Genomic DNA, 65,099 nt, shown 5'->3' on the forward strand with positions numbered 1-65,099 from the left:
GAAGGCAGTTCCCAGACCTGAGGCTGGAGACCTAGCAGTCGTTTGCTGAGCTATAAATAACGTTAGGAATAAGTAACCCTTTTCCACTTCTGCTCTGCCCAGAGGAGGGGGAAGGAAAGGACCTTTCTCCCTTTGGATGAGGGGGTGGTGGAGAGCCAGGTCCCTGAGGCTCCTTTGTGAGAACTGCCCAGCCTCTGCCCTTCCCGCTGGGGCAGAGCGGAGGACTTTGACCCTGGACCAAAGGCCACTTCGTTCCAGGCCCCGCCCTCAGAGTGAGAGCAGCTTCAGTGTCTCCGAGGAGCTGAGTTGTGGGTTTATTTTCTGTCGGGACATCCGGGCTGCCGTTGCCCTTAAATACCTGTTTAATTCCACTGTACCGAGAGTACACCCTCATTTATGTGGAGAGCAGACCGGGATCCTTACTGCTGCAATCCCAAAGCTCGTATGAACAATAACAGTAAGTGGCAGTTATAAAGTGATTTCGTTTTCTAAGCATTATGAGCTCTCTTTATACCTGAAGAGGCAGGTGACTTGCAGTTTGTGTTTGCAGATAAAGTGACTGACACTCCAGGGTCTCTTTGGAACAGTAGGCACTGATGTTGTCTCTTTGAAATGATGAGCGTTGCTGTTTATTGTCATTTCCACTGTTACGTTTCCTTTGATGTCCAAACACAACACTTGCTTAAATACAGCTCTTGGCTAATGGGTTTCCGTGTGGCTGATACCATCTGGGCAAAGAAGGGCTGAATGTGGAGAACCACTGGAGGGAGAGGAATGCCTGAGCAGACCCTTGACTTCTAGGCCCTGGGGGAGTTTTTCCTGTGCTGGGAGTCTGGGCTCCGCAGAGTCAGAGGGCAGGTGCCTTGGCAGGGCTGCTGAGATGACTGGGGGTCCCCATCGATCAGCCAATCAGCACATTTGTGCACTCCTACCATATGGAAAGAAATGGTGTGCCTCCATGAGGTCACAAAGACCTTTAGTCTTTGCCTCAAAGACTTTCTGGTGCAATGTCACTGGGGCAAGGATAATACACACAAATAGAAAGAAAAGGCCTAGCAAGAGTCCAGAAACCCAGTATCAGAGCCTGGGCATGCAGAGCTTCCCTTTAGGGCAATGAGGAGAGGGGCTAGGGGCACTGAGAGGAGGTGGGAGGAAGGGACCCGGTCAGTATTCAGTATTCCTGGTGGCTTTGGCTGGGCCTTATCATCTGCATAAGATAGGGCTTGCCCCTAGATCCTGTCCAGGCTGGAGACGGCTTGTTGGGGTCAAAGTGGAACCAAAGGCCCAGAGTAGACGGGTGATGGTTTGTGCCTCCTGAAGGTTTGCGTTGTGGCCCCGGAAATCACCTCAAGGCAGGCAAACCTTCCACCCTCCGGCCCTCCTCCCCACAAGGTTCTGTTCCCCGGGTCCTCAGAGATGGGGGCCGAGTTCTAGGCCCACCACCCCTACTTCTACTGAGCCACCGAGTCCTGGTAACTGGGCTTCTGACTTTCCCCCTTTCTCCCATCCCATAACCATCACCACCAGTTCAGGCCCTCCTCACACCTTCCCTGAAAGGTTTTTCTTTTCAAAATAAACAATGGCATTTTTATAGGAAATAAATGCACATGGAGGTGAAAACACGTGAATAAATCCAACAAAAGGATGTATAGTAAAAAGGTCAGTCTCCCTTCTGCTCCTGGTTCCAGCTTTCTAGATCCTCTCCCAGAGGCAGCGCTGCCCCCCCCCCCCCCCGCCCCCAGCCCCTTCTCTCTCTAACCACCCAAGCTTCTTCCACCCGCCCTTTTCTGGTTTCCAGAATTGCATTGTTTTAGAGCTCCTGATTGGCCTCAGGATTTGCAAAAATGCAAACTCGATCAGGCTTTACAGACATCTCCAGCCCCATCACCATCCAGATGCCACTCCCCAGCTCCGCTGCAGCCAGGCCCAAGCACCTGTGCTGGTGTACTGGAGCATGGTGTAATTTTTAAAATAATTTTTGATTAACTTTTTCAAGTAGGTAACATGTTGACACACACACACACAGACACAAAGATAACCATGGTTGGTTCATGTCATATATTTCCATCCAGATAATTTTTACGCATAATCAATAAAATACAACTATATCCTCCCCTTTTTTACCCAAATGATAACAGGAATTCACACTTTCTACAACTGCTTTTTTAAAACTTCAATAATAATATAGCGAGACATGAAGAACTTCTCGATTGTTTTTGTATCTCTGCAGTATTCAATTGCACGGGGCGGGGGGGGGGGGGAGGCGCGTAGTAACATTTACGTTTTGTGGGACATCCAGTCTCTGTGGGTACTACTCAGGTCTCTGCTGTAGAGCAAAAGAAGCCGTAGACAGTGTTCACACAAAAGGGCATGGCTGTGTTCCAATAAAACTTTATTCGTGAACACTGATATTCGAATTCTGTGTGATGTTTATGTGTCACAAATAATCATTCTTCTTTCAATTTTTTGAACCGTTTAAAAATGTTGGACCCGTTCGTGGCTGCAGGCCCTACAGAAGCAGACAGAGGCCACATGGGCTCATGTGTCGACCCCTGGTGTATTTAACCAGTTCTCGCTAAAGGAACGTTTAAGTCGTTTCTAATCTTTTGCTGCAATTTCTAGTCGTCAGCATATGTTACTCCGGACGCGTAGCGGATACATACACTTGTAGAGAAAGCTCTGAGATGCAGGATTGCTCTGTCAGAAGACATAGGCACTCTGATACATATTGCTAAGTTGCCTTCGAGGGGCTATCTAGCTGACACGCCCCCAGCGGTGTGTGGGACCGTCTGTGTCCTCGCAGCAAACCGTGTTTCCACACGCAGCTTTCTGCCGGCCTGGGAGGTTTAATAAAAACACAAAACAGCATCTCAGCGTTTTTACTGTGCGTTGTTCTTATCATGACGGCGGTTGGACATCTTTTCTTATATTCAAAAGCCACTGTATCTCTCTTTCTCCTGGGAGGGATCTTTTCATACCCTTTGCTCATATTTTCTTTTCTTCAGAGATTTGTTCATGTAGCTTTAAAATTTCAGGAGATTCGCCCTTTGCTGAACTGTGCGCATTCTTTCCAGGTTTTCATTTGTGTTTTTACTTTGCTTATGTAAGTTTCCTTTGTTTGGCACGCACAAGCTGTGAACATTTTTGTTTGCTTGTTTGTTTTTTTACCTCTATTAGCAAGCTTATCAATTTGTTATTTTATAGCTTGTGGTTTTTGAATCATAATTAGGAAGGATTTTCCCACTCTCAGATTGTTACAGAATTCTCCCACATTTTCTCTTGGTACTTTTGTGGTTGGTTGGTTGGTTGGTTTGCTTGTTTCCCTGTAAATGTTTAATCCATTTGGAGTTTATTCTGGTAGATCGTGTGAGGTATGGCTCCAGCTGACTTTTGTTTCCAGTGGCTGTCCAGGAATCTCGATGCCACTTATCAGCTCGTCACTGGATTTGGTAGGTGACCTTTCTCATATACTAAATACATTTAAATTCCTCTGAAGCTGTTCCACTGCTCTATCTGTTCGTGCACTAGCGTTATGAAGTTTTTAATCATCCAGGTGCTGTGAGACTCTTGACATTTGGTGATCGAGGCCGGAGTGTCCCAACGTCGGCACTACTGGCATCTGCCAGGCAGGATTCTTTCTTGGTGAGGGCTGTCTCTGTTTTGTAAGGTATTTAGCCGCACCCCTGGTCTCTACCCATTAGATGCCAATAGCAGATGTGCACACACGTATGCAGTGAAGATAAGCAAAAAAAGAAAAAGAAAGAAAAGTTTCCAGATGTTGTAAAATGTCTCGTGGGGCACAAAATCACCCCTGTTGAGAACCACTGGTCTAGCCACTCATGGTTGCTTTTTTTTTTGTCGTGGCTTTTTATTTATTCTTGCTTATTTCTTCACTGTGTGTTTGCACTATTCCCTCTACTTGGAATGTCCTCCTCTTCTTACTCACTTGCACATCAGAGTTCAGCTCAGACACTGACTCCAGGAAGCCTTCTTGGATGACTGTGCTCCATCCTGTGTCCCCCAAACCCAGGTGCTGACCCCCATCATTCTCTATGAAAACAAGCCATTTGCTTGTCTCTCACCCCGGACCAGGGTGTCAGCTCTGAGAAGAGAGGGGTTTTGTTCATGTCTTTATCTCCAGCTTCTGGCACTGAGCCTGGCGCAGGGTAGGCGTTCTCTGAGTCTCACTGGATAAAAAGATAAGTGGATATTCCTTTAACCCACCTCTTACCAAGAGCCATGAGTTCAGTTAAAGAAGACACATGTGAAAGATGGGATCTCAACTGTTAACCAGAGTAATGCCCTGGCGTTAGAAGCAGTGGGGGGTGGGGAGAGTCGTGCACGTGTAAAGTGCCTACTGTATGCCAGGCGAGGTGGTAGAGGAGGCGAACACAATCTCCTGTTAACGATCCTGCAGTGTGCTCGGAGGAATAGGGAAAGGGGAGCTGGAGAAACCCGAAGGGCCTAAGTCGTTTCTGGGAAAAAGCTGGATAAATACGGTCTTCAGCATGAGCCCAGAGGTCGGACTCCTACTCTATTCACTTAGGAGGCGCTTAAGCTCTTTAAGCCTCAGTTTCCCCACTAGTATGGGGATACTAGTAGCATCCACCTCAGAAGGCCCCTGTAAGAACGCGGTGCTTCAATTGTAGTGGTGCATAACAAACATTCAGTATCCAGTAGGCTCTTATTATTTTTAGTTTATCTGCTAAGTTTGGACTTAGCCAAAAATTTTTTCCAGCTGGTGGTTGGTTTAAAAATCTCTGAGGCTACTCTAGACCCAGGGCAGGCTGGTTTTCCGCGGTGGCTCCTTGCAAAGAGCTAGGGGATCCCTGGCAGGAGCCTCCTCCAGGAAGCAGCAGTGTTCCCTTGGGCTGGTGGTTCCTCTCTGACAGGTTCTCCCAGATCCTTCCAATCTGAGAGCCATGGGGAGAGGAGAGAAACATAAAGTGATTACTCTGGGTGTGGGCCAGGCTGTATGTGAGGGAATGATGGTGTTTGGGGAGCCTCTGATTGACTTTCTTCTGAGGCAAGGAGACCCCAGGATGACTGCAAGCCTCAGGGGCCACGAAAGAGCCAGCTGCTGGGTAAGAAGTATGCCCCCCTCCAAAAGTTAACACCCAAAGCATTTACCCAAGATCTTAGATGAAGCAAAATTATTCAGACACGCATAGGAGGAAGTAATAGCAGTGAGTAGCATCTAGAACGTGCCAGGCACTGTGCTAACTGGCTGACAGAGTTACACAAGCCCTCCGCACATCTCCCTCTCTTACAGTGAGTCTTCATCCAGTGATGGGTGGGGTACAATCGTCATACCCAGCCCCCCGCTCCCAGTATCAGTTCTCTTATTAATTCTAGCCCTGTTTATCTCCAACCCCAGAGCTGTCTCCTATCTGCCACACCGTGCTCCGGGTACGTTCAGCCGGAGGCAGGAGCACACGCTCAATGAGCCACACGTGGATGCAGGGTTTATCTCGCAGCCCCTGGGGGCTGGAGGAGGGGCTGTCCAATACGCCCGAGCAGCCGGCCTGCACCCTCAGACCTCCTGCCTACAGCCCCGTAAAGAGCATACCTGCCCCCGGTGAAACGCTCCAAGACAGAAAACAGACTTCATCCAGGGAAGAACACGTGCTCCTCTTCCGAAAGTCCTCTGATGCCCGCTCGGGAGCCATGGTGCTGAGACGTTGTTGACGGGTTTGCCCTGGTCTGAGTTACGTTTCTCGGCATGTAGCCCATGCCAGGCGGCGGGGCATGGAGGCCTTCTCCTTTCAGAGGTGCTTCTGAGAAGGGAAAATGGCGTCTCCCATTCATTTTGTTTCCACCAGCGTCTTTGTCCAGCCGTCTGTCACCCTTTCCCCCAGAATCTACAACACTTTCAAGATGTGTCTGCTCCTAGGCTTACCTGCCTGCAATATTGTGATCTATAATAAGAAATATATATTTGGTCTTTGTGGCCATCTTTACTGTGAATCTACCTGGTGAACCCATCAGATCGCATGTAAATGTCCTCGGGAAGGCCAGCCCCCGACGAGTCATTACCAGCTCTCCTGGCTCCAAGCACCGCCGCTCACGCAGCTTCGACTCCATATCTGTTTGGGTGTTTACTGATTCCTGTTTCTGCCTCTAGTCCATGAGGGCAAGTGATGTCTTTTTTTTTTCTTACAACTTATCCCCAGAGCATAATGCCCGAACATAATAGATATTCAATATATATTTGAGTGAATAGTGAATGAAGGATAGCATAATTTAGCAGGTGATGCTAATATTTACGTGCTAGTGATGTTCTAAGCATGTTGCAAATATTACAATCTTCCTAACAATCTACAGGGGTGAGTAGAATTACCCTTATGTTATCCCTGAGGAAATTCACCTATAAGCTCATAACTAGTAAGAGCCAGAATTTGAACCCAGGGACTCTAGCTCCAGAACTTCAATGTTTAACCACAGGTTATTCTGGCCTGTGTTTTCTCCCATGTTTTAGTAAATCCACAAATTTCATTCGGTGCTAGATGGTTATTATGTCATGCCCTGTACCTCTTACTTGCCATAAACTGTACTCAGCGTGACATTGGAAAATTTCTGTGACAAAACATCTTATCTGCCAGATAGGACTCTAGTAATACACATTCTAAATTTTAGCAAAAACAAATTGTACATATTAATCAAAATTCCGTGGCAAACCAATGAAGAATGGACATCATAGCGCGTGAGTTCGAGAACTGCTGGTGTGCTAGCTGAGAACAAATCCTTAACGTACTCAGTCATTCCATTCTCTTTTATGGAGCAGGAATAAAAATTTGCCCACCACCACTGCCCTGAGAATGTCTTCCTGGACTTGGCAGTATGCTTCATCTTTCTGCTTGGCAAGACTTTCCTCCTGGGGGGAAGCAAGGCCTCCTTCTATCCCTAATGCCTCAGAAGTCTTCTCTGTCCTTTGCAGTGGTCAGAATGAGGTGGGCCCCTATCTCAAAAGGAATATCTATCTATCTCAAGGCCAAGGTATTCAGATGTTTTGATTTCTTTTCAGCTGTGTTCCTGGTTCCTTGGTACTTTGCAAAAATCACCCTCACCCCCTTGCAGGAAAGTGCCAGGGACATGAACCCAGGCTTTCTTAGGTAACCTGCACTTTTTCACTTTTCTAGACGGACTTGGAAGTGGTCTACCACCCCTGCAGACGGTTTAGCACCTTTATCCTGGAGATTTGTTTGGCTCCTTTGCCAAGGTCAGTCCATGCAAACCAGTGGGCATCAGGAAGCTGGCAGTGTAGCCGGGGCTTTGGGGACTCACTTAGGTTGGCTGAGCCAGATCCCACCTGAGCTCAGGCTGCTGCCTTTCACCCCCACCTCTGAAACCCCAAGCTGACTGGCCATGTTGAATCTCTTCCCCACCCCCCTGCCCAGATCCATCCCCTGCCCTTTGAGCCCTGCTGGGCTTCCTGGTGGGTTTGGCCACTGGGATTCACTGCAGTCCGCAGAAGATCCAGGGATGGGAAGAGAGAGAGGGGTCTGGATAGTTATTCTCCTTCCTCTTCCTGATTGACTGAGGTCCTGGCTGTGGCTGGGGTCCTCTGTGGCCACAGTTCCATGAGGTTGCCCTTGTTCTGCAGGGGGGGCTCCAGTAAAACCATTTCTTCCCCTCACCTCCTTTAGGCCTCAGGGAAATGATGGCTCCCCACAGAGACTAGACCCTTTTGTGGTTCTTTTAACCTTGCCCACTGCCATCAACAATATCATCACCAAAGTCTCTTCGGTTAAACCCTTTCAGGTGTGCCATCTTCCTGATGGTACTTTGGAACTTTCTGGGTGCCTCTTCATGGCCTTCTTAATATGTGTATGGTCCTTGACGTTTCTGGAGAACCGCTGTAGCCTGGGCTGCCTCTCCCGTGTCCAGTAGCTCGTGCCATCTCCTGCATGTGGAGAATGCTTCCACTGTTCCTAGTTCAACTCCTGTGCCCGTCGGCCCCTGATCCCAGGGCTCTCAGGGGAGGGAATTGCGGTGTGGGGGAACCCTCAGATGTTAGCACCCATGATGCTCTCTTGGCCGCTCCAGATCTTTATTCTGCTCAAGCTTTCTCAAGGCCTCATCCTCCCTCCACCTCCAGCCCCATTCATTCAACAGAGCTTTATGGGAAACCTGCGGCGTGTGGACACGTGCTCATCACACTGCTCTACCATCTGCTGTCGTGTCAGCATTTCACTCCAGTGATGTTCCTTTTTGGGTTTTGTAGTGGATGCTCCTGGGCAGTGACTCATGCTTAAAATCTACATTTGCTCACTTTTAAAATCTTCAAATACCAGGGAAATACAAATTGTTTATCACTCGTAATTCCTGGGCCAGGCTTTCAAAGAAGCAAACCCAGTGGGAGGGCATCTTGCCTTTCCTGTTTTCTGACTGTGGGACACTTAGATTGTCTGGGCTCCCCAAGGAACTGGACCTTGATGACAGCCACCAGCATGGCTCTAGGTGGGGTGGTGCAAGGATTGAATGACGCCTCGTAAGGTCCTTGCTCAGACCCAGCACGGTGCTTCCCTGACAGTAGAGGGGCTGACTGCCTCAAGGCCACACTGGGGACAGCTGCCAGTGTGGATGACGGCAAAGATGTTACTTGGTGTTCAGCCTGCAGAGGTTAAAAGTATTTATTTACATGACAGTGAAATTTTGTAAATGACCTAAATATCCACCAATAGGAAATAAGTAAGTCAGAGTACATATGTCATTACAGAACACTATATTGCCATTAAAAAGAATTTAATTGATCTATGTGTACTGAAATGGAAAGATGTTGAAAACACTTGGCTAAGTAAGAAAAAACAGTTTCAGGGCAGTAAACATAGTTGAGTTCTGCAACATAAAAATATTTGAAAGATGTATATATTTTTTAAAAAGCCTAAATGTGTATGTGTGTGTGTGTGTATTACATATATGTAAATTATAGAATAGAGATGAGAAAACTCTCTAGCAAGAGTGGTCACCTCCAGAAGCAGAAGTAAGAGAAAAGAGGTGATGAAGGGGATCTTCAAATTTGGGGAGGTGGTATGCTTCTGAACGTTAGGATCTTTAAAGTAAGAACAAATTCACAGATCAGATAATTAACTCCTTCTTCCCCCCAAGAAGAGAGACAAAGAAAGAAAGAACTATTATTAACGCAGAGGAAGGCAGGGAGAGGGGAGGGGCAGTCACTGAAAGGGCTCTTTCATTTTTCCCTCTGTGGACTTCTGTATTCTTGAATTTGTGCAGTAGGAACACACTCATGCATTTCTGGGGTAGCTATTTTTTATCATGCAAAGGCTCGTTTATGTACTCAACAGCTAATATTTTTGTCTTCGCTCGATGCTGACACTGTGCTCTGCCCTCGACCGGCTATCATCCCCGCAATATTCTGTGAGTCACATATTATCATCCCATCTTATAGAAGAGAATTCTGGGGCCCAAAGACAGATTAGGTAATCCACCCGATTGCCCATCTAGCTAGCATACAACAGGGCTGGGATCCGAACAGGACTGTCCGGTGGCAAAGCCCACCTTCTCGCCTCCTGCTGCACTCCACGCTCCGGGCGTGGTGGTGGGTACCAGCGGGAATGAGGCTTCCTGCCTTCGTGCAAGTGGAACCTAGTGAAGAGGGAAAACAGGAGAGAAAGGTGAAAGAAACGAACAGACTGAGGAAAAGAAGCAGAAGCGTTTACTGGAAAGAAATGCTCAGAGAAATAGCCCGAGTAAAGTTGAGTGACACCAGAAAGACAATCAGAGGTGGTTTGGTGTGCCGGAACACCCATAAACATTTTCATTTGGTTCTGCACACCCAGACGCCTCGTGTCACACTGCAGCTCTGTCCAGATGATTCTAATAATAGCCCGATGGAATCCTGTGGTTGGAGGAGACTGAGAGAGGTCACTGAGTCTGTCTTCTGCCTGCAGAAGGGAGTAAGTGTTCTTTTTGTGGGAATAATGGAGGCAAAGAGTAACTCAAATTACTAGATCAAAGTCAGTTCCCCACCCTACCCTCGAAGTCGGCAAAGGAGTGGAACCGTGTACTGGATCCCGGGGCTCCGCCAGTCCCATGAGTCAGCATGTGGAAAATTATATTCATACTGTAGCTCTTTACAAAGGAAACAACTGTCCACCCCTCTTTTCCAGCTGGTAGACATCTGGAGGGGGGAAGGGTGTCAGCTGGGGAAATGAAAAGGAGGCACTAGAATGCCCCTTGTCCCACGTGGTGTCGGGAGAAGGAACGGGGACCGTTGGAAGGAGTTGGGTGTTAGTTGTTCATGCATCGTTGGGTCACTCTTCCTTCCTGTTACCCTGCTTCATCAGGATGTGGCTCCATCAGGACACTGGATCAGGCAGAGCGCGTTACAAATGATTAAGGGCCTTGCAAGAGATTAAGAGAATTACATTTGTAGACTCCATCTAGCCAAAGGCTGAAGGGCAACGGCTGGTGATTCTCTGAGTAGCTTTATGCATGGAAAATAGAGAATTACCAGGGCAGGTTCCAGGACTTAGGGCTCTGAATAATGAGAATAATGCAGAAACAAGTTCTGTGAGGGAAAATGGCTCCTCAGTCATGGGCATTGAGAGGACTGTTGAGTTGGGTACCATTTGAATGAAGATGCAAGTCTGACAGCAGTGATGCAGGAAGAAATCCATAGGGTGAAGGTCACCTTTGGGCCACTGTGGTTAATTGGGCCAGAACTAGGGTGAGGTACTTACCTTCAGTGCAAAATTTGAGGGGACATCAAAAAACTCAGCAATCAAGAAAAATAATATTTTAACACCGTATTTCTTAAAAATCAGAATTATGCTCTCAAAATGCCACAAAAGATCCATGATGAACAAAATATCCAAATTTTAAATTAAAAAAATCAGTGCCAGGTTGAGCCGTATTAGAGCCTGAGGCAAAAGGAAAAATGTGTGCCCCCAGCCTTAGTGGAAGCAAACTCCGTTTGGGTATTTTCCAAATATGCTTCTTTGCTTATCTCATTTTTAATTGAGGGAATTGCCATGTTTGACAATTGCTTTGGACTAAGTGACAATCTTAAATAATTTTTAATTAATTTAAGCAGAGCTAAAATGATAGTAAATTCTACTTGGGTGTAAGTCAAATATTTAAACTTAAAATAATGTCAGTTTTAATACACCCACTTTGCAATCTTTGAATATTTTTTCAACTACTTTAAGGTTCTAGAAAGAAATTAATCATTTAAAAAAAATGCATCTGGAGGCACACAGCTTTCCTTCACACTCCGTCATAGCCCCTCATGGCTGTGGTGGTAAATAAGCCCAGAATACGGTCGCCAGCGGAAAGTGGGGTATGTCTGTGTCAGACGTGGGGGGGGGCTTTTGCTGATTACTCCTCCCCTCAGTCTACAAAAGACCCTTCTACCTCTCTGGGGTCCCCCTTTGGGATTGGGGATATAGGGAATCATCTTATCTCATTTCACATCTTTCTCAAGGGCCACGAGATTATGGAAACTGGGGACGTTAGCCTATATTCAGTGCTTGTCATGCAGGAGTCCCTGGCTTTTGGGAGGCAGTCACCTTGAATCAAAGGCCAAGGGCATGTAGCACATGCCTGATAAAGATCTATGGGTGTGAATTCTGTACTCTAGGCAACTTTAAGAAACGCCATTCCGAAATTCTTGGCTAGAAGAAACTTGCTGGGAGAATGAGGTTTTTTTCTTCTTATTTAAAAAAAAAAATCCATAATATGCTCATACGGTTCAAAAATCCAAAAAGATATAAAAAGGTAAACATTAAGAAGCCTGTCCCCCACCCTTGTTCCACAATCTCCCCTTGCCCCCTATACAAACAGGCAATAACATAGTCGTTTCTTGGCAATTAAGGCTTTTTTAAAAAATAGTATTAAAGTAGGGTTTATAATTTAGACTGGGACCCACCCAACTCTTTCTGGATGAGACTCTCTAGTTGGTACAGAGGCTAAGCAGGGAGGTCATATCTTGCATGTAGTTGACACTGGCCACTTGGAGCTGTTGCTGTACTCAGGACACACCAGAGCCCGTGGCCCGCGGCCTCTCTGGCCGACTGGCTCAGCGGCTCGTGCCGGTGTTCCCGAACAGCCAAGCTGACGGGGACTAGTCTGCGGCCATCAGCATGGTTGGGGTTTTCCTCCCATGACATCTTTGGTCTAATAATAACCCCCAAAGGAAAGGGTATCAGTGTTTCTTAGAAACACATGCCAGAGTTTGTAATCTGTCCCACATTCAACCACAAGCAAACTTCTGCATACCCAGGATTACCCGCATCCTCACAATGGGAATGACATTCCAAACCACAAACACAACTCTTTGTTTTTGTGGTCACCATGTACCCTCAAGATATCAGTTGCTCCAAAGGCAACTGATTTCCTTTGCTCTCTCGGGGATGGTTGAGAAGCCCCCTTATGAGCAAGGGTCCCACAGGGTTCAGAGCTGGACTGTAAGCAGAAGCTGGGCCAGGAGAGATCTCAGTACAAACCAGGAGAAATGCTGACTAAACCGCCATGCCACATTAACTTTATAATGTGTCAAAGGCGTCTTCTCCTCACGCCTCTCTTGGCCACATCCCTACTCATCACCCTTCTCTATAAAGTTGTTTCCCACTGAGTCACCCTCTAGGGCTTGCTGGCAGGCTCCCCACTCCTCTTGGTATTCAGCCGACGGGCCCCTCCCAGACTTCTCCACTCATTCTCACCCTTCACAAGGCCCTGGAAACTTCATTGAAAACTTGAGTGGTGCGTGATCTCCCAGGTGCTGCAGGATGTCCTGAGCAAGGTGGTCAAGGAAAGCAGACTGGACCCCATGGCTTCCTCTGGGCCCTCTGCCTCACTTGGATCTGGGAGGGCATGGAGACCACGGAGTCCAGAAAAACCAAATTGGGCTTGTGGTTCCCCCCTAGGGCAACATGTCAATGCTTACCTAACCCAGAGCAGACACATTATTTTTTGTTGTTCTGTTCAACTAGCGTTAATTAATGTGTTCTGGAAAGTGGTAATTGCTGTTGGGGCAAATTTAAGAGTAAGAATCCTCTGGTGAGGAGGAGGGGCAAAGAGTGGTAGCCAGTGTTCAGAGAACAGGAAATGTCTAGAGAGTTCTGGAAAGAGAGCCTGTGAACTTATAACAAAGATCAACTGCTTAAATGCCGAAGGAAATTACAGGAAGGACGGGGAAGCTACAGGTTGGATTCTGAAGGGAGCGCTACTCATGACGCAAGATCGCAAGCACTTTCCCTGTTTCCTCAAACCCGTGGAAGCCTCTCCGTTCCTTCGTTTGTGCAATGCATATTCACACCAACTTCACGGGGGGCATTCAAGAATCAACTAGAAACGATGTCTTTCTCTGCATATTTTTCTGTTTCCTTGGATATCTCTTCCTTGCTTTTTGAGGAGAAATACAAGGTTTAAAAAACCCAAATAACTTTTTCTCTGGAAGATGAATTTCACCAGCAGTAGTGCACTTCCAGCGATCCGTGCTATGTCCAAGGAATACAACACCCGTCACGCTCACTCCCGACGGTGACTGGTTGCTCTTCTGTTAGTGAGTGTGGGTAAAGACTAGGTCATTATTTCACAAAGCTGGACAAAAACAGAGTAGAGTGTGTCGCACTGGCTTCCTGGACTACTTGACTGTAACACTCGCTGTATTTTTTTTTTTTTTTTTTTAGCTCTACATTTTTGAGGCCACGCTGATGGAATGTTCCTTTGTACTTTCGCTGCTGTCTGGAAATAATTGCTTTCATCTTATGGATTAAAGAGAGCTCAGATTTCTATATTTTAATAAGTGCGACCTAGATAGTGGTAAACAGCCCACACCAAACCCATGCCCTTTTGATACAATAAAGTGCATCTAAATAAGCCTTTTGAAATTCTGATTAGCTCAGGCAGGCTTCATTCCACTGCCAGGAATCTTGCGGTTAAAGGAGACTTCTCCCACGCCCACCTATAAACACAAACCACCTGGAGGGAAAGAAGCAAGAAGTATTTTCTCTCACCGCTAAATTGAATAAACTTTAACTCCTTTCCTTCACACGTGAAATGCTAGATATCTCTCATCTTGACAAATGCCAGTTCCTGTCTCCTGTGGGATGACCCTCTCCCATCTTCCCAAGGACTTCAGTCCTTGGTTGGCATAGCCTCTCTTTCTCCTTTCTGCTGCCTTGATGCCTCCCCTTCTCTTTGAATCATTCCCTTCTGCATAAAAAATAAACATGAAAAACTCCCCTTCTCTCATATCCCCCAGCTACAGCCCCACCTCTCCTTTCTCCCTCCCACCCAAATTTCTAGAATGAATTCTCTACCCACTGTTGAGGTCCCTGGCTTCCTGGCACCACTGAAATGGCCCTTGTCAAGACCCCCAGTGACTGCCATGTTTTTGTCGTAATCCTTTCGACCTCACCACTTCCTCCTTCTGGGCCCTAACTTGGTTTCTGGGTCAGCCTCTCTCCTGGTTTTCTTCTTCCTTCCCCGCCCACATCTGCTTAGTCTGCTCCACCCACATTTAAACACTGGAGCAGCTCAAGGGTTTGGTCTCAGGTTCTGTTTTCTTCTGTCTACACCCTCTCCCTGGCTCATCTCATCAGTGCCCAGGGATTGAAATGCCCTCTTTCTGCTGTTGACTCCCAAATTTCCCTTGCCAACTCAGACCTCTCCAGCCCACGACTGTCCCACAGAACTACCTGCCTTATTTAATGCCGTGCTCCTTATTTCATGTCTCATGGATGTCCCAAGCCTGACCAATCCCAAACGAGGGATAATATGCATGCTGAGCATTTGAGAATTAAAGGAATTTGTCCTTGTCTTCATCCTGGGTGGTGATGCCTGCTCATGAAATCTGTGTGTGTAGCAAGTGTGGTTTAGGTGTGTGTGGGAGTGTGTGTGGCCCCTAGAGTTCTACTCCACTCACCAGGTGTACAGTGTCCTGATTAGCAGCTAAGTGTCATTTTTTCTGGACTTATCTCTAGTGGACTGTCTTTTCTATCAGTTCTACGATATTTTGAATCACGACCGCAGCAGCAACAAAAGCCCACATCCCATACATTTCCTGGAATGTTGGGAAATGTTCTATAAAGCGTGATGGTTGCCTTGCTGGGACCACAGGGCTAGGTCATACCCTCCGAGGTGGTGAGAGGGTTTACCGTGAAAGAAAGAGACATTCTCAGAGCCATCAATCCCAGAAGAGCTGGTTCAGGGCCTTAGATGTAAGTGAGGAAAACCATAATTCCTCTCTGTGGTCAAGGCCTAGAGACAGTGAGGATCATAGCAGTGGGCAGGTCCCTGAGTTACATGAACATAAAATAACATTTGAAATGTTTTTGTTTAAATCAACTTACTCACGAGTCTGTCTCCCATCCTGGCTGTTCCCCTAAGCTCCTACCTCGTCAACCATGAAGCTTCTCATCCAGGAGGGGCTTCCCTGGGGCAAGAACACAGGAGGGGCTGGGAAGCTCTGGCCAATCACTCATCCTGCTATACTTTGGAATTACTTGGGGGGGGGGGGAGGCTTTACAAAATGCTAATGGTTGAGACTTCCTGGAGATTCTAATTTATTTGTTCTGGGTGTGGCCTGGTCCTTGATAGTTTTCAAAGCTTCCCAGGTAATTCTAAGGCAAACCAAGGTTAAGAGCTCCACTCTGGGCCATGCTAGCACCAGCTTTAAAAAATTTTTCACGACGGCTGATTTCCAGCAGTAGGATTTCGGCTCCAGAGAGCCTCAGGCTTGTATCTATCAAATGGCCCTTCCTGTAATGATCTCTTTCCCCAGTAAACTTAGAGGACTGGGGCTGTGTCATTGCATCTGTTTCTCTACGTCCAGTACACAGTGGAGCTCAATAAATGTTTGCTCAATGCCTGGATGAACGTCCTGGAAGTGAAGAGGTGGTTGCCTCTAGTCCCCATGCCCTGGGTCATGGCAACTTTCTGAGACTGCATCATCAGTGCACGCTGCGTGTGCACTTGGTATCACAATGCGTTCCAAGCTGAGTCTCCCAGGTTCCCACGAGTCGCTCTCTGTGGAACTGCTCTCCACGCTTTCATTGTTCTACCGCTGCCCCCTCAGGGCGGGGACACTCACCACAATAGGTTCGTTCCCTATTTGCTATGGTTGGAGACGTCACCTGGGAATGTTTCATCCAGCCTCTCCAGGCCTGCTCTCCCACTGGCCTAGGAGTGTGGTACCCTAAGTGCTGGAAAGTCTGGAACCTAATGGGTGGTCCTGAGAAAGCTCCTGAGGGTCTTGGGAGCCAGTGTTCCATGAGGGATGATTTCTCTTGGGGATGTGTCACTCATTTCACATTGTCGCCTGTCAATCTCTGAGTCTCAGGATGACATCATTTAGCTTGGGCCTCGGGTGTGTTGGATGCAGAGCCAGCGTTGTTTGTGCTCTGCCCTTGTGCAGCTCTGCTTCTCGGGACTGAATCCTTCAGGATGGGGGATCTTAACGCAGGGCCGATAGATGGGTCTTGGAGAGGAGGATCCATGACTTTCTAAAATTGTATGTACACTATTGCATCACTACGATTTAAGCAAGTCTCCCTAAAGGAAGAGCCCCTTAGTTTTCTTCAGATTCAAATTTGTCCAAGAAATGGCAAAAGTTCTGGCCCATCAACCTCCCACTGTTTTCCCCACAGTTTTACCTTCCTGCTGATCCTAGAAGGCCTTGAGAGGGTGAGTTCTACCATTCTGGCACAAAGATCTGGAATGAGGTTGTCTAGGTTAGACTAGCTTCTATGCACAGAGAAAGAGACTATGGGTCATTGGGTTTTCTGAGAAGTTGAAGGGTAGAGGAATGCATGAGAAGGGATCCTTCATCCTCCATCGTGGATACTGATGGTGTGTGTGAGAGAGAGAGAGAGAGAGAGAGAGAAAGGGAGAGAGAGGGAGGGAGAGACTGCCTCACACTGAGCATGAGTGTAACAATCTGACAGGCAGCTGTGTCTCATTTTTCCTGTGCCAACCCCTGTTGGCAGGTCCTAGGTTTCCTGGGCTCTGTAATGCTGATTCAAAATGGCTGGAATCTCCTCAGGGAGACCAACCTCGTGCCACCAACATTCCCACCCCCTGCCTACCTCGAACTCCTCACTTAAGCCCCAATATCATCCCTTTCTCCAGAGTGGGTTTTGTTTATTTCCAACAAGATGCATGCCCTACCCATCCCTCCCTGGGCAGGGGCCGTGGAGGAAAGGAAGCATTGTTTTCCCGCCCAGGAGAGGCAGCAGCTGGTGGACGAGCCCCTCCAGCGCAGGCTCAGCCTCATTTCCCTTGGCTGCGGAAAAAGGGACAAGCAAGGATTGAAACTGGGAAGCCAGTGCAGGGACTGCTAAGGCTCTAAGACCGACTCAGAGAGAAGCTGGGGTGACCACACCCAGGACTGAGTAACACCCAAGTCCGCTTGGGCTGGCCTGGAAACGCAGATTCAGACCTGCTCTCTGCTCTCTGACAAGCTGGGGCCTCGGGCCCACCGCTGTGCTGGGGCGAACAGCATGTGCGGGGCCTTCCGTCACTGCCCTCCGCACTCTCCCCAGTGGGCTGATTTCCAGCCTTCATTTCTGCTACCTTTTCCCACAGAGTGTTGTCCATGTTTCTTCCCGGAGAGCTGGTGGGGGGCCCTCCTTTACCAGGCTCTGGGTGCTGGGGTCGTGACGAGGTGGGATAGTGTCGGGGGCACTTTTCCTGGCAGATGCCCTGCCCTGAACTGGGGAAGTGGCTTCGTGCGAGGAGCATGGATATCCCTGGCTTTGCTGTGAAACTGATTGGGGGTGTGAAGGCTGAATGCTTTTTCTTCTTGTCCAGAATTTTCTAGATGTAAACCCCACACGTATATGAATACCTACTTCAGTACGTAAGGTACGGCAGCTGGTGCCTGTCCTGGACCGCGCTAGTGTGGAGCTGTGTCTGCATGACAGTCCGAGTATGGAAGTCTCCAGCCATTGCTTCTCCGTTACTGTTGAGGGGTCTGTACCTCTTCCCCCACTAGAGCCTTTCGTGTCATGTATTTTGGAGCCCTCTTGTTAAGTGTGAAATGTTCATAATTATCTCCTTGAAGAGTGGCCACTTTCATTACTATAAATTTTCCTTCTTTGTGTAAAAAATGTCATAAACTTTATCTTAGATTTAAAAAAAAAAAGGAAGAATGACGATCATTTCAGAACAACAGCTGGCATTTATTGGGCATGGATGATGCCAGGTACTTTGCTAAGCACTTCACACGGATGACCCATTTTAATCCTCATGGCTCAGCTGAAGCTACCATTACAAATTTTACAGAGGCGAGCAAAGCTCAGAGGAGTTAAATAACTTGCCCCAGGTCACAAAGTAGGTAAAGGTTTAAGCTGAGCATCAAATCCATCCCCAAAGCCTGTGCTCATAACCACTGCCATGAGCCCCCCACAAGGATGGCTAGGCAATCGGAGTAGTTCAGAGTCCGAAGCCTGTGCTCATAACCACTGCCATGAGCCCCCCACAAGGATGGCTAGGCAATCGGAGTAGTTCAGAGTCCGAAGCCTGTGCTCATAGCCACTGCCATGAGCTCCCCTACAAGGATGGCTAGGCAATCGGAGTAGTTCAGAGAGTGATGACATAGGAATTCAACTATAGATGATATCGAAATTGAGAAGAATGAAAAAATCAGGTAATAAGAAGAAGGGGGAGTGGAGTGGGAAGAAGAAATAGAATTATGGAAGAGAAAGTCTTGAACTCTGCCATGAAAATCCATTGGTTCCACAAAAAAGAATATTGAGAGGACTTACTAGGGGTGCCTGTAGTGATCTCAGAAACTGTACCCAATCTCTCCACTCTGATAGGCCATCCCTGCCCACCGCGGGTGAGCCTTTGTCTTCCACTCCAAGCCCCAGCCCACGTCCGCTGCTTCCGGCTGGGTGCTAGTCACCCCTTCACCTCCACACACTCTGGTGATGCTCCACCCAGATCCTCTCAGATGCCTGCTCCTGGCTGTGGGCGCTTTGCTTTGAACAGCCCGCACCTGCGGCTTCCTCAGAGGCCTGGTCTGCGCTAATGGAGCCACCTTTCCCTCCAGGAGCAGGAACCGCCTGGGAATGTATTAACCCCCAAGGTCACCTGTAGCCAAGGACTGAGGGCAGATGAAAGCTTAGCAGACTTGCCTCAAGCTGTACAAAGGCTAAGGTGTAATTTCTACTCTGGAGCTCCTCAGGAGCCAGGCTGGTGCTGGACTTCACTGGAGGTCACATCCTTGCTTGGCTCCATCCCTGCCTTGTCTACTTCCCCGCTCCCTTGTGATTGCTCCTGGGAGCACTGCCTTTATAACTGTGTGTGCACACACCTCATCTCAGGCTCTGCTCGTGGGAGCCAGACTGAAGACAGTGTGGTGGTGACATCCCACCAACATCTCTGGGAAGACCGAGTTGACTTGAGCTGACTGGATACCACAGGAAGCCTGAGGCTCTGGGGACATTTGTGGGTCAAAGAGTCCCTAAAGGAAGTGGGGAGGATTCTGAAGGGCAGGGAAGGGATGTGGACCAACGTCACCCCCCCACAGAATTGTCAGTTGCATATGGTGACTTCTGGGTTGGCAGTGGACCTTGCTTTCAGAGATGGAACTCTGGCTTTCTGCTTTGCTCATTTCCAAATCACAAGCATGTGAGGGGCTAGTGTTATCAGGAACAGAGGAGAAATCAAGTGGCTTCTGAAGGATAAATGAAGGGTGAGGGAGAACATTCTGGAGCGGGGGGAAGAACAAGATGAGCAATGAGGAGAGAGTCCTCTTGGGACTTCCATCCTTCAGTGGATCCAGAAATGGGGCCACAGTCCTGTAGCCCTTCACTGAGGGTCAGACCCCTTTGTTCTACCTGCAGAACCCTCACCCTATGGCTGGCACAGCCAGTGAATATGAGCTTTTCCTTCCTTCAGTAACTCCTACAAACCACAGCACACTAAGGAGAGAGTAGGTGGCGATTCCCACAGGGATTACCTCACCTGAGGAGCCAAGTTCCCAAGTTTCAAGTAAGCATGCTCTAATGAGAAGACACACAGTGCACAGGACTCCCTCTGAGGAGATTCCACATCACCTCCTACACACACACACACACACACACACACACACACACCCTCCTATATTCTTTCATCCATGGGTTGCCCTCAGTCAGGGCCTGCTGGGTCAAGAAAGTGACCAGGCTTTGGGGCCTATTGTAAAGCCAGACTCCAGGGCTCATGATTTTTCCTGCTTGAGTAAGCCCTAGCTGCCTGGCATCCTGGCAAAGATAACTGCCAGCTCAGGTCATAGGAAAAGTGGTGGGGTTGAGAGAAAGAAAGTGAAGCACCCCAGGGCCTTAGGACCTGCCTGACAGAAATACGCCACTCCCCTGCTCAAGAGTCATCTCAACTCTCTCCCTCCACACCTGCTCAGAGAGTGTGACCTGCTGCCTGAGGAATGCAGGTGCCTCCCTCCACAGCTTGGCCACAGGGGAACAGCTGTTCCACCTCTGGGGAAAAGGAGTCTCTCCCTTGGCCCCAAAGGGATGCCCTCTCCTGCCTTCTTCCCCGTTCCTAAAGTTGTGGCAATTCTTCCTCCCTGGGTGATGCCAGGTGTGGTCTTCACTGGAGTTCATCCTCCACTCAAGGGTGTTTATCCATCATGAACTAGGAATGTGCTTCCTCCTCTTACATGGGAAGGTCCTGAGGTGGTGCACAATTCCTCCTCCCTCGTCAGAACCTACCCTGATACTTCTCCCCATGGCCTACTCAGGCTTCAAAGTAGGTTGAGAAAATCTTCATCAGGAAAGGTAGAGTTCCCAGGGTATATTTCCCTCCACCCAGAAAAGGCAGCAAATTCACATTCTGTCCGTAATAACTCAAATCAACCCTCAGGGACGCTGTGGACCGTTGTGTAGATTACAGACTGCACACATATGCCCTGTTGAGGGGATGAGTGGAGGCTGAAATTCAACTAGAGCTCTATTTGCTAAGCTGTGTATGCCGGTGTGGGATGCATTCTTTTTTTATTGCACAAAAGCACCCCTTATACACTTTCATAATTCATACAAAGACTCTCTATAATCCAGCCTCTGACCTGGTAACCTTGTTTCCCTTACCTTCTTCTGCATGGAAACGTTCTCATCTTCGCAGTCCCAAAGAGTAGTCTTTCCCTTTTCCTCTCTTCCTCTTCTGTCTGGGATGTCCTAATAGAAACAAAACACCTACAGTTTACCATTGCCATTGAGAAAGTGACACCCATGTGCCTTCTCGAATTCTCCATCTGTAACGAGCAGCAGTCCCGGTCAGTCTGGACGAAACTGTCAATGCTGCTTCACTCATCCACTCAGCCTGGTCTTCCTTCTTTTCCTCCCACAGTGTCCAGCAAGATCATTTCTTATGAGGCTTTCTCTTGAGGAGGTGAACGAGGCCAAACCTGAAAGATCCCTTTGCCCCTCCTGCAGCCTTAAGAAGTGGCAGGTGGAGCTCATGAACAGGCCTGGCTCCAGCCCCCCTTGCTCTTCAAAGGGATATTTATTTTCCGTTGTTGGATCCTTTGTTGGATCCTCCTTGCTGGGCTGTGAGCTAACTAAGCACCCAGCTGGAGGCAGTGCCCAGCCCCGAGAGCAGCTTAAGCAAAGATCATGGAAAGCACCTGCTGGGGTAAATGGCCCTCGCCAGCTTCAGTCTGTCTGATACATCCCACATGGATGCTCCCCGTTCCTTTCCTTCCCAACAGTCTCTTTGCAAATTTTCTGTTTTCAGAAATTTTCTGTTTCCAGCTGTTTGCAGGAGGCACAAAGTAAGAGTTTATTCTTGTGTTGTTGGAGCCCCTCAAGTTTAACTCTGAAGCCCCCAACAGGGCAGACCTCCCTGGCGCCCCTCTCAGGGATGGGACTGGGGAGTCGGAGAGAGGATTTGGAATTGATCTGATCCTATGGGGGGCACACCCTGCAACCCAGCCAAGGCTTCACCAATGGCCTAGGAGGGCCCAGGCCTGTCCACTCACAGTGTGACTGAAAACATGTGTCCTGGGTTGAGGTTCTGTCCAGCTTACAGCCAGGCCTTGGCCTTTTCCTGTGTCATGTTCTGGGGTCTAAGCACAGCTTAGAGGGATGGAAAGAGAGGCTCAGACCCAGGACTTGCTTTGTAAACACCATTCTCTTCTAAGAGGATTAGCACTCCTTGGAAAAATAGCCAGTTCTAGGGCTGGAGTGGAGAAAGTTCATGAGTCTGGAATATCTTGTGCCAGGGAGCAAGAAAGGACTCACAGAATAATGGGAACACGTCAAAAAGACACAGAAACCAGCTTTAGGAAACTCCCACTGGACATGTCTGGAATAATTTGAGCACCATAATAATGATGGTAATGTATTATAATCTGTTCAATAAGATTGGAATCTTTGAGTCCATAGTGATATAAATAAATGAATGAATAAATTGTTGAAAAACAGGGTGTTCACACAATCTGAAAGTACTCCCTGTGAAATACTTATTCATTACAAGGGGGAAAATAATAGTTTAGTGCGGAGAAACTGGCAGACCTCACTTTAGTCAAGTGAACATCACCAGTTAAGGGGACAACTTGAAATTGTGTCCCACCTGATAAAATGCAATGCCAAGAGCACAGCATCATTGCTTTGACGTAACTACTCAAGAGGCAGAACATGAATCTATTTGTGTGGAAACACGAGGCAGAATTACATTTAACAAAGGAAACGGTCTGTGATCTTCGAGTGTCAAAGACATGAAAATCAAGGAAAGTTATAAGAATTATCCAAGAATGAAGGAGACTTAAGAGACTTGACCACTAAGTGCAAAGTGTGGTCATGACCCGAATCCTTTTGCTGCAAAGAATGGATCTGGGACAAGCAGCAAAACTCAAATATTGTGTAATAACTAGATGGTAATATTATATCAATCTTCGTTTACTAATTTCAACAGTCGTGGTTATGTAAAAAAATATCCTCGTTTTTAGGAAATACACGATAAAGTATTCAGGGGTGCTGGAGTATCATGTTGTACATAGACTCGCAATTGTTTCAGGGTAAAATACTGTTTTTGCAACTATTCTGTAAATTTGAGATTGTTTCCGAAACTAAGAAAAAATTTGAATTAATTACGTGAAACCCCACAGCTATGATGAACTGCAGGATGGAGAAACTGATTTTCTCAGAAGTTGAGGTATAAAGCATTTGGGGATTTTATTTGGACACAAACCCAATATGTACAAAACTGGCAATGATAATATGTAGCTTGAAACGTTGCTAGAATTAAGAATAATTCCACTTGGGGCGCCTGGGTGGCTCAGTTGTTAAGTCTGCCTTCGGCTCAGGGCGTGATCCCAGGGTCCTGGGATCGAGCCCCGCATCGAGCTCCCTTCTCCACTGAGAGCCTGCTTCTTCCTCTCCCACTCCCCCTGCCTGTGTTCCCTTTCTCGCTGGCTGTCTCTCTCTGTCAAATAAATAAATAAAATCTTTAAAAAAAAAAGAAAAAAGAATAATTCCACTTGGCTGTGAAGGCAGGACTTTATCTGTTTTATTCACTACTATATTCTTAGTACAGTTTCTGACATTTATACATACTTGTTAAATAAATGAACAATATGTGGCAAATAATCATACCTCAATAAATGGTAGTTTCAAATATTATTATTACTAGGGAGAAGGCAAGTCGGCCATATGAGGCTGCCAGAATGTTGGTCTTCCAGGTGGTACAAGGTAGACAGTAGCTCACACCCAGCATGATGGTAGCCCAATCTGGAACATCATGCTTGGTTTTGAAGGCAACATTTAAGGAGTATCAGATATCATTGTTTTCAGTTGTAAATAACATAAAGGTTGGTTTACAATGTCCTAAACAAATGAGGATTTAATCTTCTCATGAAGCTGAAAGTCTGGAAGCAGGCAGTTGGTGGCACCAATTCTTCACCTCAACAACTTCATTCCTAGAGCCTCTAAGATGTTTTTTGACCTCTCCCTCATGGTCATAAGATGGCCCACCTAGCTCCAGGCACCACACCCACTTTCAGGGGAGCAAGAAAGAATAAAGAGACAGCGCCAGGAGTGTCTATCATTTCAGTTAGGAAAACAAAAGCTTTGGGGCACCAGGGTGGCTCAGTCGGTTAAGAGTCTGACTCTTGGTTCTGGCTCAGGTCAGAATGGTGGGATCGAGCCCCGCAACAGGCTCCGCACTCAATGCAGTGTCCGCTTGAGATTCTCTTTCCCTCCCCCTCTGCGCCCCTGCTTGTGCTCCCCCTGCCCTCTCAAATAAATCAATAAATCTCAAAAAAAAAAAAAAAAAAAAGGAACGGTGGAAGGTGTTGAACATGTTTGGATTAAAGCAGAAACAAATTAGAAGAACGTGATGGTCACCTTATAGAATCGTCACAGGGAAGACCTTTACTTCCTCTGCGCTGCTCTAGAGAACAAGAGTAAGAAACCAGGCGGGAGATGTTAAGAGGTGCCCCACGCCCTGGGCTGGCCCTGCCTACGCCTGGAGCTGGCCCTACAAGGCATGGCTGTTTTGCAGGGAAACGAGGGCCCCTGGTCTGGGAGTGGCTTGGCCATCGCCATCGAGGACATCCTCCATCTCACAGGAGATTGAAATGACGACCGTCCGGGGCCTCTGGCAATGCAAAGATTCCCTGGTTTTCCCGTGACCCAGTGAGAAGCAGCCTACAAAAAAAGGGAGCTGATTTCTCGCGTCTTCAGTAGCTTCTCGGTGAAAGAGAGCAGCTTGCTTCTGAAGAAGTGAAAGCTCTTGCTTGTGTCTGGAGTCACATCCTCCTGGGGCTCTTCTCTCCTGCTTAGCGCTTCAGGCGCCGTTATCCACTCGGCCCCTTGAACTAGGTGTGCAGTTGAAGAAGGAACACTTCTTCCTAGCCAATGAGTGCAGCGAGAGCTCAGACTGGGCACAGGGTAGAGCAGAAAGAGTGACGTTTGGACACCAGGGCTCAAGTTTTCCTTGGGGATGAAGATAATCCCTGATCTGTTTGATTCACACCGTCGTTGGGCCGGGTGTGGTTAAAACACTTTGGTAGACCCTCAAAGGCTGAACTACTGAGAGTCATTATTACGATAATCTAATCATTCTGCCTTCCGTCCTGTCCTGTCACGGAGAGAATATTGAACCCACGGGAGCTCTCTATTACTAGAAGTCTATCTCCCCCAAACATAATTGTTTTCTCCTCATTGGTCCTTCATCAGCAGTTGTCTGAAAGTTTCGTAAGCTCGGCCTTGCACGCTCTCCGTGATTTTCCTGACTCCGTCTCAGGAGGCTGCAGCAAAAATGACGGGTCTGGGCTTGTTCTCCTCAGCCCTTCTCGCTACACCCCTGATCCTGCCACCCAGTCCTTGCTTCAGAACTTGGCCCAGAGGGCCCCGGCAAATATAAAATACCTTCAGGGAAAAGCGTGCTTTTCGGGATCCAAAGAGGGAAACATCAGCTGCTGGGAAGTCATTGAAGGTGCTGCTGCTAAAGAGAAGACAGACCAGGGCGCTGATGTTAATCGCACGTCTAGCATTCTCTACCAGGCACTGCGTTAGGCGCTCTAGGCTTAACACATTTCATTCTCCAACCACTTTGTACAAAATAAAGAGGAGTGTCCGTAAAGCCCATAAAGGGAAATTAAAGCCTTAGCGAAGCAGCTTGCCTGAGTTGACGTACCTTACAAGATGGTGATCAGGCTTGAAACAGGTGTTTTGACTTTGCCAATACACACTTGTCATATGCAGGGTGGCTAAGCTGAGCCCGGATCTTAAGGATTTTAAAACTGACATGACGGGAAAGGAAGCAGGGTGGGGATGCAGTGGGGCCGAGAGCCTAAAAAATGGCCATTATACTATTATTAAGGTGCCAGGAGTTTTTTAGCTTTTAGATGTGGACCCTTCTCTTTGTCTTGGGGCGTGAGCACTCCTTGGTTTGGGGACTGTCACCACCAGAATGGGCCTTCTGGTGCTGAGAACCACCTGCAGGACTTGAGGGGGAGGGCCTCCGGAAAGACTCAGGGACCCGGCTGTGTGTGTGGCTCAGGCTTGGCACACATCAGAGAAGCTGCCAGGGCCGCCCTCAGGGGGTATGAGGTCCCAGGAAAATATTTGGTGGAGTCTCTCATCTATATAGGATGTTAAAATGTATTACCAAATACACAGATCCACAGAAGACGTAGCCATTTATCCATAAAGATTTAGAATAATGGGCAGAAAAGAGGGACTTCTGTATGTGTTTATTGTTTAGTCGGTACACCCGAAGGTTCTTTATAAAGTCCAAGCACCTAAAGAGGTAGCAATGTTGTTGTTCCTCACGTTTCCATGGATCTTTGGTTCTCTGTATTTAAACAGTATAGATCTTCCTACTTCTGCAGTTCCCCAGGACCGTTATTTAATACAGTTCCCTAGTACCTCATGACTCATGAGGCTGCATCATCCGTCATGCCACCCGCTGTCACCCACCCTCTCAAAGGTGGCTCTCTGCGTCCTTGATAATGACCACAAATGGTAGTCTTACTCAGAGTGTGCAGGAAAATGTGAACAGTAATTTGCTTTCTAGTCACGTTAAGTTTACTGATAGGAAATTTATAGCGAAAGCATAGAACATCTTCTGACTTTGTCTTCTCTTGAACTCACAAGGCCATAATCGCCACCTTCTGAGAATGGGAATCTCTTTCAAGAGAAGGCACCCCTGCCTTCCAAACATCACCACCAGCAGGAAGGATAAGTGAGGGACCTAGGGGTGGGGCCAGAAGATTGGTCCCATGAGTGCAAAAACTTCAGTCTCTTGTCCCGCAAGACTTAAGACCCACCTGGTAAAGCATGATGTCATAGGCTGGAAAGACCCACCAGCATTGCAGAGCAGCTGCTTGCAATTCACTCATCTGTCCTGGAAGCAAGGCTTGACGGGAGTCCTGGAAACTACACTAAATTTCAATAAAGGCAGTCCAAAGCAGGGGCAGAAGGAGTGAGAGGGGCAGAGGCCCCACTCTCCTGGGTCTCAAGGTGGTAGGAAAACAATCTCTTCTTGTGTCTGCCTGAAACCGAGCACCTCTGGGAAGAGACAGTGTCTGCAGGAGGTGCTCTGTGCACTGGGGCACCAGGACTGGGAGGGTGGGGACCACAGCCAAAGGTAGCTGGAAGGATGAGAGAAATCCCATAGATTCTGCATAGTGATGGCCCCAGACAGACTGGTTTGTAGGCTCATGGGTGGTATCTTTGTAGGGACTTCCAGAGATTCTTGGAAGACACTTTGGAGTGCACAGAAGTGATTGGGCCATAGGGCTGAGATCCAGCAATCCCCTCTCATCTGGGGAATTGCAAATCTGATCTCATTTTACACTTACAAGTGAGGGGACCCACAAGTTCAGTTAGGTGGTTTAAAAAAAGTAAAACTTGCTATAGATACTCAAATATACTTATACAAGTAATTACACAGCACAAGATGTTTCAAACCTGCTTTTCATTAAACAGTACAGCATGATTAACGTCCAAGATCAATGATTACTTGCTCGATTTATTATTATTTTAATTTTGGAGGTAAAATTTACATATCGTGACATGCATAGATCACAAATGTACAATCTGGTAAGTTTCACCAGATATATACAGCTGTGTAACCAGCACTCCCCCAACCAAGATACAGACTGTTTCCATTACCCCAGAAATTCTATCATGCCCCACCAGTCAAACCCAACTCCATGGGCAGCCGCTGTTGTGATTTCTATCACCATGGATTGGCTTTATAGGTTCCAGAACTTCATATAAATGGAATCATACATTATTTACTTTTTAATGCCTGGCTTCTTTCACTGAATATGTTTCTGAGGTTCATCCATGTTACAATGTATAGTCATAGCTAGTTCTTTTGTTGTTGTTGAGTTTAGTCTTTTTATTCTTTTTTTAAATTCCACTGTATAGATGACCACCGTTTATTCTCCTGTTGATGGACTTTGGGTCGTTTCCACTCCCTGTGATTTCAAACCGTGTTCTGAGGCACCTTGGGGTCACTGTACGGGTCCATTTAGGGTTAGCTGCTAAAGTGGAATTCAAGACAACTGTGTTGCACCTTGAGGGGAAAGAGTTGCTTCACTTTCTGGGGGCTGGGATTCCCTTGGCTTATTTGTCCTTGCTGTGGCATTGTGCTAAAGGAGAAGCAACCCAGGTAAATGAGAAACCAGTAAACCAGGTATAGGTGACGCTGACTGCCAAGTAGACCTGTCCAGATATGTCACTTCAGCTCACTTGGTGAGTAACCCTGCTCCTGAAACAATGGCCTCTCTGTAATAAACAAAGTTTGCAAAATGAATTGGACTCTGACCATCTGCCACATTCCAAAACAGTGAACTAACTGAAGGCCAGGATGGGAAGCTCAGCTTCGGCTCAAATTTAGGACAGACCTGCAAATACAAGGGGATAAAAAGAAACATAACTGTCTGGAGTGTCTCCAACTTGTCATTCATCCAGAAAGTGGAATATGGGGTTGTAGCTCTCACAGGAGGAGGGTGGGAGGGGGGTGACAAGGCTGGGGTTCTCAATGGGTTCATCAGCTGCGTTTGCTGAGGCCCAGCCCGGAGAGGTGGACAAAACAGGAGATGAGGCCATCTACAGAGCTGGAATTTCTAAGTGAATCCTCCCTTCCAGCCCTCTCTTCCTCTCTACCCCTAAATATTGAACCAAAAGAAAATGTAAGGCAGGGTCCCCAAACCCAGCCCGTCTAAAGAGACCCACAGTGAGCCACCGATGCTCTCCCATCAGCCAGAGTCCCTCTTTCCTTCTGTGTCCTCACCTAGCTTCGTGGGAAGTTCGGTCCCTTCTGCTCTTGGCCACCAGGAAACTCTGATGTATTTGCCACTCTAATATCTCAAGTGTGGAGAAGGCCTTGTCATCTGGAACATCCATTCTCATTCCCCTCACTCTGCTTCTGTTCTGTATTTATATTTCACTAATGCACTGTGTATTTCCTATACGCAATACCTAATCCTTTGTGGAATGAGGTGGGGTATGAATAAATAAATCAGTCACAAAGCCTGGCCTCAGACCTCGGCTGAAACAACGTGCATCTCTTATGTACCCCCACCCCGCAGGGGCGGCCAATACAATGGCTCCTTCTTCCCACAGAAAAAGTGAGCAAGCAGGAGTGGAGCCACCTCTGCAGGTGATGCTGTTCAAACTCCTCACCAGTACTTTGCATTTTCATCCACTCATTCAAAAAGTTAGCTACGGTACTGGGGGAAATAAGCAAGGTCCCGCTCTTACGGAATCTACATTGCAGTAGGGGAGACAGACAAGCAAGTAAGCAAAAAAGTAGATCACATGATTTCAGATAAATGCTACAGAAAAGGTAAATGAGGGTAGAGTGGTTTATTGTTTTAGGAGGGCTTGGGAAGGCCTCTGGGAGGGGAGATACACAAAGATGTTTGAATGAAAAGGAGGTGAGCCAGAGAATGTTCTGGGAGAAGGGTTTTCCAGGCAGAGCAAACAGCTGTGCAAAGCTCCTGTGATGAGAACATGCTGGATCCATCCTGGAAACTGTAAGAAAGTTCCAAGGAGTGTCGAGTGTGACAAGTAAGGGGGTAGGCAGTGATGGGAGGTGAGGAGTCAGGTCATGTAGGGCTGCATATACACGTAATAGGAAGCTGTTGAAAACTTTTGAGGAAGAGAGTGGGGTGAACTGATTTATAATTTTGAAAGATCTCTCTGGCTGCCACGTGCTAAACAGAGTGAAGTGGAGTGAGAGCCCAAGCAGGGGGATGGGTCAGGAGGCCTCCGCAGGTGAGCGGCCAGGAGGCTCTGGGCGGGACCAGAAAGTGAGTGCAGGAGATGGTGAGGGTGGCCTGATTTCACTACAGAAGGAAGACGCCATTAATTAAACTATGGTGTGCCATCAACTCTAGGTGCGTTCTGCATTCATATATGCTATCGTATGGGGGAAGATGTGTCTCAGAATTGACGAAATACGGAATTCAGAAAGTAGAACCCAAGAGTCTTGCTAACAGATTGGATGTAGAGGGTTGAGGAGAAAAGAGGAACCAAGGACGGTTCCTAGGTTTCTGGCCTGAGCAAATGGGTAAGTGATATGCTATCAAAGATGAATGAGAAGGAGGGAGGGGCGCTGGGGCAGTGGGAAACAGTGGGGGAGGTGGGGATTTGTTGGGCGGGCCTACCTTTGAGCCACCTGTTGGCCAGGTAGAGGGGTGAGGCAGGCTTGGCCAATTTAGCTTAATTAAATTGGACCTTGGGAGAGCTAAGAGACAGATTTAGAAATCTGGGAATCCTTAGCATTGGGATGGTATCTATGGCCATAAAACAGGGTACACTCTTTTCCCCTTTTCTGGCACCTCATCTAGAGACCCTCTCAGGCCCGCCATGCTATAGAAAGCAGAGGGCGAGAGCAGGAAGATCTTAGGTCATGTTGCACCCCCCCCCCCAGTCTTCTCCCAGGGACCCTCCAGTGCGTCTGTCCTACCTGGGTTTCCTCCAAAAAACAAAGCCCAAATCAAGGGCTTTTATGCAAGTAGTTTATGTGGGGAGTGAATCCGAAGAGCGGGAGATCAGGAGCTTGCGCGATGGGAGGAGGAAGAAGGGAAAGCCGATCCGAAGGTCCTTGATGATGCTGGTCACCACTGTGGGCAGCCTGCTCCCACTGAGGACCTTCTGAGGACTCACACTGAATGCCCCTGAGACTTTTCCACCTGAGGCTCAGGACGAGGGATTATTCATCCACTCTGTCCCACATCCCCTCGCCCAGCATTGCCCCAGGACGGGTAAGCCCCTCAAAGTCCCAAGTTCGTGCCTGCCCGAGCAAGGGTAGGCAGCTCTCACTGGCTTCCCCCTTGGCAGGGGCAGGAAGTCCCAGAGTAGAGGCGACACACGCGAGAGCAGCGGAAGCGAGGCGCTGGCCGGGCACGCTGGTTGCCACAGCACCAGAGCAGAGAACGGCCAAGGGCTCCGAGGTGGGATATGAAACGTCTGCCAGAGTCACCTCGAACCCCGCTATAAACCCAAGTCAGCGTTTGAGGCCAGAGATCCACGAGGCCGGAAGGATACATGGGACACAGAAATGCAGTGTAAAATGAGGTAATTAGTCAACGTCAACTGGATTTTAATATTTAGGCTAAAAATGTCTGGAGGCAAGAGGCCTTTCAGAGCGGATTCACTCGGATTAAAATGCTTCATTCCAGCCCCGTCTCCTTCCCACTCCAGATACAGAAAACTGTTTTTCTCAGGATGGAAGCTCTCCTAGAGTTTGGCAGAATCCCGGGTTCTGCTCATCTGTGTTTGTGACGTGGGTGGAGACGTATGTCTGTTGTTCCTACTTTAGGGGCCTTTGGCCTCTCACCTAAGAGTGAGTAGGTAACATCTTCCTTGACCCAGAAGTGATTTCATTTGGCTCAAATCGAGGTCATATTACCCAGGAATTGACACCATCAGTCCAGCTTGGCTCTGTGCCAGGACCTACAGTAGTCAAGGTGGGACTCATTCCTGGTAGGCATCTCCAGGGTGCCCTGGGTCCTCCAAATGAGCTCCCTGGACTACAGGGTCTTCATGAGCTCTTATCTTATCCCCTCACCACAACCACCATCACCATCATCACCACCACCATCATCACCACCACCACTTCATGTTACACCAAAGCTTCCACAATAATTATACTAGTTATTATATATATACACTAGTAAACATATAGAGAATAACATATATATGTATATATGGCACCTATTGTGTGACAGACACTATTTTTTAAAGATTTTATTTATTCATTTGAGAGAGGGAGAGCATGAGGGGGGAAGGGCAGAGGGCCAAGCAGACTCCCCGCTGAGCATGGAGCCCAACACAGGGCTCAATCCTAGGACCTTGAGATCATGACCTGAGCCAAAATCAAGAGTCAGACACTTAACTGACTGAGCCATCCAGGTGCCCCTGACAGACACTATTCTTAGCACTTTCTACATAACAGCTCAAAAGCTTCATATTTAATACATAAATTTATATGTAATTTATGTCAGTTGAATTTATATATAAATGCAAAGCCCACATTTTCACATAATAGCCCCGTTAAGCTTTAGCGATGCTGAAGGGAGAGTACTATTATTATCATCGTTATCCCCAACTGACAGATAAGGAAACTGAGGCATGGAGTGGATGAATAAATTGCCCAAGGTTAACTGGCCAGTGAGTGGTAGAGCCAAGATTCAAACCCAGGTGGTCTGGCCCTGGAGTCTGTCTGTGGCTATCTTCCTGCAATGCATCCATACCTCCTACACCAGGGTCAATGGAGGCGATACCAGGATGTTGAAGGGAGGGGCGTGCCCTCCTTCCTGCTTTCCCCATGTTTCCAGCTGGGATGTAGAGTGGCAGTGAGCCATCTTGGGGAAAGCAGATGAAAGCAATAACTGAAATTTAGCAAAGCAACAACATAGAAGGAAGCTAGGTCCCCGATAGGATGGAGCCCCTCTATCTGTCCTGCACCTGCTTCAGGGAGAAAGAAATCAACTTCTGCATGGTTTAAGCCTCTGTTATTTCAGGTCCTACTGGCAACAGCTGGATCAATATCTTAATGATGCAGTGGGCAAAGTCAACCTGGAATACAGCTTTGCCAGCCGCAGAGCCTCCTGTCCCCAGCTCAGAGGCTGCTGAGGGGATGACGTGTACTGTGACATGCCAAGGGGCCAATTCTGTCTCTGTGTAAGGTTGGAGCTTTCTGAAGACTGTGCACCCAGCTGCACAAACCAGACTCACGGGCAGGAGGTGGGGAGGGGCCCATCTCCATGACAACAAGGTGGTGATGTTTTTATTTATGTAGAACCAGAAATGCCCCAGTAGTTTTTATGAGCGTAAAGCAGAAGATTATCAAACCAGACCAAGGCTTCCTAAGCAAAGAGCTGACACTCCAAAGAGTCCTCATCTCACGAAACAGGGTGTGTGTATATTTGGGGAATGTAAGATCACAGGAGAAACTAGATAGGCCATCTAATCTGATTTGAAGTCTGGGAAAGAGAAAAGGAGAGCAAGGCGAAGGAGGCCAAACAGAGTTGAAAGGTTTGAGCATGGTGGTTTGGGAGGTGCAAAGAAGGATTTTTTCAAATCACTTTTTTGTTGAGAAATCAATATAATAGTGAAAGAATTTTTTTAAGTTTCTATAATCACTATCTTTCACAGAATTTAAAACAATATTTTATATATCCATTCCTTCTAGTCTTTGTACCCATAATTATCAAGCTTATCTACAAATCCATTCAGCTTTATTTACTTCTAATTACACTTTTCCATATTTCTACATACTCACTGCAGGTGTTGGGAAAGTCACTTAATTCACACAGCCTTGGTCTCCTCATCTTTAAAATGGGGCTAATAGTTCCCAGAGGAGTTGTTATAAGGATTAACTGAAGCGAAGAGGTTTCAAACGTTTAGCAGAGTGCCTGCCACACGGTCAGTGTAAACCAGAGGCGTTCCTTCCCCCCAAAGAGTTAGAGTTTTCCCAAAACTCCAATTCAAGGCCCCTGAGTGTTCAAAACATCCCATGCACTTCTGGGAATTCCTAACAGTGAATTTCCTCAAGCTTCCCTCTGCCTCCACGCTCATACTTCTCATCTGTTCACATCAGACCAGAAAAGGGATAACTCGAGGGAAGGCTTGGGTCCATGAACCCATCACGGTAAAGCTGTTTGATGAAGTACTAGGCGGCAAGAAGCAAGCAAAGCCATCACTACACCCAACAACAGAGGTGCAGATGCTGGCTGGAAGGTGTTAGATCCCCTTATACAAAGCTCCCAAACAGGAAAAACTCGTCTATGGGATATCCGAATAATGGTTTCCTTTGGGGGAGATGACTGGAAGCGGGGATAGGGGTAGCTTCTGGGGTTCAGCTAATGTCCTGTATCTCAATCTGTGAGGTGGTCACGCAGATGTGTTTACTTTGTAAAACTACATCACACAGTTCACCCCTGATCTGTGGAGTTTATTGTATGTTCAGAATAAGATCTCATAATAATAGCTAATATTTTTGAGCATTTATTAAGCACCTGGCATAGTTCTAAAGTGTTTCATAAACATAAACTCATTGAATCCTCACAACAGTCCTGTAAAGTAGGCACTATTATTATCTCGATTGTACAGATGAGGAAGCTGAAACAGAGTGGTTGAGTCACTTACTCAAATTCACACAGCTAGTGCGTATTAGAGCCAGGATTCAATCTGGGGAATCTAGAGCCTATACTCTTTTCTAATTGCCCCTCCCAGAGAAAGGGACCAAAGGTGCTTTCCACTAATGCCATGGCACCAGCCAAGCATGACCTTAAGCTAATCCCAAAGGTGAAACATGGACCATTCCCGTCAGGATGAGATGGGTTAAAAGTAGACAGGCTTGTTGGGTCCAGAGACTGCTTTGTGGAACTAGTTGGATCTCAGCTGAGATCCATTTTTATTTTCTGCTTCACGTTTCTTAGACCACATTGGGGGTGTGACTTCAGACCTCAGACTCGTATGAGTGCTGTTCGGGGCACAAATTCCCAGGAGAGATTGTTGTTGTGTCCTTCCACCTGGCGCCAAGGGGGAGGCATTCAGGCTTCCTTGCTAGCCCTTTCTGCAGGGTAGGTTTATTTCTCATTTACCCTTCCACCGAGAGGGGAGCCCTTCGGTGTCCTACTCTGTTTCCTTCCGTCTGGGGTGTGTTTTCTTTCTTAGAGGCACATAGAATAATGGTGGGTCTTGCAATCAGATACCTAGGATTAGATCAAATGTTATACCTTCCTAAATACAGAGGAATGTATGTCTCCCTTCAAAAGCCTTAGTAACTCTCCTTTATTTGGAGTATGAAGTCCAACTCCTTAGCCACAAATACACAACCCATTCTCATCCCTGGACACTCTCCCCCAACACCACAGAAACCTCGAGCCTATGGACACCAGACCACGGCGATTCCCTAACAAACTATACTCACCACTTCGGGGGACCAGTTCAGAGGGAAATATGAGGGGCTCCTGCTGGAGCCTCTTTTACACAAAAGAGCAGCTGGATCTGCCTTCTGAGCCTCCCCCCTGAGTTATGGCTCATATTTTATTTTTCAATAAGAAATAAAATTGGTAAATTTTCAGGTTTTATCTTATAAAGAGAGAACAATTTGGGGAAAAGGAAGTATTTAAAGCTAGGATTAAATTTGGCAAATAAAGAGAACATGTTTGGAGGAAATAAATATTACTTCATAGATACGTAGATCAATTACAGCTATTTTAAATCCAGTATTTAAATGGCCTCTATATTTGTAATAGAAAGAGTTGATTTTAGCAAGAAATGTAATACTTCACTCAAGTACAATTCTACAATAAACATTTGAACTTGGTTGTTGCTTTTCGTTTGTTACTCTTTATTTCAAAATAATTTTAGACACAGGACACTGTAAAAACAGTAAAGGAGCTTCTGTGTACCCCTGAGACTTGTTCTTAACAGATGCTAGAAACTAGTATAATAAAGTATGTCCATAACATTTGAAAGTTCAAAGAAAATTTGATAAAGTGGCGTTTTATGCATTTTATGCCTGTCTTCTAATAAACTTGACATTGAAGTTTTCCCTAATTCAGTACCCACTATCTCCCACTTCCCCCAGAGCTGGTGTGAGCCTAATAATTCATTAGGTTTTAAAAATTAAATGTCAGGGGTGCCTGGGTGGCTCAGTCGGTTGGTTAGGCGTCTGCCTTTGGCTGGGGTCGTGATCCCAGGGTTCTTGGATGGAGTCCCGAGTCGGGCTCCCTGCTCAGCGAGGAGCCTGTTTCTCCCTTTCCTCCAAGCTTATGCTCTCTCTCGCTATCTCTGTCTCTGTCTCTGTCTCAAATAAATTAATTAATTAAATCTTTTTTAAAAATTAAATGTCAAATCTCTTATAGATTGAAAGCAAATAATTAAATCTAATGATAATCTAGTGGAATCATGGAAAGAGTGTGTTTGGAAACCTATTATCTTACAAAAAGAGCTCTACACACCTTGGGATCTGTGTGAATTCCCTGTTCCTGCTTCCTTAGTCTGACTGGTCTGTTCTGAGGCTTATCAGGTGGTCCTCCCTCTGGGAAGCCTGGTCTAGAACTTTTCAACAGAGCTGCCTCATCTGATTCCCCAGACAACCAGAGTCATTTTTCTCAGCCACATTATAGAGAATTGTATGTCTTGCTCTCTTGGTGGATTAAAGGAAAGCCAGTCAGTATGGTGGGAAATACAAGTTTTAGACGAGAAACATTGTATTTCAAGTTCCAGCTACTCCATTAATCCAAGAGTCAAACTTCTCATTTGTAAAACGAAGACAACCTTAGCTCAGAGTTGCTAACACAAGTAAAATATGTGCCTATCATTTGGCACAAAGAAAGACTATTGATATTACTGACAGTGAGAAGAAGGAAAAAAAGTATCATTATTTTTTAAATTAGCAATTGTTTGAATAAATGCCCTTAGCAGATAAGAGAATTTCTCTTAGAGAGAGAACTGCCCTTTTGTCTAAGAAAATTCCATGGTTCTCCCCACCTTGGTTGTAAAAATTGAGGCTCCCCAGGACATGGTTTAGGAAAAAACTGAGCTTAAATTATAAAATACTAATAATAACAAGCAAGAGTGAAACTCATCCATTCCTTTCCTCTTCTTCTTCTTGCTTCTCTTTTCTTCCTGAACCATTCAGTCTTAAAGCCATGAGAGGGGCAAGATAAGGTTAGTGTCCACACTGGGGTCTTTGGTGGCCCAGAGCAGTGCATTCTAGCTCTAGTGGGGGAAGGAGGACGTCCACATGAGGGGACAGCCCAACGTGCAATGTCAGAGCCTGTATGTGGTGAAGAGAGCATCCAGGTGAAGAAGAGCTGGGAGACAGATTACATACAGGGAGACTGATCAGCTTGTAAATATATTAAGGATAGCAGGTGTCACTGTCAGAGAAGGGGGTTATAGAGAGAAAAGTAAAACCTTGCAATGGCTGGATCGGAATTGTCGACATCAATGCAAACTCATAGTTTTCCATAGGCACAGATTTAGGAGTCAAAATAAATGTCAATGTGTGTATATGTGTGTGAAGAGAGAGTGAGATTACTAAGTAGTGTTTCATTGTATGAATATTCCACAATTGTATATCCATCCTGTTGATGGCCATTAGGATTATTTCTAGTTTGGGAGCTATTATGAAAAAGTTTCTGTGACATCTTTACAAAATTCTCTTTTGGGGGTATATGTTTTCTTTTGGGTAAATACCCACAAGTGGAATTTTTGGGTCATAGGGTAGGAGTCTTAATTCATTCAGGCTGATATAACAGAATACCATAGATGGAGGGTCTTATAAACAACAGAAATTTCTCACAGTTCTAGAGGCTAGGGAATCCCAGATCAAGGCATCAGCAGATTCAATGTCTTGTAAGGGTTCAAAGATGGCTGTCTTCTCACTGTGTGAGAAGGAGTGAAGGGGTGAGGGAGACCTTTAGGGTCTCTTTCATAAGGGCACTAATTCCATTCATAAGGACTCCAAACTGATGATCTAATCACCTCCCGAATTCCCCATCTCCCAATACCAACATATGAATCTGGGAAGACGAGAGGACATAAACCATCTATAGCAGCAGGCCTACCTTTAGTTTTGTAAGAAATCATCAATGGTTTTCCCATGTAGCATTTTTAGGACCACCAATGTAGGACAGATCCAGTTGCTCCACACCCTCACCAACATTTGGGGCTTTTAATTTAAGTCATTTGAGTAAGTTTGAAATGGTATCACCTTTTGATTTTAATGTCTTTCCCTGATGATTATATCAGGGAGTGTGAGTGTTCCCACTTGGGGCTTTTTTCTTCCCAAAATTGTTTTGCTATTCTAGGCCCTTTGTATTTCCATGTTAATTGTACGGTCAACCTGTAAATTTCTACAAAAGCCTCTTTGGACTATAATTGAAATTGTATTGAATCTTTAGGTCATTTTGAGTAAATTTGACATTGTAACTATATTGCACCTTCCAATCCATGACGTGTAGCTTTCAATTTTGTAGGTCCCTAATTTCTTTCAATACTCTCTTGCAGTTTTTAACATCGACTTATACATCTTTTATTAAATTAATTCTTATTTTCTATTTTTAAATTTTATTTTCCAATTGTTGGTTGCCATTATATAGAAATGTAACTTATTTTTGTATACTGGCCTTTTATCCTTAGGATTCTCTACATAAACAATCCTGTCATCTACAACTACAATTTATTCTTTATTTCCAAACTTAAATTCTTTTATTTACTTTCTTGCCTTATTGCACTGGCTAAGACCTCCAATTCCAAGTTGAATAGAAGTGCTAGAAATGGACAACCTTTCATTTTTCCTGATCTTAGGAGGGAAATATTCAATAATTCACCATCGTATAAGATATTAACTGTAGGTTGTTTCATAGATGCACTTTAGCAGATTGAGAAAGTTTCCTTCTATTCCTAAATTTCTGGTTGTCTGGTTGTTTGTTTTTTAATCATGAATGGGTGTCATATTTTGTCATATGCTTTTTCTGCCTCTACTGAAATGATTATATAGTTTTTCTCCTTTACTCTGTTAGTATTATTAATTAAATTGATTTGTTTTCAAATGTTAAACCAACTTTATAGTCCTAAGATAAACTCCACTTGGTCACAACATGTGATTTTTTTCATGTATTTTTTGAATTCCATTTGCTAATATTGTGTTAAGGATTTTTGTGTCTATATTCACAAGTACATTGACCTGTTATTTTTGTTTCTGTAAATGTCTTTATCAAGTCTTGATATCAGGGTTATGCTAACCTCATAAAATAAATTGGGAAATTTTCCCTTCTTCTCCCTTTCTAAAAGTATTTATACAAGATTTGTATTATTTTTTTTCCCCTTAAATGAATCAAATTCACAAGTGAAATCATCTAGCTATAGAATTTTTTTTGTGGGAAGCTTTTGATAGTGAATTCAATTTCTTTATAAAATACAGGCTATTTAGGGGTGTCTAGGTGGCTCAGTTAGTTAAGCAGTTGCCTTTTTAGGTCATGATCCCAGGGTCCTGGAATCAAGCCCCACATCAGGCTCTTTGCTCAGTGGGGAGCCTTCTCTTTCTCCCTGGTTTGTGTGCTCTCTCTTTCTCAAATAAATAACATCTTTAAAAATAAATAAATAAATAAATAAATAAATAAATAAATAAATAAAATAGAGGCTATTTAGATTTTCCATTTCTTCCTGACTCAATTTTGGTTAAGTTGTATTTTTCAAAGAATTTATTTATTTCATCTAAGTTACCAACTTTATATAAAGTTGTTCATCGCATTCCCCAATTATGATTATAACACTTGCAGGATTAGTAATTATATCCCTTCTTTCATCACATATATTGATCATTTGTATTTTCTTTTTTTTTTTAATTGAGCAACATTGCTAGGGGTTTATAAATTATATGAAACTTTTTAAAGTACCAATTTCCAACTTTCTTAAAAATCCCTACAGTTTGTTTTCCAATATATCAATTTCTGCTTTTAGTTATTATTATAACTATTATTATAGTTATTACTTCCTTTCACTTACCTTCAGTTTTATTTCCTTACCTTCTTTTTTTCTCCTCTTTGAAGTGGAAATTTGAATAATTAATTTTAAAACTTCCTTCTTGGGGTACCTGGCTGGCTCAGTCAGTAGAGCATGCAACTCTTGGTCTCAGGGTTGTAAGTTCAAGCCCCACATGGCCATGGGCACAGAGACTACTTAAATAAATAAATAAATAAATAAAACTTCCTTCTTTTCCAACATGATCAGGTTAATGCTATTAACTTCACTCTAAACACTGCTTTACCTGCACCCTACAAATTTTGAAATGTAGAATTGCATTCTCATTATCATTCAATTTGAATATTTTCTAATTTCTCTTAAAATTTCTTCTTTGATCCATGGTTATTTAGAAGTGTATTATTTTCTCTCTCTCACTCTCTCTGTCTCTCTGTCAAATAAATATTTTTTAAAAAAAATTAGAAGTGTATTATTTAATTTTCAAGTATTTAGGATTATCTAGGTAGCTTATTAATTTTTAATTTAATTCCACTGTAGTCAAAGAACATATTCTGTAAGAATTCAATCTTTTGAAACTTATCGATATAAAACAAGTGTGTAATTCACCTTACAGAAAGTGGAAAGCGGACATCAGAGAGATGTAGATAAAATTCCATGGAGTTAGAGAAGGGAATGATAAATTCCAACTGGGGTCTATCATGGAAGACTTATGAAAGGAGGTGACATTTGAGCTGGGTCTTGAAGGATGGAAAGAATTGGGAAATAAGAAAATAGAGGACAGTACCTCAGGCAGAAAAAAAACAAAACTAAAATTTCTTTAAAAGGAGAAATTGTGATTATCTTTTATGAAAACCAAGACCTAAGAGCACTGCTGGGAAAGTGACTACAGACTCATGGCCCCAATATTCTCCTCTAGGCTGCCTTGAGACATCTGCTGCAAACAACTACTTAGACATTTTGAACTCTGGGTCTGGCCCTCTCCTGTTTCAGACACTGACAGCACCACATACTTTACAGTAGCCAGATTCCATAACCTGAAAAGCATTTGTCTTTTTCTTTTTGGTATACTCAACATTCATAGGTTTCTTTTTCTGCCCACAGGTCTGGGAATATAACAGGAGGGATACACCGGGAAGTCTGTTCCCAGTCATAGTGTCTCCCTTCTGGGACGTTTAGAATTATTAATGGCATCATTAGAGAAAAGCTTCATTTGTCTCTATAGTCATGTGGCAAGAGTCACTCTTAGAAATGTCACAGGCAGGAGGCAAGTGCCTCCTGGGGATCTATGTCATCTGAAAATAGCTCCTAGTCACAGTCCCCTGATGGGTGAGTGATGCAAATGAGTTCAGGCTTGACACCAGTATCTTCCAGCCAAGCACTAGCAGGCCACCATTCAGCTCCAGAGGCATCTTGGGACCTTATAGCCACCACCCCAGAGCTCAGGACAGGAATGGTGTTTTATTTCCCCCTTCACATGCTCTAGTCTCCAGAGTAGCATTTGTGGAAGTCCATCAAGTGAATGAGTGAAACCAAGCTAAGTCTCCCTCTCACCTGAGTGCTGGCACATAGCAGACATGGCCTTTACCCTGATCTTCCCTCTGTGACGTGGGACGGTTGCCCTTATTGTGATTGTTTCTTAGGGGTTGAGTTCCCAGTGTGGAAGAGTTGGTTTGGAATGTTTTCTCAGATCTACTTTGATATGCTAACACCCACATTCCCACCTCAACTGAATACTCCTTCCAGCCCTGCCAGATGTCATGGGCTTATCTGTGTCACAGGTGCCCCAGAAGGAAGGAGGTGAAGGGCTGACCTGGAATAAAAATGAGCTTTTGAAAGCTGACTCAAAAGACTGAGAAGCCACCTCAAGGTCTTTCAAGACCTTCAGTTCCAGATAGAATAATTTAATATAATTCCTGGCGAGAAAACTTAGGTAATCCAAAGTCAGGCATAGGGTTTATCCTCTGTGGGTCTAATGAAGCCTATTTGAAAAAATCAACTTGCTGTTTCCTTTGGCCTTGCTGAAGACAGTGTCCTCTGGCCAGAAGCTATATACAGAGCATACTGGCATGCCTGCCCACATGTGACGCATTTCAGCCATGTGTTTGCAGAGAAACTGTCCCAAGGACCCCACCTCCAGTGATTAGTCCCTCCTTGACTTTTGCAACTCCAAGTCTGTAAGGGTTTCCTAGCCAGGATGGTGGTAAAGATCAAACTCTCTCTGGAATGTGTCTCTTCAGATGTGCCTGACAATTTTGTGTCAGACAAAGACAAAGTGTGAGGGCAGAAAGTGCTTCATCTAGGAGCGGGTCATCTCCAGCAATGGCATCTGGTTTTGTTTCAAGGCTGTGTGATCTGGACAAAGCCTTCCAGATCACTTTGTAATACTGAAGAGGGACTGGGCATCTGGTCCCTCACCCTCCAAGTGAGGAGGACAGAATATACAAGGAGCATATGGGCTAGAGGCTCCCCTGGGTCTGTTTAGCCTAGGTGAGTCTTAGAAAGTTTAGGGACAAACTCTTCAAACTTGAATCTGGTACCTCCTTCCTTCATGCATTACTTTATGTTTCTAGTCCTCATGAAACTTATCAATGACTTTTCTGCTGCTTCCTCCCTGCTTTCCTTTCTCTTTGTAGAGGGGGCTAATATTTGAGGAGTACAAGATTTGGAAGCATTGGGGCTGAGACTAGAAATTAGAAAGAGACCCAAGTGAAAAATCTAAATGCCTAATCAGGCATATCTTTCTCAAGGGAGAGAAGGAGGGAATGCTGATAACCAGAAAGGCCAAGAGAGGCCTCCTTGCAAATGCTTCCTACAGATTCTGAAAATTTATTTATAAACCAAGCCAAATGCTACAGGCAGACATATTCCAAATGTAATGGGTTCAACAAACTGGGATAACATCAATGTCATACTTGTTTGAGATGTTTCCGGCATCTTCCCAGAATGTGCCCAGAGCAATAACTATTACAACAACCTCATCGAAACAGGAGTGCCCAAGAATGCTCCACCTTCCACTTTAATGGTTAGGCTTTGTGCATTAGCATACATTCCTGCCATGTACTAGAACTCCCTCCTTGTGTATAAGATGCTTGGGCTCCAAAATAATTGGTTTGCTTTTAAATGCCCAAATGTGATTATATAACCTTGATTCAATTAACAGGTCTGACTTGATTCAAGCCTTGCTCAGGAATGAGCCAAATAGTCATCTAAATAATAATTAGAACAAGTCAAACCAGCCTTGCCAGTCTCCAATGTTAGGGATTGAAAGAACTTCAGAGTCATCATGGAGTTGATGGCTCTGGACGTCCAACTCCCAACACTGGGCTCATTCCCCTTTGAGGTCCAGGACTGTAGGTCTGGGGTTCCCTGACAATGGCCATCAAGGGCTCTGACAATTGCTCCCTCTTTTCAACTTAGCAATGATAAAACGGAGCCCGGGAGAGGTAGCATTGATGGCTCAGGGTTATTCTATCAGCTGAAAGCAGAGCGAAGACTTAAGTTCAGCACAAAGGGCTACAGAGTTCAACTGATCCACCCTCCTACCCAGTTTGGGAACCCCTGACTGTCCTCACACCTTGCTTGGCCTCTGTCAACAGCAGGAAGCCCACTGCCTCCACCAATCTTGGATGACTCCAACTATGACAAACTCTTCCTTGCTTTGATCCCAAACCCACTTTCCAATAACTTTCATCCAAAGATTCTTTTATCCTTAGCTTTCCTGATGTCATTTCTTAACTTACTCATCTTTACTTCTTCGAAACAAATTCTAGATCCCCAAAAAGTTTGCACTGCTAAGATATGCTGACAGCAGCTTGGATTCATGGTTTCTTACAAAACCCAGGCATAAGCTCTGCCTTGACTTTTGAGTGTTTCAGCTGCTTCAACGCTGAACACCACCACAGCCCAGGACCTCGTGGGGGTCAGAGGAATCAAGGAATCCTGCACCTTGTTGTACAAAGTTTTCTCAAAGACTAGAACAAAATTGGAGAGGAAAATGAAATAATTAATTCATGCTTTTGCCAATATAGTGACATATGTTGATGAGAGAATCTGAATTTTTTTCCGAATAGATTTTTGTATCAAACTGACAGTGTCATTTATGATTAGTTCATAATGGTATTGTGCAATTTTCATGATGTTAGACATGGATCCCACTGAGTGCCAGTTTGCAGAAGGGAAAGCCAGATAACTCAGTATTTTGATTAGATATTCAACATGAAGAGATTAGAATTAACCACAGTTGACATAATGCATGGCACCCGGAATGCCGTACTATAGTGAGAGGGGTGCCTGCTTGTCTTCGCCACTAGGCTGTGAGGGCCTTGGAAGCAGGAAATGTCGCCTCATCACCGTGCCTTCAGGGTTGGCACAGGTGGCTTCTCAGCAAATAGTTATTGGATAAACTGATCCATAAAAGGTTTTCATTCCTGGCTGGTTTGCCAGTTGGGGGAAGTTAATCAGTGTGATGTCACATTGTACTGTGCCTGTCAGCATACCTGTGAGCACATCCTATACTGGAAATCTAGATCAGGAAGCAATTTATAGTACAAGAGAATTACTACTCTATCCTGGAAATCTAGATCGGGAAGCAATTTATGGTACAAGAGAATTACTTCCTTAAAAATGGATTTGCCACACAGCCCTTCTAAACAATGAAACTCCCCCTACAACATTTTAAATGATCCAATTTACAAAACCTTGGTCAGCATTTCTTAGGAGCATGTATCACAAGTGACACCCCATGCAACTACCAGAGATACATCAGTACATTTTGAAGGACATGTTGGAGTTCAGCTCTGCCAAACTTAGGGAGCAATCTTAATGCCATTTTGATCTTTCCCGCACCTCTGCTAGCATACGCCATCAAATCAAAGAACCTGCAGGAACAGCAGGAAAGGAGGACTTTCAGCAGTCAGAGATCAGCTCCTTTCCACATCCCTGCGCTCTGGGCAGGCAAAGCTTGGAAAGTGTGGCACACGAAGGCCAAGGTTCCCCGACCTTGGAAACTTAGAAGCCACAATATTATAAATCCAAAAGGTCAAGAAAAGGAAACGTACATTTAAATGCTGTTATTTTATCAGAATAGGCATCCAGTGAGGCATTTTGCAGATAATAAAGCTGAAGCTTAGTAAGATTAATGTCTCCCAAAGTCACACAGAAGTGACGAGTTGGCCCTCAAACCCAGGCGCACGGGCAGGACTCTAGCTTCCAGGGCCCTACCGAGAGAGTGCGTGTCTGGCCCACAGCCTCCTGGGAGAGAAGGGGCTTCGGCTTCCTGGGTCGCGCAGCTGTTACCTTCAGCTTTTGATTGCTCACCATGACCCACCATCAACCCTGAATTCCTCTCCTTTCTGCCTCTATTTGTAAATTACTTAGAAAAAGTCCTGTCTGGGAATCCCACTCCGATGCCAGGGGGTTAACAAGTCAGCTCTCCTGAGAGTGGGGTGCTGGTGAGTACCTGTCAGGGATGTGAACTGGCATCTGACATCATTCCACTATCACCTCTCCCACCTTCCTCTCCTGTTCCCCTCTGCCTCCTGCACACTGTCTGTGGGAGATGGGAGAAGCCACAGTGGTCCTGGCATCAGGCCCAATTCAATTTTGCCTTTGCAGGTGTCAGATAAAGACCCTGGCTTCCAGATAACCAACTTGGAGTTCAGCTCAGTCTGGCCCTATAATCCAAAATGGGGAGACAAAGTCTATCACCTACAGCCTAAGGGGGAAATGTCATTGTGGGAATACAGAAGTCCTCTGGTGGCCTTTGCCTAGGGTGACCCTGTTATGTGGCATCAGGGATGACTCCAGGATGGCTTGGGTAATCCTGTCCCCTGGAAATGAGTGGGGTTGGAATGAAATGGATTATCAGCCCTATTTTTCATTGTTTACCCCAGCCAGAGGAAGCTTTGGATAAGATAGCTGTGGTTGTATTGGCCCCCAGTTAATCTCCTCGCCTCATCTGTGGAATCGCAGCTCTTTACCCTTGGCCCCACCCCGCCCCCTCAAGCCTCTCTCTGCCCTGTCTCCGCCCACGCTTTGCCCTCACTCTACCTGCCCTTTGTCCTTAAACACACTATGCTCTTTGACACCATCGAGACTTTGTTGTCCCTTCTATCTAAAGTAGCCCTCCCCCAGTCCTCTCTCAGCTATGTACACCCAGCTCTGGGGTTGCCTCCTTGCTGTGGCTTGCCACAACGGACCAGGGGAAATTAATCACTCCTATGTGAATTCCGCCAGTACTCTGTCCGTCACAGCGCTTGTCACATGATATGAGAGTATTCACCTGTCTGTCTCACTGGTTGGATGATGCACTCTTTGGAGGAGAGGGGTCATTTCTTATTCTTACTTACACCCCCTAGAACATAGGAAGGGCTCTGTGAATGTTGTTGGAAAGTGGCCACAGCAGCAGCAGTGGAAGATGATAGATAGATGATGATAGACGATAGATAGATAGATAGATGATAGATAGATAGATAGATAGATAGATAGATAATAGATAGATATAGTGTGTGTGTGTGTGTGTGTGTGTGTGTGTGTGTGTGTGTGCTGCACGTGTCCTGGGAAGCTCCTTGGGGCCAGGAGCACAGGTCAGGCTCCTGAGTGACAGGACCTCTTGTCCCTCCCTCACCACATTCTCCAGTGGGGCTCAGCTCGGGCCCTGGAGGAGACCGCCCACCAGCTCTAGTGCAAGCAGGGCGTGCAGGGCAGCAGAGCTTTGGTTTGGGGGATCAAAGTGTCCTTTGTAGGACATCAAGGTTGCTTTTCAAACCCATGATAATGGCTACCCAGGAAAGGGAGACAGAGAGGCCGGGTGGTCATTTCTGATCTGGGGAATTTTGTGGAAATTCCTTGATCTGTCTGGGGCTCGTGACCCTCACCTGTACAGACGGAGAGATGACGCATACCTCGTGTTGTTGGGAAGACTCGTAATTACTATTTACTGAACCTATTGCTGTGCTTAGGGTTTGACAAACATCACCTAGTGAGAGAGCGACAGAGGCCGAATCAGAACTGGAACCACTACACCGTATCCAAAGGACAAGGAAAACTACAGAAGATGACACAAAGGGTAGCGGTCACTATCTACCGAAAGAGCATCTAGACCCCGAAACTTTTGTGCTGTTAGGAAGTGAAACTGGAAAAAAAAAAAAAAAAGGCATTTTTCCCCCTGCGCCATGGTAAATAGCTGCTCTGGGAAGTACAAGGTGAAGGAGTGGCAGGGACACCAACAAATTGTGCCTCCCCTTCCACAGACTGCCTGCTTTCTGGGAAGGGGCTGCCCAGCCGGGGACTACACGTCCCGGCCACCCTCGCGTGTAGGTGGGACTGTGCGATAGGTGCCCTACGGAATGTGGTTAGAAATAACTCGGGTCACTTGCAGGTCAAGATGGTTAAGAAGAGGGTGTGAAGAAACAAAAGGTAAAACAACCAACGTGTCCCTTAATGGAGGAGGGGCCAGTAAAGTGAGGTGTATAGTTAGGGTGGAATAGCATTCACCCTTCAAAAGGAAGGAAATTCTTTTTCTTAAAAAGATTTTATTTATTTATTTGAGAGAGAGAGAGGGAAAGCACAGAGGGAGAGGGAGAGAGAAGCAGACTCCCCGCTGAGCAGAGAGCTGGACGTGGGGCTCGATCCCAGGACCGAGATCATGACCTGAGCCGAAAGCAGATGTTTAACCGACTGAGCCACCCAGGCGCCCCAAAAGGAAGGAAATTCTAACATGTGATATCACAGTTCCCTAAGAACGAGACGGCAGAAAGTTTCAGAGCCTGGCTCGGTTTGGGGCGGAGAAGATGTTTGTGCTGAGGGCTCACCTTCAAGTTCACAGTTCTTGCAAACGGAGTCACAACCCCTTGGCTGAGAGATGGATTCCAAGGACCTTGCTACTGAGGAAACCCAGAGAAGTCTGCCTCCTTGAAAGGCACATCGCTCATTCACTGAGAGGAGCTGGGTATGGGCCTGGGCTATAGGAATGCAGGGGGAGAAGGGAGCGATGGCTCTCGGTCAGCTGAGGCAGACATGGGAACCGGGACCGCATGCTCTCCTAGGCCAGCCTGCTCTGGAGAACGTGACTGCTGGTGGTTCCAGACCGGCGGCAGCCTTAGTGAGTACAACTTGAAGGGCCAGGGATTGTCCGGTCTTGGGCTGCTGGCTATGCCCCAGCCTCCAGGATCTGCAACAAGAGGAGGCCCAGCCTGGGGGGTGTAGAGGAGGTGGGAGCAGCCAGGATGGCTCTGGAGCTCCAGCGGGGCCATGGCATTATAAAGTGGCCGTAGGAGCTGATTGTCCGGGCTCTGGCCCCTCTGCTTTGGGTGGCCATCTAGGGACCTGGCAATGACTGAGGAGACCCCCAGCCTGAAGTCATGCGTCCATGTGACTCCAGTGGCCCAAAAGACCAGGAGTGACCCTTGGGTTTCAGATAATCGTTCCGGGATCCTTGACTTGTTGGGCTTATCACAGGACAGTGACACTGGGAAAGACAGAAGGTCAGGCTGACAATGGGGGGCGGGGAATGAAGCTGGAGCCAAACTGGGGAGCCGATAAAAGAGATGCAACCTCAGTTCATTATCAATTTTGCAAAGAATTTGCTGTTTTAATGAACTCGAGCAATTCGAGGTTACCCTATCCTGACAATACTCTCCCATGCATTCTTCCTGTGCTCCTAAGCTGGAGAGGTGGAGATGGAATTAGGGCCACAGAGCCAGGAATTGCACACAAATCTGACCATTGTGCCCAAATCCTGCACTGTCCACAGGGGCGAGTCATGCAGGGAAAGGTCACGTGAATTGCATTTAAATAAAGGCTGAGAATGATTGGTTTTTTGAGATTTTTTTTTCAGGGATTCAATGTTTGTTAGATGCATGAATGCCCCCCTCTCCCTTATTCCAGGGTAAGATCTCCAGAATTCTCCTGCAGTGGCCATCAACACCCCCGTGGGCTCTGACGTCCCTTGACCCAGGCATTCACCGCGTGATGCGCCGCGGGCCTCTGAGGCATTCAGAGACGACAGCACAACACTCCAAGAAAAGATAAAGTGCAGACGACACTTTTCTTTGCATCTCCTTGTCTTGGAGTCTCTTGGAGTCATTCCCCCATCATCCTACAAGGTAGTGTCTGTTTTTTTCTCCAACTCTGGGCTGTTTGCATTTGCTTTCACTAGGGCCAAAGAGGTGTGTAAGTACCCTGCCTATGGCCTGAGCCGGAGCTAAAGAAAGCTGTTTTAGCTTCCCTGGCATTTTCTGAATTCTTCTACAGCCTCAGCCTGGGCCTTGTACAAAATCCTGCTGATAAGCATCTGAAGCCAGCTTTAACGTAGTGCCAAGGCCGCCTGGGTCTTTTGCTGCTTCCTGGGAGCTGGTCCCAGGGCCGATGCTGAGCATGGGCCCCTCCCGCCCGCCAGACCCAGGCAGGGCCCTGCGGAAAGGGAGGCCTGTCCCTCGCCAATCAGAGGGTGACTCAGAGCTGCCAATCCGGAATCCCAGTTCCCACAGCATGACTAACACTGTCCTCCCCACCCGCTTCCAGAATGATGCACCCCTCTCCGGCTGGCACTGGTCACCTTTGTGGGAAGCACGCACTGGGTCTCGGGAATAGTTTGCCATTCCCTTCAGGGCCGTGGTGGGTTGGTGGCTGTGGTGACTCGAGGTCATTCAGAGACCTGCCTACCGTCTCTCCCGTCCCTCCTGCTCTCTCGCTGCCTCTGAGAACAGGCTGAACTATTCCTGACACCCGGGGTTGAGCAGCACCGCAGAGAGGCCGGGCTGGAGTGAGGGTCACCAGGCTGGAGTGAGGGTCGCCGGGCTAGATTCATCACGCCTGAACCCCAGCCTCGGGCCCGCTTCATGGACAGGCTAATACCTCCAGATACCTGCCTATTCTTGGGTGGGAGGGGGAGGGCGGACTTCTCTTCTCAGGATCACCTCTGGCTCCTCGGCTCTGCTTCCGCTGGAGTCTTTCAGTTTGAGTCACTCTGCCATCTGTGCGCACTGACCGAGGTCTGCACCTGCAGCTCAGGCCCTTGCCTTGATTTCCACCGAAACCAAACAGCCATGCAAGACCTTCGTGTGTGGAGCAGACTCGGCCAAGGGCCGCTTGGGCCAGAGGGGTGGAGGGGCGCTGCAGTCATGCAAACCACTTCAAACGGCATCTTTGATCTTTAATGATCCTCTTTGAGGCCACCCTTGCCTCTGGAGACGGCTCACTGGCCAGCCCACCCCACATCACTAACTGAGCTCATGTCTCCCCAAAGAGTGGTTCGCAAACCACCTGCACCCGAACCACTAGTCGGGGGGGAGGGGGTGGATCTCCTGGGTGTGTGGGGGGGGGGTGGGGGGGTGGGGGGGGGTGTGTGTGTGTGAAAGAGAGATGGGAAGAGGTGTGTATCTTTGGTTTGTTTATTTTGATTTTGTTTTTTGTTAGAACACTTGTTTCCAAGTGAATGTGTACATTTGGGGATGTTTGCCCGTGCTATTGGCAGGGCCCACTCGCTAGAGTGGCCCCCTGGATCATATCTGCAAAATCCAAAGAGTTGAAAGGAACAGTGAATGCCATCTAGTTCGGGGGTCTGCAAGATTTTGCCTGCATACCCCTCAAGGGAATTTTGAAACCATACGCACTCCCCATAAACATTTGTGTGTTGGTATCTGAAAATTTTCATCCTAAGTTTAAATAGCTGCAAAAGATTAAATTCCACTGTAAATGTAAAATATTTTAACATTTTAACAGTTTTAACATTTTGAAATAACTATTGTCACTCATTTAAACGTACCTAAGTAGAATTTAAATGTGATGGCAATTGATACCCTCCATTATCCTTTTTTAAAATACCCTGAATGAGCTCTTCATTAGGTCAGAAATTTTACATTATTTCTTTTCCTCCTTGAATTTCTATTTCCACTTCTCTTCCCCTATAGAACTTTATCTGATATAATATACATTTATGATTAAAAGTTTTTATTAATCACCTTATCACATTTCTCTTAAAAATATATACAAATGCAAATTTAATGTCTTTCTTTTTCTGTGGTCACAAAGTTCTAAAGCTACGCTTTCTAGTACTGTAGCCGCTAGCCACATGTGGCCATTTATGTTTTTAATTAAATAAAATTTAAAATTCAGGTTTTTTTAAGATTTTATTTATTTGTCAGACAGAGAGAGGGAGCACAAGCAGGGGGAGCAGCAGGCAGAGGGAGAAGCAGCCTCCTCGCCAAGAAAGGAGCCTGGTGTGGAATTCGATCCCAGGACCCTGGGATCACAACCTGAGCCAAAGGCAGACTCTCAACCGACTGAGCCACCCAGGTGCCCCTAAAATTCAGTTCCTCATTCCCACTAGCCACACTTCAAGTGCTCAGTAGCTGTGTGGCTCATGGAACCACACTGGACAGAGCAGATAGAAAACATTTCTTTCCATCATTGCAGAAAGTTCTATTGAACAGTGCTGGTCGACAGCATGAAAAGACTATCTCCCAGAATTAGTTATCCGTACAATTAGTAGTAACACACCATTCCTCAAAATAGCATAAATGTATCACCCATTTATTGAACATTTGGGTAAAATACTATTGTTCAAAAAGGTAAACTTTTATTAGAAACGCCTTTCTTAATGAGATGATTAGTACTTTTTTTTTCATGTATCCATGGATGAATATAACATTCTTTAGGATGAGAATAGTTTCCACATCAATTCTTACCTGTAATTTTCGCTTTAAAAACATAGATGCCAAGAAAATGTGCTCAGAATGGAGGTGTTTTATTGTACTGGTATTGTTTGATTTCGTGAACTCCTTCTGTGGAGTGTGCCCGAGAATCACACATAACGACAAGACTACTATTAGCGATTCATCATCTGATAGTTTTAAATGTTTCTCCTTCACCTTTGTTAGAATGATGGGATAATGCCTGATTTGCCAAAGGATTTGTGGTCCCCTCGTTAGAGCAGTTCACTTAGCCTTAACCGATACTTTGAATTGTCTCTTTGATGGGAGTGGAAGATTTTTACAAATGATAAGATGAAAGGATGGGCCACATCCTTGTACAAAACACGGGAAAAAGAAAGGGGGAGAGCAACCCCCAAACGGGAGCATTCACAGGGAGACCAGCTTTAGTAAAAGGGGACACCTGAATGTGGCATCCCCTGCGTTTTGTTTTTTTTTTTTAATCCAAATACATGAATTTGTTCAGCACAATTATGGGCCTATTCTTTCTTTCGCTCTTTTCTTTCTTCCAATATTTTATACTGAAAATGATACACACACATATTTAAGATATATACATATGCAGTATATAATAGCCATAAATTTATCTATAAATATATATGGTATATAATAATTAAGCCACCACCCAACTTAGGAAGTGGAACTATACCGAATGACCCTCATGTCTCACTTGCCTTCCTAGGTACGCAATCAAATTGGTTTTTTAAAGTAAGATTTGTGAGATTCATCAGTACTGTGAATATACCACATTTTATCCATTCTGCTGTTTATAAACGGGTAAGTTGGGTTTCTTCACTGTTATAAATAATGCCACTCTGAATATGCTTGTACACATCTGCTGGGATAGATACAGGAAATTTTCTCTGGAGTAGCCGTCCTCAAAGTGTGGTCTGGAGACTTCTGGGAGCTTCTGAGACCCTCTCACAGGCACCTACCAAGTCAAAACTAGTTTCCTAATAATAAGATGTTATTTGCCTTTTTTACCCTCATTCTCACACAAGAGAATAGTGGCATTTTCCATCAGCTACATGACAAAAGGTATCTCAACGCACAGATGCAGAAGCAGCTGAGAACCCCCTGCCTTCTGTCAAATCGGATTTGCAGACTATTGAACAACGCTGCTCTTCCCGCTAAGTTGTCCCATCTTGGGAAATGTAGTTATTTTTCACAAATACATTATTTATGTTGGTAAGTTATAACTCTGTTATTATTACTCTTTTTTTTAAAAGATTTTATTTATTTATTAGACAGAGAGAGAGACAGCCAGCGAGAGAGGGAACACAAGCAGGGGGAGTGGGAGAGGAAGAAGCAGGCTCATAGCGGAGGAGCCTGATGTGGGGCTCGATCCCATAACGCCAGGATCATGCCCTGAGCCGAAGGCAGGCGCTTAACGACTGCGCTACCCAGGCGCCCCTGTTATTATCACTCTTAAATGAATTAATATTTTTTAATTCTTAGTTTTAATTTCTAACATGGTAAATATTGGTCAGTATAACTCACCTGAGCAAAATTATTTGGTGTCCTCAGTAATATTTCAGAGTGTAAAGGGGTCCCGAGACCAAAAGGCTTGAGAACTGCTGCTCTAGGATATTCACTAGAAACCGAAAGCCTGGGTTGTAGCTTTTGTCCATCTTAGGCTTTCCTATATAAAGTAACAAGAGTCTTGCCAAGCCGATGTACCAACTCACCCTCCCATTAGCCACACACGGAGTCCCGATAGCAGCACAGATGATCTATCTCAGAACACCTCGTGAAGGGGATGGGTTTAAAAAGCATCCATTTCAGGGGTGCCCGGGTGACTCAGTTGGTTAAGCATTGACTCTTGGTCTCAGCTCAGGTCTTGATCTCAGCTCAGGTCTTGCTCGCAGGATCTTGAATTCAAGCCCCCTGTTGGGCTCCATGCTGGGTGTGGAGTCTAGTTAAAAAGTGATAAATACATAAATAAATAAAAACTAAACAAACATCCATTTCTTCCCTCTGTCTCGCCCTACCCAACCAGTTTTCCAGGTGAACCAGATTGGAAGTCAAAGTGATTGTGAGATGCCCCAAATTCACTGAGGACAGCTGTGGGTTGAGGTTCTGGAAAGGAGAATGGGTTATTGCAGACTGGTGGTTTATTTATCCACTTTGGGTCTCCTAGCAACCACGCTGATTTTCGATCTCTTCGCAATTGAAAATGGTCACTACTCCCCTCCCCCCTCCTCATTAAGGCCCCTTGGTTCCCCGCCCCCTACCCCCAGCCTGCCTTCCTAGAGTTCACCTCGCTGAAATAGTCAGCTAGGGCAGGTTTTCTGCACATCAAGATTCTTTATCCTCTCTGGCCTAAAAATAAGCCCCGAGGAGGCCATTTTTGGCCCTCTGGCTGTAGGGCCGGAAAGGAGCTTCCCCAAGAGAAAAAGTGAGTTTCCCAGCCTGTCCTGGAGAGAGAACGGAGAAAGCCTGTTCCTGCCTCAGAAACACAAAGAGGTAAAGCTGATTTTTGCATTCTATTATCCCAGTGCATTCCCAGGCAGGGGCCATGAATAGGTTATAATATTCTTTCTTTAAAAACACACACCTGGGAATAACCGTGCTCACAGGAAGTAGGCCAGCCATGTGCACGACAGCCTGGAAGAATAACAACTCTCCTGATTTTCAGAAACATGTTTACTTCAGAGCAGGGTTTTTACCAGGAAAAATGCTGCTGGGTTGTGTGGGCTCCTTTCAGTGCCCTCGTCCCTCCTCCCTTCCCACAAATCTCCTACTTCCGTCACCAGTTGGCAGGAACTGGCTGTTCCTCGGCCCTGGGAGTCCTGCCAGAGCCCTCCCATTTTCCGGAGAGGTTCTCTTCAATTTCTAAGCAGAGTTGTTTAAAACCGGATGCCACACGCAGCCCGGGCTCCTTGCCCTTCCACCCCCTGCCTCCCACCCCCTGGCCCCATGGAGCAGGCCCCCTCCGTTCACCATTTGTGACTTTGGAGTCCACAGCGTAACTGAAGCCAACCTCCTTCTGTGGGGCAGCCCGGCACAGGCTCCCGGCCAGTGGGGGGAAGCTGCCAGAGGAAATTTCACTGGGCAATGAGGCCCCCAAAGGCCTTCCAGCCACCTCTTCCCTCGGCCCCTCCTGTTACCGTCTCCCTGCCTCTAGGACCAGGAATCCTGAGGCCAGAAGAATTAGACCAGCTCATCTAGCCAGCCCCTCAATCAGGGCCAGATTTAAGCCATCACAGATTACAGGGAGATATCCAGCTGAAAAAACAACCAAAGGAGTGTCTACAGCTTTCATTCATTTAGTTTGAATACACTATTCTTTGAGCAGAAGGTGTTCATTCATACTTGTGTTCATTCATTCATTTGCTGTTCAACAAGGTATCTAGTGCACGCCAGCCACTGTCCACAGCGCTGTGCCCCCTGTGGCTCTCACATTCTGATGGACGTTAGGAAAGAAATACAAAGGAAGGAGTAAGAAGTCATTGGAAATAGGACAATAAAAAGAGTCATCAGGAGGCTGCTGAGGGCCGGCAAACGACGATATCCTCTGAGCCCGCTGCAATCTTATAGACGCATGCAGGGCTCACCAGGCCTGAAGCCCAGATCTGGCAACCGGCAAGGCCAGAAAGCCAGCCAGGACTGTAACAGCTCATGGCAGTGGGAAACTGGAAACGTGGCTTTGGATTTTCCCCAGCACATGTGTGGAAGGAGGTGGGCCGTCTGAAGCTTGGGGGAGGGGCTGGACCCAGCAGCCACAGATGTCCCCGCTCATGTCTGGGGAGCAGCTGGCAGTCCGAGGGTCTCCCTTGGGCTGGGGGAGGGGCCTTGGCCTCCTGGCCTCGTGCTGCTTGCTATTCTGGTTGTCGCAGGAGCTGTGACACCATTATACCCACAGGTCACCCATGATGACAGAGGGGGAGGACCCAAAAAGGTGCAGCCACTGCCTTCCTCGAGAGCGGTGGTCATGTCCATGTCTCTCCAAACCAAATTCCGTTTTCCACAGTGGACTAGTCATCTGTGTGGGGAGGTGTTATCACTGTTTCTGATGACTGTTTATTGAGCAATGCCTCCACCATTTTGCTTTCAGTTTTTCTGCTTCCAGCTTATCTGTCACATGAATAATAACCTATAAATACACTTTCATTCATACACTGGGTGGCAACCATGTGCCGGGCCCTGTGCAGGGCACAGAAACTGCACTTTTGGAGGAAAGGCAGGGTCCTGCCCTGAGGGTTGTAATGGGACAGGCAGGCACAGCGGGTGCCTGAGCCATGCTCTCATGGGGGTCACTGAGCCGAGAGCTCTGGGGACCAAAGTGAGGGCATTCCTTTACCATGGTGTGACCTCAAGAGCTCATTCAGTGTTGAGTGCACCGTGCTTGGCACTAGGATCTCAAAGGCCTCAGCAGAGAAGGGAGAGCAAGTTCACTGGAGATGAATGAATAGAAGTTTCCAAGGCAGGCACCTGATGGGGAGGGAGTGGGGGAGTTCATGGTCAGAGCGAACTCCCGTGTGCAAAGTCTGAGAGGCAGGAAAGAGCAAGGTTCACGGCAAGGCCAACGCGTGTTCCCAGGGCCGGAGCCTGAGTGTGGGGGCGGGGAGGTGGCCTATCAGAGGCGAGCTGGGGACGGAGAGTGGAGAGGCCAGAGGTTACAGAGGCCGCGCCAAGGAGAGTTTGGACCTTATCCTATAATAAGCAAGAGGGAACTGTGGAAGGTTCCTAAAGCTGGGCATGACATGATCAGATCTGAGAGATACACTCACATACATACCTCCATACATCTATTTATATACTACACACATACTATTGTAAACACATATGAGTACCTATAAAGTAAAATCAATGAAAATATCCAAATATTCTAAATATATACCCACTTTAAATACATATGTGGTTTATTTCAGCCATATAAACCTAGATACATCAGTGGCTATGCTTTTCCTCTTCCATTCTCTCTCCCCTAGCCAGTCAGAAACTTGAACATTACCCAGGAGAAATCCAGTTTTCTTATCAGAAATATAAAGAGAAAGGGGTGCCTGGGTAGTTCTGTCAGTTAAGCGACTGCCTTCGGCTCAGGTCATGATCCCGGGGTCCAGGGATCAAGCCACAGTCAGGCTCTCTCTCTCAAATATAGGTGAAATCTATAAAAAAAAAAAAAAAAAAAAAAAGAGTGAGAGAGAAAGAGAAAAACACAGTTAATATACAATTGGGGTTTTCTTCTTCCTTTCTTCCAAATGATGCTTTTGAAAACCAATAGGCAAGGCTGTAGGGAGGTGGATTCAGAAGTGAACAGGAGAGAGGGGTGGCCAGGTGACAGCCCTCCCACGGAAGCCTCCTCCTGCCCCACCGCTGGGTGAGGGATGGCGCAGGGGGAGGCTGGAGACACAGGCCCTGTCATGGGGAAAAGGCGTCCGGTGAGAGCTGCCAGCACCTTGGATTTGACTAGACGGCCGTGCAGAAACGATGCCCACTCCTGCAGCCCCTTCCTCCTCTCTCCCCAGAGCAGATCCGCACGTCTGGGCAGAAGCTGCTGGCATCTCTCTGGGCCAAGTTATCCATCAACAGTTGGCTGAGTGGTGCTGGTGGCAGTCCTGAGACTGCTGAGCTCCAGCCAAACCAGCTGAGTTGAGAGTCTAAGAGTCCTTGCCCCCCTCCCTCCAAAGTACCCCAGAAGTGTAGTCCCCAACTCCCACGCAAGAGGGGGAGAGGAGTGGTGGGGAAGGGGAAGCCATATACATACCACATATCATTAAAGAGAATTTTGAGGCGACTTACAAAATCCACGCAATAAGTCGGAGATCTAGGGGTTACCCTTAATTCCTCCCTCCTTCTCACGCTTCACGTTTAACTCCTCTGTCAGTTCCTCCTCCGACGCATATGGCAAGCCCACCTACGTCTCTTCATCTTCACTGTCCCTGCCAAGTCCAAGCCCCATCATCTCCCACTTCGCGTGTTAGTTTGCCAGGGCTGCCGTAACAAAGTACACGGGCCGAGTGCTTTACAGAAATTCATTTTCTCGCAGCTCTGGAGGCTGCACGTCTGAGATCAATGCCTCTGTAGGGTTGGTTTCTTCAGAGGCCTCTCTCCTGGGCACGTAGATTCCATTCTCTCCCCGTGTCTTCACATCGTCTTTCTCTGTTGTGTATGCCTGTGTCCTAACCTCTTCTTATAAGGAGACCGGTCATATTGGGTTAGAGTTCCCCCTAATGACTTCATTTAACCTTCATTGTCTCTTTAAAGGCCCTGACTTCAAGCACAGTCCCGGGGCGCCTGGGTGGCACAGCGGTTAAGCGTCTGCCTTCGGCTCAGGGCGTGATCCCAGCGTTCTGGGATCGAGCCCCACATCAGGCTCCTCCGCTATGAGCCTGCCTCTTCCTCTCCCACTCCCCCTGCTTGTGTTCCCTCTCTCGCTAGCTGTCTCTATCTCTGTCAAATAAATAAATAAAATCTTTAAAAAAAAATTAAAAATAAAAACAAACACAGTCCCATTCTGAGGTACTGGGCACTAGGACTTCAACATATGAATTTTAGGGGAAGAGAATTCAGCCCTTGGGCCATTGCAAGGGTAAAGGGAGATGCAAACATCTTATAATTGCTCTCCCCACTTCCATCTTTGCCCCTCTCCAATTTGCTCTCCACACAGAATCCCGAGTGAATTTTTAAAAACATAAATCTTATTGCTTTTCCTCTGCCTCAAACTATTGAGTGCCTTCCTGTTGCACTTAGAACAAAACCCAAACTCCTTGCCCCGCATGATCGGGCTCCAGTCTACCATGTCAGTCTCTTCTCGTGTCCCTCCCCCCACCTCAGCCACCACACTGAGTCACACCCAACTTCTCTCTGTTCCTGGGGCAAGCCAAGCCTTTACACAGCTCAGAGGCTTGTACACCCACTGTGCTTGCCTGGAAGTTCCTTCCTGCTTGTGTAACATGGCTGTCCCCTCCATAGTCTTCCTGTCTCAGGTGAAATGTCCCTCCACCCTGTTCTTCTCAACGACAGCACCCTAAACATGTCCTCCACGGTGCTCACACATGACCGTCATCCCTTTGTCAGATTATCTATTTATTGCCTGTTTTTTCCTTCTTCTACTAGAACGTGAGCTTAATGAGGGCAGGGACTTTGTCTTCTTTCCATGGCTTTCCCTCTAGCACCTGGAAGAGTTCCTGGCATATTCTAGCTGCCCTGTAAACACTAACTGAATGAATGATCATGCCAGAGTAAATTATGTGGAAAAATGGACCCATAAGAACTGACTGATTTGATCTGTTGTATAAAATATTGTTGGATACATGTTCTGCCAAAATGACTATTGTAGAATAGTTGTTCTCGAACCTTCCTTTCTGGCAGGAGTGGAAGAGCAGGAGCAATTTCCTGTTGAAACCGCTTCCAGTCCTCCACCATTCAATCATCTCATCAGTGGAGGAGAGTACACCCCTTTAATTGCCCAGGGCAGGACGAGCTGGCCATTCGAGTGCCACATTAGAGTGGCACAGACTTTGGCATTGACATTTCCAAATGGTTTGAATCTTGTCTCTGCTATTATAAGCTGCATGGCCTGGCAAGATCTAAACTCCCTGAGCCTCCCTCTCCTTTATAGGTGGATTAGAGAGAAAAGTACCTACCCCTCAGGAGTGTTCTGAAATTAAATGACATAATAAATAAAATTCAATGAAATGCATGGCATAATAAAGTGCCTAACCTAGTTCTCAACACACAGTGGATGTTACTGAGTGGTAGCCATTATTACGGGTCCAGGAAGCAATGATGCAGGACTTTGGAGCAGAGTCATGGAGGCAAAGAACAAGAGATAAATTAAACACGTGATCATGAGATGGCACTGATAAAATCTGTAATTATTTAAAGGGAATGTGAGAGATGAAGCAACATTAATGGAACGGAACTTGAAATTTCTAGCCAGATGATTGTGCAGTCACGTGCCATCATGCCATCAGCAGACACTTCCACACAAAAGCTGCCGGGTAGAATAATTCCACAATCATTTTGAAGCCAGATCACTCACTGCTTGAGCCTTAGCTCTGGATATCCTGAAAATGGGGTTTACTTGTGTTTACGAAGTCTTTGTGAGACCTATTCACTTCCTGGTCAGTGGGAAGAAGAAATCTTAAGCGTTAAGGAAAAGCTGGAGTGTTTTTCTTTCCGTGTATTTCTAATTTTCATTCATCATCTGGCCTTTCCTTTCATATGTGACTGGATCTTTCCATTTCTTTTGCATTGTAAGGGGAAAGGCTCCTCCAGCTGTCCTCCCAAAGTTACAGATTTAGGCTCCAGCCCCCTGGAGAATTCCATTGCTTCTATGGGGGTCTTCTGCTGTCCAGGACTCTCAGACAGGTGCATGCTGAAGCCATCACTGAGAAAAGCATAGAAAGTGGTGTTCCTGAGAACTGGAAACCCACTGAAACCAGATTAGCAACCACAAGGCAGTCTCTCAAGTTTAAGGTGGGTGGTTGCTGTTTTATGTTTTATTGGTTGCTGAAAGGAAAGGTGGAGGGCAAAGGAATCATCAGGGAAGCATTCATAAAATAGGGATCCAATCACCACCACCCTTGGCAAGGGGGGGGCGGAGGTGAACATAATTGTGAGAGTCAAACTCTTTTATCCTCCAGCTCAGTCCCAAGTTATGCCTTTTAAAATTGCAGCAAGAGGGGCCTAATGTGAATAAGTGTTGAATGAATTAAGTTACAGGAAAAAACCCAAGCATGCTTAATTATATATTCCGGAGAAGCAAATGCATATGTTATCTAGAAACGTGTACAAGAATATTTAAAACAGCATGATTCATAATAACCAAAAAGTATAAACACCCCAAATATCCGTCATTAGTAGAATGGATAAATAAAGTGTGGTCTATTTACTAAAGGAATACTACACACAATGAAAAAGAATGAAGAGTGGATACACCCATCAACACTGATGAATCTCATAGATACCAGGTTGAACCAAAGAAGTCAGACACAAAATAAAATGTGGCAGATACACTCTACCGTGACCCCCAGCAAATCACATCCTTATACAATCCCCTTCTTTTGGTTGCAGATGGAGACTGTGTCTTATTTCCAACGAATAGAGTATGACAAAGGGGATAGGATGTTGCTTCCGTGGTTAGGTTATGGTATATGTCATAGTAATGAGACATCACTCTCACGATCTGTTACTTTTTTCTTTCAATAGGTTTGTTACTTTATATAAGACTCTGTCTTTGTAAACTAGAGAGAGATATTCTTCCTTACTCTCATGAAGTAAGCTGTCACATTGTGAGAGAGCCCATGAGAGGGCCATGTGGCAAGGAACTGTAAGTGTTCTCTAAAAGCTGAGAGTAGGGGCACCTGGGTGGCTCATCAGTTGAGCATCTGAATCTTGGTTTTGGCTCTGGTTATGATCTCGCAGTTGTGGGATCAAGCTCTGAGCTCAGCCTGGAGTCTGCTTCAGATTCTCTCTCCCTCTCACTCTCTGCCCCTCCCCCCACTTGTGCTCACTCTTTTCTCTCATAAATAAATAAATAAATAAAATCTTTTAAAAAAACATAAAAGCTGAGAGTGGCCTTTAGCCAACAGTCATACAACTGCAAGGGAGTGAATTCTGCCAACAACCTGAATGAGCTTGCAAATAGATCCTTCTCCAGTCTGGCAACCAGATGAGAACAAAGCCCAGCCAACACCTTGATTGCAGCCTTGTAAGATCCTGAGCAGATGATCCAGCTGAGCTGTGCCCTTACTCTTGATCCATAGATAATGTGATATGATAAATGTGTGTTATTTTAAGCCACTAAGTTTATTGTAATTTGTTATACTACAATAGACAACTAACAGAAAACATACTGAATGATTCCAAGTTCACAAACAGAAAAAATCAATGGTGAATAGAATTCAGAATAGCAGTTACCGCTAAAGTGAAGGAGGGATTATTAACTAGGAAGGAGCAAGGGTTACTTTCCGGGACACTGAAAACGTCCTATATATTGATCTACTTACATGTTTGTATATGTATGCAAAAATTCGTTGAGCTGTACACATAAGATTAATGCACCTTAAACACTCTACTGTATATGTGTATTCTTTGATTCGAAAATTTTAGAAAATAATAAGAAAACCAAGGGAGGGAGGGAATTCTGAAGGAGGATCCTTTGTCCATCTCTTCTCCAGCCTTACATCCGGTTGAATCTCCAGCAAAGAGTGTGCGGAGACTCCCAGAATGTGGGTTCTAGTACATTTTTTCAGCCTTCCCTTGGCTGAAGTGCACTTTCCTGCCCCTCACGCTCCCTCTCTAGTTACAAAATGAGGCCACTTGCAAAATTCTGGGCCGAACTAAGAATTTTAAAGTAGGCTCATGGTATTAATTTAAAGATGAGGGTTTGACAAGTCCTCATGACCCAGAACGCCTAGGATGCAAGCATCCTCTGGATGAGGCTCACTTGTGATTATCTCCCTCCGGAAGCTTGGTGCTCCAGACTGTCACTTAGCTAGTGTGAGCAAACTCGGCCAAGTGCGCAATAACTACATCACAGGAAGAATTTATTGTTCTCTACTGTCTTTGTGTCCACGTTCCATTGGGTATAGTCTATACCTCACATATTTGGGGATTCTGGAAGGTTCCAGTTACCTCCTGTCTCTTGAAGTTAATCACCTGGACAGGCACCTTCAACTGCCCAATCCCACCATGTCCCCCTCCCCCAAGCTCAAGCAGAGTTTCCTTTCACTTCTTTGTTGGGCTCTCTTGCCTGCTCTGCTCCTAACATGACATAGTCAGCCTTATTGCTGGATCTCCTTCTGACAGTCTAGCTCTGCCTGTGTTCTCCAAGTGGGTGCCAAGCAAGTGCTGCTGTGTCTCAGCCCTTCTTCAAGATACTCATTCATCTTAGAATTTTCCTCACCACTTCTCTTGAAAATGAACCCTCACCTTTATAAAGGGCAGAGGCAGTGAGGATAACTAACCGGGAATAGCAGCCGAGCTACTTGGACAGGTGTGACTCTAACCTCCCTGACTCCCAGGTGGGTGTTGAGAGGAAAGGGAATATAATATATTTCTGACAGAATAGTTTAAGACCACTCTCCCTCCTCCTCTATCATATGTCCCCCCAAAGTCAGGCAGCCCTGGAGTGGTCATAGGCATTCTGGGGATCTGGCTAAAAAGAATTAAGTTGGGGGTACGTTTGGTGTGGGTTTAAGGGAAGGTTTGCAGGTCATTTCCACGTGCGGTTCACTGATGGCTAGCCATCTACTCTGACAGGTCATCCAGGGTCCTGATGTGAAGGTCAGGGGTATGCTGTGCCATGAATGTGACCTGTGACACCCAGCACCAGAACTCATCAGGTAATGGAGAAAGAAAAAAGCCCAAAGATTAAAATGTACAAGCTAGTATATGGAAAAATTCTTCCAATTCTTTTTTTTTAAATAATTCTTTTAAGATTTTACTTATTTATTTATTTAAGAGAGAGAGAGAGAGCCCATGCACAAGCAGGGGAGGAGTGGAGGGTGAGGGAGGGAGAGGGGGAAAACATCCCCACGCTGAACACAGAGCCAGACATGGGGCTTGATCCCATGACCCTGAGATCATGACCTGAGCCAAAACCAAGAGTCTGATGCTTAACTGACTGAGCCACCCAGATGCCCCAAATTCTTCTAATTCTTAAAGTTCTGAAGTGAAAGAAACTCAATTAAGGTTTTCCCAGACTTGAGTGCAATTCCAAAAATGTACACAATGTTACCAATGAGTTGTGAAGCTGAAAGAAACTTTACAAAACTATCAATAGCTTAGAAAAACAAATTTCAAATATGTTAGAGGTAAGACTGAATTGTCTTTCTGTTCTCTCCAGAGAAAGGGATAATACAACATTATTGTCACATGAAGAGAAAGTCAAAGTGTATGCAGACCAGAGCTGTAGGAAAGAAGCATTATAAAGGTGTGTCAGGCAACAAATTAATAAAAGTTTATTATGTTATTTCTCTGGATTCTATATTTATGGTATTTTTCATAAAATATGTAGTTTGCAGTGATTTCTTTTATTACCCCGAATAAACATCCACTTTTATACTTAATTTTTTAAAAGATCTTAAGTAATCTCCACACCTATCAGGGGGCTCGAACCTACAACCCTGAGATCAAGAGTCACATGCTCCACTGACTGAGCCAGCCAGGTGCCCTCTAAATTAATTTTTAATGGTAATTTTGTATGCTTTTTCTTAAAGATGACCCTTCAAGTTATATGTGTCACAAAACCAGGATCCACCCTGATGAAGAGGTCACCTGCCCGAGACTCTCCCCATTTGCCTCTCACACCTCTGCCTCTCTTCCCTGCTGCCTTTCCTCCCTGCACCTGCATAGAGATCTTCACAGAATCCCTGAGTGGCTCCAGACATTTGTGTCATGGACGGTCTTTGAGTTATAATGGAATGTTAGCACTTATTTGGTCCCCCACCCATTTTACAGATGAGGAAACAGACCCAGAGTGGCAAAGCAACTTTTACAAGGTCACACAGCAAGCTGGTGGTGGAACTTAAACACAGGACCCTGATTCCAGTCCAGTGCTCTTTACAGTGCTGCTTGTACTCTGTTATTTATTATCCCAGTGATTTGCAAACCTACCAGTACATCAAAATTACTTGGTTTTCTGAAATGCAGGTTTCTGGGCCCCACCCTCAGAGACTGTGATTCATTAGAGCTGGATCTAGAAATCTGAGTTTTAAAAAAAAATCTCTCCAAGTGCAGCTAGGGCAGAGATGGATGGGCCTTGCTTACTTATCCCAGCCTTCCTACTTCTCAGACCCTACAGTTTCCTTCCTCTTAGCCACGCCCCCTCCCAATACAGTGGGGGAAGGGAGCAGCAGATATGGGCTCTCAGCTTCTTACTGTCCCACCTCCTTCCAGACACACACACACACACACACACACACATGCATGCACATGCACACACACACACACACACACACACACACACACACACACACACACACGATACTACAGCTTTCTTCCCTAACACATTTAGCTTGCAAGTCATTTACAGGGATAAGTACCCGATAAGCTCGTAAGATTGTCTAGAGCCTAAACAGCAGAAAGACCCCAGATCCCATACCAGGGTTTTTGGAAAATAATTCCTGGTAGATTTCACAAGTGCTTACTCGTCCTCCACATGAAATGGAAAATCTGGACCTGTCATATCCAGTTTCATTATTGACCATGGGGATAACCACAGGGTGAACCAGAGAATAACTAGCGTGATTAATTTCTGACTCAGGCCTTTAACACCACCTTGATGCTAACTAGTAGTGATCGGATCTGTCGGCTCCTGATGTCTGGGGCCGCGGGAGATTAGCAGCCAGAACAAGACACACGCTGTTAATTTCCAAACAAAGTAGATGCCATCTGAGGCCTTAACAGTCATGGCTCCTGAACTTCACCTGCTCCTAGGAGCCCAAATTAGGAGAGGAAAGCTTTTGCCTATCCCCAGGCATAGTGAGATAATATATATGAAACTCTGCAAATTCTCAGGAGTGATATAAATATAGTGTTTCTACTCACTATTTTTATAAGCCCCGATCTGGAGGTCCTAGAAAGATGTTTTTGAGCCCAGAGTAATCAGTTGGCACTCCCCTAAAGCACATATGCATGGACCTGATTAATAACTTGGCCCCAATAGAATCCCTCAAGGCACTACAATTCTATTTTTATAAAAGGTACAAAGATTATTAATGGCAATGCTTTTTGTTACGAATAATTATGCTTGCCAAAAACAGTTTCCTATGGTGTGCAGGTCCTTGATCACAGCTTGTATGGGGTTCCCTGGGAGCTGCTGGCTTCTTCCGCCATCCTAGAAGCATTTTATAACTATTTTATGTTCTTTGGCCTTTCTGCTTCCTCTGTGTTTGGTGTCCCAAAACTAAATTCAAAAGAGTAGTTAAAGGCTACTTGTTTCTCTGAATAGACTTATATTTCGTGCTCCAAGAAGACATTTCATCCCTACCTTCACGCACAT

The 65,099-nt window shown here is 46.0% G+C and overlaps 1 long non-coding RNA gene across 1 annotated transcript; it reads left to right on the forward strand.

Moving 5' to 3' along the window:
- The first annotated feature begins 240 nt into the window (after positions 1-240).
- Positions 241-55,991, forward strand: LOC113244961 (uncharacterized). The gene is made up of 3 exons (XR_006407964.3): positions 241-457; positions 48,318-48,535; positions 51,825-55,991. It is a non-coding gene; the product is annotated as an uncharacterized LOC113244961 (long non-coding RNA).
- The last annotated feature ends 9,108 nt before the right edge of the window (positions 55,992-65,099 follow it).

The sequence above is a fragment of the Ursus arctos genome, unplaced genomic scaffold, assembly GCF_023065955.2.
Source record: "Ursus arctos isolate Adak ecotype North America unplaced genomic scaffold, UrsArc2.0 scaffold_8, whole genome shotgun sequence".
Lineage (NCBI taxonomy): Eukaryota > Metazoa > Chordata > Mammalia > Carnivora > Ursidae > Ursus > Ursus arctos.